At 40.4% G+C, this 72089-nt stretch overlaps 1 protein-coding gene across 1 annotated transcript; it reads left to right on the forward strand.

Annotated features, from left to right (window-relative positions):
* The first annotated feature begins 28506 nt into the window (after positions 1-28506).
* On the forward strand, positions 28507-58125 carry MMP2 (matrix metallopeptidase 2). The gene is made up of 13 exons (XM_059857120.1): positions 28507-28840; positions 32311-32537; positions 33966-34114; positions 36260-36388; positions 37103-37276; positions 42089-42262; positions 44412-44585; positions 45647-45802; positions 47532-47679; positions 51493-51629; positions 53537-53696; positions 56304-56413; positions 57134-58125. Exons 1-13 carry the CDS (start codon positions 28697-28699, stop codon positions 57235-57237), a joined length of 1986 nt encoding a protein of 661 aa, XP_059713103.1. The 5' UTR covers positions 28507-28696; the 3' UTR covers positions 57238-58125.
* The last annotated feature ends 13964 nt before the right edge of the window (positions 58126-72089 follow it).

Consider the following 72089-nt stretch of genomic DNA (forward strand, 5'->3'; position numbering starts at 1 on the left):
ATGATCCTTCTCCAAAGGTGACCTGGCTTTGAAGCCTGCTTTCCTCTCGCTGGCTTTATCTCGACTGCCTGATCCAAAATCCCATTTGTCACTAGAGGGCACTTCAAACCAAGCTGTCATTTCCTATTAGCACCGTGCACAAACGAGCAGGGTCATACCAGCCCACACAAAACCTGCTCTGGCTCCATGCAAGCATGCACAGCATATCTAATATAACTCTTCTGATGTTAGACAAACATGAGTTTTAACAAAAAAAGTTTCCTACTTTTGGAGAGCAAAACTGAATCCAGACCACATCTTTCTGGCAAGTCTAAACCAAAGCTGTGGGGAGGATAAAATGGCTTGGTTTGTTTAACATAATTTGCACAAAAAAAAGCCCCCAAACATTAACAGTCATTGCTGCTATAGAGATTTTGTCTTACTACATTAAGCAGTGCTTTTTTTTTTTTTTTAATTTAACTTCTGGATTTCAGAGATTAAAACATTTGAATCGGATACGAAAACTGTTTGAATTAAATCTTTCTGAAAGGAAAGCCTAGAACCAGTCAAGTGCTATTAGTCTGGTCATATTAGGTAACTGATAACCCTGATTTACCACAAGCTGCTCACCAAAAGCTGCCTTACTTCTCGACAACTCTGGGTCAACCAGCTTGGCCCCATGTATCCAATGTGATATTTGCCAAACCCTTTAAAATTTGGAGTACAAGGGCATGAATGCCCCACCCAAGGTGTGTCCCAGCCAAAAGCTAAGACTCAAGGGTAGCAATGATAACTTTCAAATTCAGAATAACATTTGAGCTCATCACTACATAAACAAGCATTTCATTAATAAATTTGATTGGCACTATGGGAATATTTGTTTCCTAAAACCACCTATATATCCTGCAGCTATGCAATTACATAAGTCCCTGGTTTAGTTGTGGCTTTCAAGGCAATTAAAACTTCAGTATTTGCAAAAAATTTTAAAACATGCATTGCAAGAGATGAAGACCTGGAGACAAGTTACAAAACATATCCCCTAAGTTCCTTTAGGATATTCTAAATGACTGTTCAGTATCAAACTTACAGGACCTATGCCTCCTAATACCACTAGGTTACACTCAGGAGGAGATTAATATTAAAATTAGCTGTGTAAAGTCTGCTGCTGCCTACACACCTTTCATCAAATCCAAAACCAGTTTGATTCTATGCTGACAGTGCCCCTTTAAGAGCTGCCTGATCAAAAGTACCAACCACAAGGAATCCCAGGCAAGGAGACAGCAGTCTGCTGCTCTGATAAGGCTTCATCACAATAGATAGGTTTTCTACTGCAAAATGCAGCTAATTCCAGTTCCAAATTAAGTAATTTTAACAAAAAAAAAAAAAACCACCAATACAAAAACATTGCTCTCAGGGGAAGATGTGAAATATTTTCAGTATAATACCAGAGAAATAAAACGCAGTCTTGTGCAAAAGTCTGCCAGTTTGCAAACTGAAGGCTGCTGAAAAGGAAGGGACAGCTAGAGCTGCAGCTGGAGGTGAGTGCTCACACCAGTGATGAAGCTCAGCACTGGCAGTGAGCTCAGAGGGGCTACAGTGGCTGCCAGGACTAAAATTCAACTCTACAAAAATCTGCTGCAAACAACAGGATTTGGACCTTCCCTTTGTCTTTGTAAACAGGCATTTAATGAAGAAACAATATCAGGACAGACTACAGAAAATTCTCAAATTATACCAGAAGATCAACTATATTAATGCCTTTCAAAGAGGAATCCCAAGTGTTTATTCCTATACCTTTATATCAGATATTCCCCTGCCACTAGAGTGAAAATATCCCAGTAGATGAACACCTTACAGAAGATGACTCCTTTGAGCAGAGCCAAAACCCTAAACCACTCCATGAGTGGCTTTGCAGATACATTTGTGATCTCATCATGGCTAGTTAAGCTGAACCTGTAAATTACCAAGTCCTTAAATTTCGGAAGGAAATCAAGGAACAATAAAAATTGATTTAGTCATATAAATACTGGAAGTAATAAAGGCTTCAGGACATGTTTGACCTTCTGATAAACTGTGCTGCTAAATGATTTCTAGTTTCAGAGCACTGATAGTGGTTTGGTAACTAAGAGATTGCTTCTATAATGTTTCCATGGGTAAAATATTTCACTCACTGCTGTCCAAAGTCAAACTTTTGGGAGAGAAGTCAATAGATTTAAAGGGATCAGTTCCACACATGTACTTTCAAGCCTGTACCTATCCAAAGGATGCAGTGATTCCTCTGGTGAGACTCAAGTACACAAACTGGATGAATCCAGTTGACTTTACTCCCTTAAATTTTAACTTTAAATCCCTATAGCTACTAGATTTTTTACAACACTCCTCTCTTATACACAGTGGTCAAATATAGAGGTGCTTCAGCCCCTTGCAAGACTGGTTCTATTATCTATTACAGGCCCTGCATCATCTTCTTAACAACATCAGAAAGAAAAATGTGGGAATTTTCTTTGAGGGAGGGGGAAGGGATTAGTATAGGAGAAAGAGAATAAAACAGAAGGAAAAAGAAACACTATGAAATACAAGGAAAGGACAAATTGGGAGTTTTATAATACCTGCCCAGAAGAAATAGAGCATAGGACTTAAGGGTTTCTTTTTTCCTTCATACTTACAGGAACAGTAGTTTGTATTTCACAGCAGGCCCAAAGCATTCCTTTCAAGTATAAAGCAGCCCTTCCAAACCAGAATAGTTTTAGAACAAGTGCAGTCCTACTATTGACTATAGGAACTATACCATAGAAACACGTTTGAACTCTTAAACAAGCTGGAGCCAAACTAGTTCTCCTATGGCCACAAATCCTTTCATAATCCTGCTGTGGAACACAACTACTATAAATGTACATACTGCAACCTCCAGTCAGGAAGAATTTCTGGACAGAAAATCCTCCACTAGCCAGGAGAAGCAACATTGAAGCCAAACTTCTTCCTTGTTCCCATATTATTTTTTAATCAATCCATTTCAACATTTTCTGCACATAGCTTCTATGCCACCACTTTCTTCAAGAGAGCCAGACTCTAGAGTGGATTTCAGCAGGGACTCCGAGAAGAAAATGTATTTATCCCAACAGAAGCAGCAGAAGCATCCTTAAAAACATCCCTTAAAGATTTCAAAATATTTTACTCTCCTCTGTAGGTCAATAAAATAAAGCTAGAGGCAATAGGGTCTTCAGCCTCTTGAAACTTATTCTAGAACTTGACCAGATCTGCCAGTTTGATACTTTATTTATTTGAGGGCTTGTTAAATACTTTGAAACGCATCATCAGTGAAAGCCCTAGAGGGTGTGCAAAGAAGAAAATGAGTTAATAGAGGCAAAAAATGAAACCTGTACAGTTAACCTTCAATCAAACACTGAAAAAGCTCAACTTCATGATGTCAGTTGAGGGATTACAGCACTGACATGTGCACACTTCAAATTGTACTCCCAAAGTTGAATGAATAATATTGAATTTTACAAATGTTGTGAAGACAAAGTTATGCTATGCTTTGATGTCTCTCTTTGTTATAATAAATTCCCTGAATTCATTTAGATGACCTTGATTTCTTTCATCATAAAAAAGGCTGCAAAGTTGCAGCCTTTCCTTGTCTTTTAGCCCTGACACATCACAGTTTAACATAATGTCATTTCAGTTGAGAATTCTCAGAATACCAAAAAAATCTCATTTATTAATTCAAGGGTGCCCTGACCAGTCACTTTTTTATAGTAGGATTCAATTAGACAATGCTCCACAGGAAGACCAACTTAAGAAATATTTTATAGCAGTTTTTTTCCCTCTTCAAATTGTCTCTCCCATGTGGACCCACAATTTTGAGAACTGGCAGGAAGCCATCTCCTTCCTTTTCCCTTCCCTTCAGGATAAAGCTGACTTGTCAAACCCTAATGAAGCCTTCAGCACAGTTCAGGTAATTGAGGATAAAGCAAGAGCCTGACAAAGAGAGGCAGGGGAGCTCAGCACTGACATCCTCCCTGTGCATGGGAGCAGCGACCAGAGATGTTTGCCACAGTAGGAGAAACACACCAAGAGTTCCACCAGACCTTATGGGTGTGAGCTTGGCCATGTGGAGCCAACTCAGTGTGAAGGAACATCCCCTTGTGCACTTCTGCTCAAATGCAGGAGTGTGGCAATGCTCCTGGGCTGTCACTGAGCTTTAAGTGCCACTCCCTCTCTTCTCCTTGTTCCCAGAGGGATCCTCCAGAGCCACATGCCCATACAGAACCTCACAGTGTCACTGTGAAACCCTAAATGAATTCAGGGGGTTTTTTTGCTCACTTGAAGGAGATGTTCACACTGCAGATCCTGATCCTGGCAAGAAGTGAAATCCCACAAACTTCTTTAGGGCACGCAAGTCTGAGTACCCTCTAACACCATGCCATGATGCCTGACCATCCTCATACTTGAGATCAAAACCCTTCCCAAAACTCTGCTGTTTTTCTGGTCAGGCTGTTTACAGTTATTGGTGAAGCCTGCAGATAAGAGTAGGAGAGTGAGGGCAGGCTACTCATACAAGTGTTTCCCTGCCATGTTTGGGGCTGGGATTGTGCCCACCAGCAGGGGCTGCTCCATCCTGCTGCTCTCCCAGCTGCAGATGCAGCAGTGCCACTGTCTCAGCCAGTCCAAGTCTTACAGCCACTTCCTAATTAAAGAAATGATCAACCACCACCTCAAATGCAACGTCCAAACGAGCATTTAGTTCAAGATCCATGAACACTTCCACTGCCTGTACCCAGATGCCATCTGAAACTGGAGAGCTGCTCCTGCCAGAGTAACCCAGCCTCCAAGGCAACACTGCATCACACTTACCAGGGTTACAACTGACTGCAGTTACTAAGGCACTTGAAAAACGAGCCTCTGGTTTTTCACACCCATTCTTTCATGTCTGTGAATCGCTCTGGAGTTGACTGCAGATATCTGACCTTAGCAAGGGCACTTCAGAGCATTTATGATGTGTGAAATAACACTGTACAGACCTGCCAAGCCATAGACCGTGCTGCACCAGCAGGAAACTCCACAGCAAACAGCAAAGCCCTAACACTCTTTCTTCCTCTCATCCAGAATTTACCTGCCTGCATTTGGTATCAAGAGGCTTTTGGAACAGAAATCAACCACCACGACAAGAGCAAAGCGGAAACTGCTGCCTTGCAGCATTTCAAGCACATTTTACTTCGATTTTATTTTTTTCATTTTAAAACAAGTTCACACAAAAGCTGTTTGCTTTCAAAGAGTAAATAAATAGACAGAAAGTCTGTTTGAAGGTCACAGAAAACTTCCCCACAGAAAACAACTGTGGACTGTACATATTTACCCATACAAGGCTGCAGCTATATAAGGCCTTTCAACCTGGGATTTCAAAGTTCTGGTCCCCATGGTGAGCACTGCACTCTGCAGTGTTTCTTCAAGAGCATCCCCATTTGAGCTGCCCAGTTTATGCCACAAAATACCATAAATTTAAAATGTCTTCATATCAGCTTTAATAGTTTTTTGAAACAGAGGCACACAAGCTGCATCTACTGCTGGAAGTAATAACATTCCAGCACAGAGCCCTCTAAATTTTGACTTCCATTACAATCACTAGGACAAATATTTTCCTCTGTATTGTAGTAGAGTATTTAAAGATGGTCTGCCTTCAAAATCATGGATCCATATAAAATAATTCCACAGATAAAATCAATCCCTCTGTCCCACACTAGTTTTACACCAGAAAAAAAACCCCCATCTGGCTTGAATTGTCTGCTGAGCTGAACTAAACTCCAGAAGCCCAAGAACAGGTCTAAATCACAAGGTTTGGACTGGACATTAAACACAGCCAAAGTTTAGGGTGCCCATTAGAGGACACCAAACCATCATACACTGACCTGAATTTCAGAGAGAAAAAAAAATTGTGAATGTAGTGGCCAATTAATGAAAATGCAAAGGTTTTATAAAATATCTCAATTCTTCTATGCCTTTCACACATGACCAGCCACAGAAATGTGTCATTTAATTTCTCTCTCCTTTTTTCTTTTTTGCTGCTGTCTATAATAGAAACTTTTAGCACTTCTCCACTGCTCTGCACCTTTGGCAAGCATGGCCAATTTGTTCCACCAGACATTTGTCACACATTGCCCCAGGGCTGCTTCCCACCAGGACATTCCTTCCAAATGAAATCCTGTCTTGTGCCTCCCACCACAGACTGCAGAGCACAACTGCAGGGCAGGATGCTGTCACCTCAAGCTGCAGCTGGTGCCAGGCCAGGAGCTGCTCCACAGGCTGTGGCTCAGGGATGGCCTGCAGCAACCAGAGCCTGGAGGACACCTCCATGGTAGCAGCTCAGGAGGGTTTAAATTTGACCCTGACAGTCCATTAGAAATTTAATCATGGCTTTCCCTTCCTCTTGTGTATGTGGGCAGCTATATCTAGAGCTCAGTTTTACTTGCTGAGAAATATTCAGACTTCCTTAAAAGATTTGGCCATTTGAGAAATTAACCTTTTTTCCCACACCCCATTCTTCCTTTTTTCCTAAAAAAAAAAAAAAAAAAAAAAAAAAAAAGTTACCAAAAAAAATCTCCAAGACATGTCAGCACATGTCATGGCCACTTTAACTCCTCTGACATGCAGCCAGTAATAAACTGAAGTCTAATGCACAACAGCAGTGTGATTTATGTGCAAATCTAAAGGGGTTCACATGGAAAAAGCAAAAACTGCTAAGGTACCAAATAGATAATAGAAATTGCACAGACTATCAGGTAAAATATGACTAAACAACCATTAGTGGCTCAGCAACAGCAACAAAAGAAGATGAAAAAAGTCCCAGAGGTTGTGTCCTCTTCTCTGATGTACTAAAAGTGGGCTAACTTTCCCAAACTGGGAAAAGGCCACAGTTAACCTTCTAAAACACATTTTTAGAAGTCTAAATATAGAAAAGTGCCATAGGAGAGTTGGTTGGGGATTTTCTTGCCTTTTTTTAATGAAGCATGATTTGAAGCATTATTTCTCATGGGATTTCAGTGGACTTTTGATTAATGCCATCAGAAAAATAAAGCAGGAATACAGCACATTTATGTTTCCAAGTCTGGCAATTTTGTTTGAGGAATTGTGCTCTATTTTTGATAGGCAAAAGAACTAATATATGCCAGAGAACCTGCACTATTTGTTAACTGAAAATAAATGTCGACACAATGAATCTATAAATTAAATACAGGAGAAAAAAAAAAACCCCAGCAGTTTCTGAGTTTCAGATGAAGAGATCTGTAACCCCTCTGTGCTGGGCCATGCCAGGTGGGCTCAGGTATGAAATAGAGGTGAACCACATAAGCTGCTTGTAGCTCCAGGTACACCTCCAGCCCTGAATGCCCTTGTAGTGTGGGGTGGGGATGACATGGTAACAACAACACACAACTGGAAAAAGTCACCAAACCATCAAATCTGCTGGCTGAATCCACAGCTACAAGGCTGGATCTTTCATTGCCTCAAGATAAAAACTTTATTTGGACTCAGAAAACTGTTTGCAACTGTTTGTCAACTTCAGACCCTGGAAAACTCCCACTCCTGAATTCTCTCCCTCTCCACCAACTGAGTTTCATAACTTCTGGATTTGGGCAAAACAATTTTAAATGAACAAGCAGCACACCACATTCTAATCCTCTTATTGTGGATTGCATCTCCTTCCAAACCACACAGAGAACACCCCTGAAGTCACTGACAGCCAGACTAAGCAAGCTTAGCAGAGATAAATACTCATCCACTGTAAACTGCAAATGTAATAGTAACAATGATTTCCAATACTATTTTTAAGATAATGCCAGAAGTACTCTCAAGACCTTCTGGTTTTCCAACTGAGCTGGCACAAAATACTAATTTCAGCTCCACAGCTATAGATATTCTGTTACTGACAGCTGTTTAGGCAAAGTTGGCTTCACAAGTGAGCATGTCTTCCCTTATGTGTACACAGAAAAGCTGAAAATAGGGCAGAAATTTTCTTTGTTTTGCTCACCCAGCCATGTCCAGTTAGTTTAGGGATGTTAGTCCCTTAAAGTTCTGGACAAATACACACTATATTTATGCTTCTCAAAATCCTCAAGTAATTTATTACCTTCTCTCAACAGAAAACTGAGTTTGGAAAGTCAAACTGGCTCATAAAGGGAGTACAGGCTGAAGGCAGAGGAGTCTGTGTTAGGGCTTGAAGCAGTTAGAAAAATAAGTTTACAAAGCCTTTTATCATAGTATTTTTTATATTTTCCACATAAGCAGCCTAGCACAGATAGGGTTCATAATTAGAAGCAACCCAAATAACCACTTAGAGCAAATTAAAATCAAAACACATGGGCTGCTCTGACTAAAGTCTCAACTTCTTTATATTGAAATTACATCAATCCCCATTACAAGATACCATTCTTGAACAGGAACAAAGTACTCTAGACATTATATTTTATTAGGAAGCATTCCATCCCACACATTTGTTTTCTTTTCTTACGTTGGGAAGGCCAGATACACTGTCTGCAGTACCTCCAGGGTCTTCTGGCAGAACTACAATACCCAAGAATAATAATCAACCCAGGCTCAATTATAAGTGCAGTTAAAAAAAAAAAAAATCACAATCATGATTTATCCTTACCCAGACACACACACCTCAAAAGACTCAATTAACCTAATGAAAATGCTCTGCACGTTTTCAAGTTGCCATGTCAGAAGTTTGGCTTTATTTTCTGAAGTTTGTTTGAGGTCACCAAGTGGTCAGATCAGTTTATCACCAAGACATCCCAAAAGTACATAGGCCCAGATTTGCACAGTTAATCCTCTCTTCTCACAAATTTCAGCTTTAACTATGACATGTAAGGTAAGGAAATGGTACAAAAACACACACAAACCTGACCCATAAAATACTTGTTGCTTTTGAGAGAGACAGAAAACTGCTATCAAGTCCCTTTGAGTCTCAAACACAGTTTGTTATTCAACAGCCTGAAAGTATTAGCTGTATTCTTGACCCATAGAACTTATCACATCCCATTTAATAAAAGATCTCTAGTTACTTAATTTCTCTGCTTCCTACACATGCTTAAAGCTTTTAACTAATATAAACTACAGGGCTTTTGATTTCAGTGACAGTATATTAGGGAGCCTAATTTCCATAACAGTATTCATTAAGTGATACTGACAATAATTATTCCCAAACATAAAAAACCATTTATTCAATAAGCAACTGAACGGGCCTAACTACATATTTAAGGCAGAAAATGAGAATATTTTTGTTCAAAATTAAATTTTATACTAAGAGATTTGTAAGAGTGTTTTGTTTTCTACTTGAAGAAAGTAAAGAGAGTAAAGCCCTTCTGAAAAATTCTACATTACTTACATACTCTTTGAAACACACAGGAAGATACCCATTATTGAGTAGAACTTTGTAGCACATAATGCCTTAAACAAAGATGCAGACACACTCAAGCACTCAAAGACTAACTTCTCCTAAGTGAAAGCAACCTTTGAGGGAAAAGAAACCTTTGATCCCTTTGAAATACAGATTATCACTTAGACTTGTCAGCTGCTGCAAATCTTGGTGGCACAAGTGATTTCACTTGCCATTGACTTTCGGGAGTTCATTGGAATTACACCAGCTGAAGACATTCCTGTAGCTGTGTTTGTGCATGGAGACCTCACGCAGCAATTCATTGAGGGAACGTGGGCCTGCCTGAGAGGACTGCACAGCTCTGAGTCAGAAGCCTCTCAGCCTCCACAGGGAAGGCCAGGAACAGGAGCCATTTGTGCTGTTCAGCTCCTGGCCACGTTTGCTTTGCACATGTCTTGCTTGCTTAAAATCAAGGCTGTGTTGCCTTGTAAAAGAATAGTTCCATTTCTCCAGAGGACTACATAACAAAAGAAGGCATGGAAATTTTAAGTACATCTCAGCCCCCACACTGAAGGCTGAGGATGCATTGCAGACACCACAGCAGAATGTTCTAGGAGACATAAAGCCTCTGTATTGCCTCTGGGAGGTTGCCTGGTCTGGTTTCATGCACCTTGCCAAAATGCATTGCTAGGAATGCAGCTGCCCTAGGCTTTCTATGATAGAAGTGACTCCAAAAGCCTTTGGTTTGCTCCATCAGAAGGCCCTGCTATCCCTTACTCTCAAAATAATTTTCTTGTTTTCTTAAGTGACTTCAGTGTCGCTCAAAACACTGAGATGGTTTCAATGCTCATATGAAACCATACAAATCAAACTAACACAAAAGATGCTTTGTTACATTTCAATAAACAAGACATCTGGGGCTGAGTGATCCATTCTGCCTGCAATTATCCTGATGTAAGTGGAGGAGTTGGGGTATTTGTATGACACGACTAAATGCTAGCCTTGATCTGATCAGATGTAACTGAAGACAGAATTTGGCCTACAGCTACAAAGTGTTCATGTTTAAAACCCTAGCTTGATCCTCCCAGGCAGCCTGCACTGCACAAATGCACTAACATGTACATTTGGCAAACAATGTACTGCTGGAGAGGGAAACGTCCCAGGGCAGCCCACAATAACAAATTGTCACTGCTCAGGCTAATAAGAACAAGCACTTAACAAAGTTGACATGCAGAACTAGACTGATCTTTGCATGGTAGCAGGTGACAGCAGTGACAGAGACATTTATGGAACTTGGAACAGTACATGGAACAAGGGGACCGCTGTTCCTCCCACTGTGAGAGTGCCTTAGGCTGTACACAGAAGCATCAGGCTTTAATCTCCTACATATTGCTCAGAACTGAGACCATAATCACTATTAGATGAAGAGATATTTTCATATATATTTATATTCTGGATGGCAGAGAAACACATGCCCTCATTTGAAACCTTAGAAATCAGATGTACTGAGGGTTTTGTGCATGTGTCACCAAGCATTAAAGAAAACTACCTCTCACTAATTTGCTAAAAGCTAAGCTAGACAGTTATGAAACAACTTTATAATCATCTGGTTTTGATGACTGCTCCTTTTCTCTTTGATGCTGCATCCCAGATAGTACCTGACAGCACAATACCTAGTGGGATCATCATTCTGCTGCATACCTAGAGCTCACCTGCTTGCTTTTCTCTCACAAACAGCAAGCCAAGCCTTTGTTTCACTCATTTCTTACCCATGTTACCCATTAATTTCACTGTCTTTTTACAGCTTATTACCACAGAAGACCTGAAAAGACCATCACTCCCTAATGTCTGAATGAGAAGTTGAAAAGGTATAAGGATGAGAATGAGGGATGGGGGAGGAATGTTTTGTACACAGTTAAACAAGCACAAATGGAATGGCTAGAGGTTATAAATGTTTGCATTTTTTAACAGGGTGCTTAAAGGCATTTTGAATATAAATACAGACATAAAACACATGCTTTGAGGAGCTCAAAATCCAAACATTCTATTTTGGACAACTGCTCAGAACTATGTGGGACTGTCCTTTGCATTTCCCTAGAATAAAAAGATCCTTCTTAACCACTGTTAGTATGTCCAAAAATTAGGAGTTGATCTCTTGTGCTGCCCCTCTGACCCGAGGTAGTGAATTCAGCAGAGCTGGATGCAGGTGTTGTACAATGCTCTCCCTCAGTGTGCCTGAGGAAGGCACACAGACTGGAGCTCTCAGAGTGCCCTTGGCAAGGCTGACCCTGCAAGCCAGCCTGAAGGGGCCTGCTAAGTGCAGAATGCTTCTTTTGCACAGTACAGTGGGGGATACCTGCTCTTGCTGGTCTGCTTCCCATTCACTGATTCCTCCAACAGCAAATGATCTTGATCTAAAAAATTAGTGTGGTGGGCTTCTGCTAAGTCTGAGAAACTGAATCTCTCTCCAGAGCAGTGTCACTCCCAACTGTGTTCTCTGGGACACACATTAAAAAGTTCCTAAATTTATGCCAGCAGGCATTTCCTGTTTCTCAACCCTGGAATTCTCATTTCTTTTTGGACCAGAAGCTAGGTGTAGAAGGTGCCTTTAGCTTAAGAACATAAGAAAAGTCACAACAGTTCCAAGAAATGCCTCTGTTGGGGCGGTCCCAGCAGGTCAGAAATGCATGTCTAGAGAAGAACATGAGGCAATAAGCCCATATCATGGCCTTCCCATGTATAAATTTTACAAGCTCCAAGAATCAGTGGTTTAGGAGCCACCAGAGAGGAAAGGTGCTTTTCGACCACTTTGACAGCAATGGATTTATCTCAGAGCATAGTAAATTTAGTATGAACTCAACAGACTTAGCACTAGAGTTAGTATCTGATCTGGCATTATTCACCATGACTGTATGCATATTAATTAACATTAACATTTTCTACCTCATCTGTGGGCTGCAAACACCATCTGCAGAGGTTGTATTTCTCTGCTTACTGCAAGTGAACAACAGTTAGTTTCACAGCCCACCTTGACATTGTTATTTTGAGGTTGCCCATAATCTGTCTTGCTCAAGAGTTCACAGATCTGTAGCAGAAGAGTTTTCATCACCATATGCTCTCTAACCAGCAACTCAAGGAGCTGAGAAAACAGAGCCTACTTGGCACTTCTAAAGAGCCATGACTCTCAGATCTTCTCATGGCTCTGTGCCATGGTATTGAGCACACTCAGGGGAAGCACAGAGTGCCAGTGTAGCACCTGGGTCACCAGAGAGCTTGCAAACTGAGGGGTAGCACCAGCTGCCCTCCAGACGGGTCTCCTTTGCTATGTACAGCACCTGCACGGATTCCCATAAGTACTTGTGCTGTCAGTTTAAGAGGAGTAAAGGCCTTGTTTGCCTTGGAGTAATTTTAAGTTTGGAACAAAGAACAAATCACAGATTCCTACTTTCACACTATTTCCCCATGTCACAATCCCATGCACACTTACCAAGTCTGACAACACGTAGCATGGCTCCTTTCTCCTGGCACCTCAGCAAAGGAACTTTCCAGAAGAAAGCCTGACACAGGTATCTCCAGAGTGGAAGCATTAATGCTGTTCACTTACACACTGTCCAGGTGATGTCCTCTGCACGAACGCCTGAAAGTCACTCACAGCTGGCTGTAGCAAACTTTGATAGATCCCAGTGTCCCTTCAGACATTTGGGATGCCTTCATTAGCACTTGCAGAGATAAAACTGCCTGGCACTGTCACAGGTGAGACAGCCATGAGACACAGAATAACACCAGGTCACTTCAGCAGGCCGCAAGCATCTGCCCTTCTTGTGCTTTAGCCCAACCTTTTATACCCTCCTGTTAATGCACTGCACCTGTGTGCCCCTCACTGCTAATGCACTGCACCTGTGTGCCCCTCATTGTTAATGCACTGCACCTGTGTGCCCCTCACTGCTAATGCACTGCACCTGTGTGCCCCTCGTTGCTAATGCACTGCACCTGTGTGCCCTGTGTTCCCTTTGGTGGTTGGTCAGTGCCCCTGGGCACTCCATGGCTCATTGTGACAATGCTGCTCACCTGCTGCTCACAGCTGGAGCTCATTGGGGATGAGGCTGGGCCAGCCCCATCCCAATCACCACAAACTGTGTGCCTACGTGGCACTTGTTGATACAGAAGACCAAAAGAGATGGCAATGCTAAATCTTTGGAATGTCTCTACTTCAGAGTTTAGATGATCTCTGAGTAAATACAAGCCTATATATTAACTATAACTTCAGCAAATTCTGTTGTAAGATGACAGAGATAACCTTTTTTACTTGCTAACTTCACCCATGTGTTGAAAGTATTTAGATGAATTTAACATTCTTGAATTATTTGGGCTCCTTATTCTTATAAATATTTATACTCAGCATGAATCCAGGAGAGTGTCTCCATTTAAAATAGAATTGTGGCTTTGCAAATATGAGATGGGAAGTCAGAGCATCACAAACTAAATACAGCAAGTGTGTGTAATTATCCTCATTAAAACACTTTGAGTGGAATATTTTCATTACCCTGGATATAAGAGGAAGCAGGGCAGACATCCCCTGGATCCTGGTTGCAAGACACTTATGAAGGCCATGTAATCCTGTATTTCTAGTAATTTGCTCAGACTTTCAGGGACTTGCTTCCAGCCCCGGAGTACAGCCTGTCCATGGACAGCTGAGGCAGATGCATGGCCTATTCCTGAGTAAATCCCTGGACAATTACTCCATAAATTTCTAGGGGGCTGTGGGGAAACTTGGGTCTGAACTTCCAAGTGTCAGAGTTGGAATTTGAAAAATCCTATGTTAAAGCTCTAAGCAGGAGATTTAAAGCTCTGGTGTGCCACAACTGCACTGTTTTAAAAGCAATTTGCTTGACTACAAGCTGAGTATTTGATGTTTCCATTCAGTGGATCCTGCCTACAAGTGGGATCTGGAAGCAGAAGTATAAATGAAAACATCACCATCCCATAATTGCAATCTGTCTGATATTTGTAGCTGCCTTCAGGAGAATGGACATTTTACTCTCATTCTCCTACCCTCCAGTTCAGTTTTAGAGCCCAAATCCTCAGCACACATTTTCTCTCTTCCCCACTGAGGCTTCTTCCTTTTCCCTTCCAAACACCTTCCCGATGTTTCCCAGTGAACCCAGGATGTTTCTGCCCTATGAATGAGGGACCACAATCCTTTTCACCTCTGCTCTGAAGGAAAGTGCAGCAGGAAGAACTCCTCTGGTAATGTTTATGCATCTGTGCAAGTCTTCTATAGGGAGTAGCAGAATTGCTAACACCTGAATCCTTTGGGTATTTTATCACCATACCCAAAGTACTGCAGGATCCATGTCCTCCACTACCAGAGCAGAGCTGATCCTGCATTGTAAGAACTCCAAACTCATGCTCCCTTCTTTGAAGAATGTAAAATAAAATACAAATTTAGAAAATAAATAGAAGTTGTGCATCAATTCTTCTTACTAGGCAAAAAATGCTTTGTTAAGCTTCTGATTCTTGTCCTTCTTGTATGGAAATGCACTCAGTTTGTCTTTCCTCTTGATAAGGTGACTGCAGTGGATGGACACTCTGAAGTACAGATACTTAAGGAAGGACTCAGGATAATTAAGTGACTGCAATTTAACAGCTGTAATTCTCCAAAACACTTCCCCTCTAAGTACTTAATTATAAACTTAATCATCTTGGAAAACTACCCTCTGTTCTATTTTCAGGATGTCAGACCAGTTTAACACTTTTACTCATTTCATTGGCACATAGTTGTATCCAGAGGAAACAAGGCACACACAGTGGAAGCAGTCATAGTCCTACTACACATTCACTGCAGTGCTTCTGCTCTACCACAGCTCCTTGGCCTGGAGCAGAAGCAGAGATAAAAATGGCAGATAAGGAATCCAATTCACATGGCTCTCCAATGACCCTTGCCTAACATTTCCTCATGTTCTCACCCATTCTCCATACATGCATGACAGTAATCCAAAGGAGAGTGCACTTACCACTGCTCAACCTTTGAAAGAGTTATTGGATTGCTAACACTGCAGTGGAACACATTTCAATGAGTTATACATTAAATATTTTTTGTTAATTTCATGTTGGTGTGAATGCATAAAATTTAGATTATCTCTATTTTTTTCTTTTAGTTGAATCCTCAGAGTTAAAAACATCACCCTATCTGCACTTGCTGAACCAATTCAGGCTCCAAATGGTTAAACTCTTACAGGGGAAAAAAAAAAAAAAAAAAAAAAGGCATTTTTTCCTTCTGGGCTTCCTCACTGTAGTTGAAACTGAAAACAGAAGGGCCAGAATACCACAATAAAGGCTGCTCTTACTGTATTTTTGAACTGACTAGAAGAGACAGGAAGATCAAGAAATCCTGTGAGAGATAATAAAAGACAAGCACTTGAAAACTGAATTGTGATGTGGCCACCAGAAATACCACTCTGAGAAACAAAAATACTTGCAAGCATGTCCCTAGAGGATGGGCTGCCAAGCCCTGGCTCAGCAGCTCTGCTGGATTTTTTAAGACAGATTATGCAAGAATCTTCTGTGAGCACAAGGAAGGGAAAAGCAGCAGTGGATTTTGTCAAGCTATCATGAAAATCTAGGAATTACCATATTAGATTAGGCTATGCCTCCTATCAAATTCCTCTCAGCAGTCATTAGCCCCAGATGCTCCAGAGGAAACTGAGACAGGTCTGGTATATCATATTCCCCAGGAGACCTGGCAGCCCTGTTTCTCATAGTGTGTGGGTAAAGCACTGAAGCATCAGAGAAGGACTGCCTCTCTGTGTGCTCCAAAGAGCTCCTCCAAAGAGGAAATGCATGTAACTTGGCCCCTAGCTGGCAGATCTCTGGATGTTTTCAGAGTAATTCAGGGTAAGCTCTAGTCCAAAGAACATTTCATTCGTAAATGTTTTCAATAAAGCAGTGGAAGCCACCCACATCCTGCTGGGACAGTATGGGTTTGTGCTTCTGAGCTCTTGAACCATTTCAGAAAAAAATGATACACACCAGAGCCCTTTTAAATGTTATATCAGGCAGTAAGTGATAGTTGGCATAGTGAACTAATTAATTTTTTAATCAAAAGGAGTTATCCAACTTTTTCTATGGATGCACAACAGTAGCCCCAGCCCAAATGTTTATGCAAGATGAGTACACAGCCCAATTTGTTCCCCAATACATTTTGAGAGACAGCAAGGTGGCCTCAGGCAGGCCTCTGTCTCCTTGGAAGCATCACTAGGGAGCTGTACCACTTCAGACTCCTTCAATAGGAAAGCATTTCAAAACCAACCACACACTTTAATTACTGGCAATTAGAAATGCCTGGGTTTGTGTGTTTGCAGCTGAAAAATGGTAATGTGTGCCAATTGTGTCAGAAAGTTTGATTAAGCTCTTTAAACTGAATTTGAAAAACTTAAAACACTCCAAAGACTCTGATCAGGGTATCTTGGGGGGCTTTCCAAAGTGACATGTAGAAGTCAGAGCTGCTTTAATAATCTCCTCACTGGTCCCCGTGGACCAGAGCTTGCCTTGCAAAGACACACACCCAACATAGCTGGCAGGAGAGATTTCTGTCTGGTAGTTTCACAAAGACTAAGCAGTATCTTAATCTTATCTAGGATCATTGTCTGAATGGCAAAGTGGAGTTACACCTGAGGTCTCAATGACTGTCCCTGATGCCAGTGGGATTCATAGGAGCAGCTATGAGACAAAAGTGAGTAAAACACACACACACTCCACTGTACAGGTTAGCTGCTTTTTCAGCACACAGCAGAGCTGTGTTAGTCATTTTCTTAGAAATTTGAAGACTGCAAGAAATACCAACAATAAGAGAGTGATGTTAGACCAAGTTAACTGGCAAAATACAAAGAGAGCAAAAGGTACTTTTTCCTGGCCCAGCAGAGATGATATTCCCATAGACATGTAAGGCTGGTGATGAATGCTTGCTGCAGAGTTCTCCATGTGTCATAAAATATGAGCAATGAAATAAAGTCAAAGAATTGAAAAGACAAACGACAAGCCTCTGTGCATCATTAATGAATGATGAGGGTAGAAAGGCAGAAGATAACCCTCCATGCATATAATAATGATGTCTTTGACTGGTGGTGCTTCTCTTTGCCTGCACGTTTAATAAGATGTGTAAGAATTAAAAATTTAAAAATCAAGTCCATGTGCTCCATAAAATATGAGGAAAGAAGCAACTCTAGCCTAAGTTAAGATCTTAGCATTGTACATCTTATTAAAGAAGATGTGTTGATTTATGCAAATACTCATAAATGAAGCATGACACTATTCCAATTCTGATAACAAACCAAGTCATACAGTCAGTAATCTCATGTCTCATCAAAGGAAGAATTTTGATACTTAGCAAAGAGTTGGAAGTCCACAGGAAACCATCTGTTATTGCATCAAGTGACCTTTCTGCAAATAACAGACCTCACATCTATGATATGCCTGTAGGTGGGAAACAACTTTTCCACACAGCCCTGCCTGTTCTCACTTTTATTATAACAGTGCTCTAACACTGGACAAGGTGACTTGGCCAGCCCAACCCTTTTGTTTGGTGGAAATGAAAAGCAGAATGAATTCAGTAAACTTTAAATCCACAGCTTGGTGTCATGGGAGACAAAAAGGCAAACTTCTAATAAAAGGATCCTGGAGAATAGTGAGAAAGAGCTGTACTGATATCATATTTTTAAATTATTTTTATCCAGTTGAATGACAGAGCTTGTCACTTCTATGTAGTATAAATGACTGAATAGTTTATATGAGCAATAATACCATGGCAGATTGAGGCAGGCCAAGATTTGATTCTTAGCTCTGCTACCAATTCATGCAGATAAATCATTCAGTCTTTGTGCTTTGACTTTCCCATCTGAGAAAGGAGATATTCAGCTTAGTTCACAGAAGTGTTGAAGTGTTGATCATTTTTATGCAATGTGAACTCATTGGGTAAAAGGTGCTTTGGAAGTATTAAATATTCTCTTTGCTAATATGCCTGCTTTCCTCTTCATATTGTTTATGAGTAGCACTATTCTTTTGAATGAACTTGAGCCCATTAGAATTAGACAGTATGGAATTTACATTCTTTGCAATGATAAATGCATTTAATTTTCTTCAACCAAATATGTTCCAACCCAGCATTTAAGCATAAGGCTAATCTCTTTTGTTTTACTTGTCTATTGAGTAAAAACAAGCCCTCAAGTGTTCTGTCAAATTGAGGCCATTGGAGTTTTTGCAAGAATAAGCAGCAATTGGCAGTTAGACTCTGTGATTTAAAAAAAGTTCTCTTCCAAGTCTTTGAGAAACTATCAATAGTTTGGTTGTTATCACACCAAAATTAATGTGGTATCTATATACACAGGTTAATTAAAACTCAAACATTTAAGAAAAAAAATATATTCATTTCCCATCTTATACTCAATACTTCTCCTATCTTATACTCAGTATTTCTTCAGGGTTCCCTTTTACACCTTGTTCTGACTTTGGAGGAAAAGCAACACTAATTGCAAGTCTAAGTTTGAGGGAAGAGGAATATTCTCCTCTTCATCACAGGGACCAGGTTTTCTTCTGCAGTTTCATCAGTTGTGGTGCATTTCCTATGTCTACAGGAATCTAATACACCAACAATGTCTCTGACCATTGCCATGCCTTTCTGTTTTACTCATCAATAGTAATTATATTTCTTATATAATCAGGAGACTGATCTGGAACTTAAAGAGGTTTGTGCAGCCTATGAGCAGCAGCTCCTGAATTCCTCTGGAGTACACACAGTGTATCCATATTTCACCAATTCTGATCTGAATGTTCACCTTAATAACAAACTGCTAATAATAAATCAGTTCTCATGCTCTCTGCAATAAACCAGAATGTAACATAGACTGAGCTCACTTCGACTGGTTTTCCTGAGATGGTGCATTATGTCAAAGACTCGTTGTGAGAGGGCTGCAGTTTGTAATCTGCAACATTACAGATCATTAGGATTTCATCTGACTTCAAAGGCAGAAGATTATCTTCCCTTCTGCCTATGGTATCAGGGAGGTTCCTAGAAAGATCTTGCTAGCTTTAGTGTAAAGACAGACCTGATGAACTTTAATGAATCAAAAGGAAACAGAATTTTCTCTGCAAAGGAGCTGATGTACCTATGAAACATCCTGGCACATATCCAGACTGAATTCATGACCAACATACTTGTAAATATTTCTTGGTGAAATGGTGAATTCTGAGAGGCAAATCAAAGGCTTTTCTGTCTGGAGCAGAAAACTGGAAGAGCTAATGAATAAAAATCTCCAGTAGACATGCAATGCAAAACCTAATAAAGCTGAGATACCTGAAGAGCCCTCCTTCCCTGAAACGTCAGTATTATTAACATAAGCAAAAATTCAATTCTGCCAAGATGAAAGGTATTGGATCTGTTCTTGTAGGAATTTAGTTCAGATCAACTTGCAGTTGGCTGCAGCAAATGCTGCGTGTGACTATGCTCAGAAAAGTGTGCTGGAGAAGTAGAACTGCATCTTGGACCAAGAGTGTACAAAGGCTTCTTAATTTATGAGATCTCTGAATTAAATAAGTGATAAATAACATCTTTAATTTCCCAAAGAAGGATAAATGTCCTACTTTCCCCCTTGGGAACCCAGAGGGCTGGGGGTTTTAAGGTTACAAATTTCTGTTCTGTGAATTACCTGAGAAAGATTAGTAGACTGCAGGTAGAAGCATCAGAGGAGTGGACAAAAGCTCAGTAAAAGCAGCAATCAGAATGAAACCACTGTTCTGGGTAAAACATCATCTCAGGTAACATGTGGACTGACATTCCCAAAGTTATTAAGGAGATGAAGCAGGAAAAAACTGTTGGCTACAACTGTGGAGACTGTGGAGACTGTGGAGACTGTGGAGACTGTAAAGTTCCAAAAGCTCTCACTGTGAAGAGCTGAAAGCAAGATAGTCTGTCTCTTCCTGGAAGAGGAAGATGACTCCATCACAGATGGTACAATAAGGAAAATTAGTATTACTGTACAGGTGCTGCATCTCCACAGAAGATGCCATGTTTTCAGTAGTGCCTCTTAATCCATAATTTTAGGCAGAAGTTCCCCCTGCTTATCTTACTATCATCAGAAAAACATGTATTGATCTGCTTATGATCATAATTCCCAATTCAAATCTTTGTCTATTACATCACAGCAGACTGGGGAGGGAGGGAGGGAGCCTAGAAAGCACAGTGATAAAAGCAAAATAAATCTTCATTTAAATTTCAGAGTAAAACCTTAAGCACTTTATTCTTTAAAACAGAGGAAAAAAATGCATGATCGAGATTTTGTGTGCAGCAGCACTCACATTTTTTAATATCATCTTGAAATCAGGAGTAAAACCCAGTATAAACTTGTGCAAATGGCCCTAGAATCAGTCTTCCTGACAGGAAAATGCAGATCTGCTCTAAGGTCCATCAAGCTGCCTCTGGAAGTAGTTTAGCCATTTGTTTGCCCTGTATTAATAATGGTCAAGCACGAAAGAAATTAACAGCTCATAAAAAGCATAGGAAGAGTAATAAAAGCATTGAAAGACAGAAAGCTGAAATTTAATCCCTTCAGAGAAATATTCTCCCTGCCCATTAAAGGGCTGCCTGTATTCAGTCATTCCCATTTCCAAGGAACTCAGCCTGCTGGAGGACAGGCAGGTGGTGCCACTCCTCTCCTTCCCAGCTAATGGAAGTTTCCCTTTGAACCCGACACCACCTCAGGAGCTCTGTGGGCCTGTAGCCTTTCCTCACTGCTCCCCTGGGGATTCCCATGGAGCCCTTAGATTCCTCTCCTTTTTGGCATCTTTGAGGTTGTGATCAGTTCCTGGGATCTCTGGGATGAAACGATGACCTGGTGTGACTTGTCAGAGAGGAGAAGCTGAGCCCCACAGCCAGTGATACCAGCAGGGAGGTCAGGAGTCTGATTCCCTGAGCAGCCCTGCTCCAGCAGCTCCTGCCCCATGAGCACTGCCAGCAACACCTGGTCAGGCCTAGTATGGCCCCTGAGCATCCCTCTGCACACTGCAGGGGGAAAATCAGCTTCTCCAGCCTGGAGCCACAAAATACTGCTCAGCCAGAGAGGAGCCTGCAGTTCTGTGACATTCCCTTTGGTTTAGCACTCTGAAAGCTGAGCCTCTGCTGCCCTAATGGTGGTTAGCCCAGTGCTGCTGAGACTCACATATAAATATATCTGCCAGACAAAGAGCCTTAAATAATACAATATGAGCAGTAATTTGCTGTAGCAAATTGACAATAAAAACAAAAGAAAAAAAACCTTCAAATAAATATCCCCCATGATTGTGCCCAGGAATTCCATTTTAGCAGTTCACAAATTGTAGGTTTAGCAGTTGGTTGAAGCTATACTTGAAAAGTTAGTAATATAAAACAAATTAACTATTTTGCAACATTATCAAGAGCAACCACTGAGGAAATCCTTTACTCCTTTCCAGGAAAGTTATTTTCTATTTATAAGATATATTCCTATTGTTATGTTTATAACTAAGAAATTATTGCTACTGTAAAGGTAAAGATACTACAGATGGTTGAATGATGGTCAATATTTAGCAAAGACATTTTTGAATCATATTTTGCTACTGTTAAACCACTTGCATAGCTACTAAATAAGACATTTCTGATTTTTTACCATTTTTTTTCCATTATTCATCTCTCTGTCATGGCAATTTTTTTAAATAGCTTGAGGTGATTATTGACCAGCTTCCCTTAGCTCTATTAAATTGCACATTTTGTTTCATTTATTAGCTTTTGTATATGTAGCAGATAGTTATTCTTTTTGGTTGGTTTTGTTTGTGTGTTTGCTGGTTTCTGATGGTAAGATCATAGATCTCTTTCCACAAAAAAAAAAAAAAATAAATAAAAGCATGCCTATTCTGTTCTGAATCTGCTGTGATGAAATGGAATTTGCATTCAGTATCCACCACCAGTGGTCAGAGGGAATCACTGTCTCCTTCAAAGACTGTGCACTTTAAATCCTCTGCTAGTTCAACTACTATATATTTGATTTTAATTAAAGTTCTGTCATAAATTATAAAAGACCACATCCTCAAAGTCATTAATTAAGTCCCTTGGTGTCTGAATAAGAACCCTAAAATGACAAGTGAGGTGTACAGTGACGAGCAACAAGCAGGGGCCCAGCAGCAGCAGCAAAGCAAGCAGAACCATTATTCTGACATGTTCAGGATTGCTCTTGCCCATTGTTACAGCAAAGAGATCTCCCATGAATACAAACAGAACAGCAGAGGGGAATAGCCAGGCTTTGGTGTGGCACTGTTTGGGAGCAAAGTGCCTTTTCACAGGATTTGAGAAATGTGTCACTCAGTGCAGCATTCCTTAGGGTCTGTCTCTGAAATCTGGGAAGCAGAAATGCCAAGGCTCTGCAGTATGGCTGAGGAGATGACCATGCAGTCACATCTTGCTCTGACCACGGGGGTAGGGGTGGCTACCTGGCTACCAAAGGGCTTGGCCCCATCATCTTTGCTCACATTTTACCCTGCAAGGTGCCTCATGGAGCTCCACAGGCCCATTCACAACACATGGCACAAGGCAACAACCGTGGGGACTGCAGATCTGCTCCCAGTGCTCCTGAGGATCACGCTGAGTTTACCAGATTTAACCAAACACAACATGATCAGGACTTCTTCTGAACCCCCAGTATGTGGAAGCAACAGCAGGGATCCACCTGTATGTTTGAAGACAAATTAGCTCTGCACATTGTATCCATAAAGTCCAGTTCATTATCAAATTTAAAAAATTTCATTTCTAATTTAGTAGCAAGCCAACAAATTATATCCATGTGTCAGCAGAACTTCAGATCCTTAGGACCTAACTTATTAAAAGAGAAAGGATGAGAGAAACAAAAGGCAAATATAATTGCTACCTTAAATGCTGAAAATCACATCTGGTACCAGTGGTTGACCCTTTGTACACTGTCCCACTCTCCCCCCTCCACGCACACAAACACACACACTGATTTCCAACAGGTTAAATACTCCCTCATGTGGTGGTCAGACATGGTGAATCACATCACTGAGGCCTAGCCAGCTGCTGAGCAGACAGAGAGCACATCCAGATAATAAATGATGTGGGTGTTTAAAGCTCACGTTCTGTTAGGATCAACCCTTCAGCATGCAGGGCTTAGATGAGCTCTCTTGCCTGCAATATAAATGAGCTCTTGCTGAAGTTATTAATCCTTTTAAACTCAGTGGGGACTGCTGGGACTAACCATTGCTTCCTAGAGACCACCTTACTGAAAGAGATAAACTGCTGATATCCCACCTTCCTCCAGGGCCACACATCTCCTTCAGCCCCTGCAGCAGGCACCCACTGCTCCTGTCACAGGCACGGAAAGGCAGCTGCCTGCAGCCCAGTGACTTGCCAGTGTCAAACCCCAGAGAGAGTGCAGACCCTTGGTGTGTCCCTACTGTTATTTGTGTAGATGGCCCACCTTCAGGACAGGTACCACTGAGAAAGAGCAGTGAGTATGAGCATGATTCCTACACAGCTCAGGCTCTGGGGAGCCTCTGTCTGGCACCACACTCATGGCCTTGGTACTTCTACCACAGCTCCCTGCAAGTCAGACCTATGATAAAAGCCATCAAAATCCTTTTTCAGCATAGTCCAGTGCCATGTCTTCTACTGTAAGCTCTTTGCTGTCTTGGTACTTATAAGCTTTTCTTCCCCAGACAAGAAAGGCTCTGGAATGCTGATCCAGGAGAAATTGCAAAATGGGATTTCTGAAAAGAGAATGAGTCACAAGGCAACCCTGGAAAACCAAAAAGTAGCCAAAGGTCTGGCTAAACTGGACCTTGGGATATTTTCTTTGGCACTTTTCCTGAAGTTCAGGCAAACTTTTCCATCACCTGAACTTTGGGTTTTCCAGTTCCTTAGAAGTTCTGATTGCAAAACTCTGAGAACACTACAGCTCTGACGACTTTAATGAGTTATTTCTTTTCCACAAATCCTGCTAAAATCAATGCAAGTACATTAATAATTTGTTTTTCTTCCTAAACTAGAAGCTATAAACTGACAGCACATGACATAGAGAACACACGAGAAGAGGTTATATACAAATACTGCAATAGTTTACTTGCAGACACACATCCCACTGCACCCAGTTAGAACCAGTAAGTTGGTAATCAGAGGATCAGCTGTTTTCTTAAGACCTTAATTGTCCTGGTGATTATTTATTTCTTCAGCCTAGCAACAGTTTTCAATTTAAAACATGAAACCCCACCAGGAATAAATCACCATCCTCCCATGGCCTGTGCTCACAACACTCTGCCTAGCATACTCTTCTGAAATCATGAGGAAATTATCAGCTTCTGAAAAAAATTTGGAATTAGTGACAGCAGGAATTGCTACAGTGTGTTTCTGGAGGGATGACTACTCTGTAAGCAAATTATCTAGGACACCATCTGAAGTCTAATCTTGAAACTACTGAGTGTTTCTGAATCGTTTCAAAAATCATTTTCTGAAACAGAAAAACCCTTTGACAAAAACAGCATGTTAATGTATGCTCATGTTTTTCTTTTCACAGTCAGATCTACCTAGAGATGTAGCTTAAAACTCAAAAGACATCATGATTCCCTTTTTACTGCTATTATTGAAGTATGTCCTCAAAAGAGGTATTTGCCTTCTCAGACTGTGTCTGCCATACAGTAACTATTCATGTACAAAAGTAGACATTTAAAAAGTACACTTGGCATCTTACTCACAAAGCAGATGGTTTAAAATTTTAATATGGAGTGGTTCTAACCTGAAAAAAACTCAGTAACTATAGAGGAGTATTTTTTATGACTCAGGAGAGAGACCTCAATGTGTTTATGAGATAAACACCTAATACAGAAACAGATGCAACAGATTAATTTTTTCCACAGTTACATAAAGGCAGTTAATTTTTCTGTAGCTAATCCACAGGTAGCATCTCCCTATATAGCCAAAATATCTTACAGAGGATTAAGGTAAGAGAAAGGAGATCTAGACTGTTGCTTCAGCTCTTCCAAAGAGTTGTGGATGGCCTTAGGTTCTCTTCTCAGCAGGCTTTTTTCTTCTTCCCCTGTGTTTTGTATTTAATGTATTCTTTGTATTCGTTCTTTAATATTTAACTTCTAGGAAGTCTACCCAGAAGTCACTAATTACTGTCAGAGGAAATCTCTTCAGAGAATGGAGGGCTGAGGAATGTCCATGCAGCAAACACTAACAGCAGTTATCCTGTCAATCCATCAATGTCAGAACACATCCCTACAGACCCTTCAGAGTCTGTCTCCCTGATTTTGGGCTTATCTAGACTGAGATAAGAAAACACATCATACCATGTCTTCAAACTCAGCAAGAATGGTAGGGTGATGGGGTAATTTGGGCTGTAACAGACCTCAGGAATCTTCAGCCCAACCTCTGACTCAAAGCAGAAGCCAGGCAGCAGCACAATGTCCCCAATGCCAGGACTGAGCACCACTGCCTTCCCAGCCTGTAAAACCAGCACCTCTGTGGCACACTAAGAACAGGATGATGACATAGAGCTTGAAGACAAATACAAGGAGATAAGAAGCAGTTTACCCCAAATATAGTCTCAATACAATAGGACTTCTACTCTAACGAAATGTCACCAGAATTCATTTTGCTTTGCCAATCTGAAAGAGGGCAGCTCAGACAGTATCTCCAATGTCATGTGCTAATGAAAGAGAATGTTTTCACTCACTGCTCAGAAACTCAATCTGTTGGTTCACCCAATACTCATAAATCAAATATTCTATTATGTATTATGTTTCCTAATTGAACATAACTTGCTTAACTGCTCACACACTGAAGTGGTACCAGCAAAGCAATTTACCAGCAAAAATGCAAACAAAGGTGAGAAACAATGCTTCACTGCAGATCTATGTGGTTTCTGTTGCTTTGCCAATTTCTTTTACAAAGTGTATTTAAAAGGTGACCTCAACCTACCCTCCCTGCCAGCAAGGATAAGAAACAGAATACAGTGAGATTTTCAAACTGCACAGACCTCACAGTCTATTCAAAGTTTCCTCATCCATTTCTGATCCGATATTCATTAGGACAGACAGAGAACTGAGCATTCATTAGTTTTCAATGAGGCTTATGAGTGCAACTGGAATGTTCCAGGACACATTTGGCTTTGGCTTCACCACAGTACCCCTCTAAATGAAAGCTGCTAAGCTGTCATAAATTACATTAAAATTCTTATGAAAACCACATGGTTCTCATGCCTTAAGATTTGCATCAGTCTTTGACCTAACATGGAGCACAGAGATAACTGCAGAATTTGCAACACGACACATAATATTTGTACTTGCTTAATTAAGGAGACCTAAGAGTAACTTGGCTCATACAGTGAAGGCTTCCTTGGCCTTTGTTCTCTTACAGTGTCACATGGCCAGATACAAATATGAGCTGTCATCACAAACAAAGCAGAAGAGTCATTCCCCACAACCAAGTACCAGGCTCTGGAAAAACAGCATCATATTTTCAGAACTGCTGGTTATTAAGCCAACACTTTAAATGACCATGGATTTTTGCTGATGGGGAAAAGCTAAAAAAGCACGTGTCATTTCAAAGCTGAACCATCAGGGGAAAGTAGTTCACTGTAACTCAAGTCAGGTCAGATTCATTCCTGAAAGGATGAGTGGGGATAAATAGAAAGCCACTTGCTGACAAAGACAGCTCCATTCACACACAAGTTCCTGTAACTCCTCATTCTCTCCTGAGCCTCAAGTGTCCTTTCCCGTGGCTGATTCAGCCAGCAGCCCTGCATACAGCTGCTGTGTTGGGCTCCCAATGGAAGAGTATGGGCAGCAAAACCTCTGGAATTGCTTTCTCCCTGAGCCCCTCAGCCCTGCCCTTGAAACCCTTGCCTTTATGAAAGATTATTCACATCATGGATGATGGGGTGCAGTTAGCAAAATAGCTTGATATTAGCATAAATCTAACAACTGCCAATATTAACTATTTACAACCAATTATCAAACATCAGTAAACACCAAACACCTGCAAAGTACTTTCTTTTCATTAGCAGCCCTATTTGCTAATGGGTCATATCTGGAAAACTTTCATTTAGCACTGATTGGAAAGCCTTGGCAATCTTTATGGTGACATACAGGTCAGAGGAACGTTCATAGCTGGACTTGTGTTCAGTAGAAACAGTAGACCCTTGGCTGGCCAGAACACAGTTGCAATCATGCAGAATTGCCAGCCTCCCATCTTGAAAAATCATGAGCCAAATCCCTAGATTACGGAAATTCAGCTCACATAATATTCCACTTGTAGCAGCGCCTCAAAGCCAGCAATATTATGAATGACACAAGAAATTACTGCCCATGACAATGGCCATATTTACACCAAAATTCAGATTAAGCAGTTGCACCAGGTGCCCAAAACCCCGTTACTAGCAAACACTGAATTTTGTACAATTTCCCTGACATCCTTTATTTCTGTTCATTTCTGTTGCTCAATCTGCTGAATTATCTTTTACCCTGTAGGGGTAAGGTGATACCTGCTGGTGGCAAAGCCTGAAGCTGGTTCTGAACCCAGCAAGCCACAGTGATCTTACTGAGAGCCGTGCACGTTGTGCACAGAGCAGGGAGGGAGGGAGGCTCCCAGGGAGCACAGTGAGCCCTGAGTACAGACCCACACTCTGTGTAGCCTCAGCAGCAGGGGGACAAGAAGCCTTGCTCAGCTGCACTGCCCTGTGCAGGGTCTGTCTCAAAATCCATAATCAAAATGTTTGCTGTAAATCACTGTGTGGGAGCATAATCACACATGACTAAGGCATATCATTGTATCTGTGACATAAAATTAGTCTAAAAAATAGTAAAAAATGCTTAGCCAGGAGAATAATGTTTAGTAATTTCTTCCTCTTTTTCTTTTTTTTTTTAATTTAAAATATATGTGAGACACCTTGTCTTCAAGATTAAATCAGGGTCTGTTTTTTCCTCTTCTCTGGCAAAAATAAATACTTTCATATTTGCAAATGAGGAGAAAATGTGGCCTCTTTCAGCAATAGTAGCTATCTGCCTGTTGCTACCTTAAAATCACAGCAATCACATCTGGTAACTGCCCTTTTCTCATGTTTCCACTAGTTTTCAGACTTCCTCTTGTGGTAGCTTGAGACTGCGCATCTGGATGTTTTAAACATACAAAGGAACTGCTGGAGCAAGCAAAAGGGAGCACGGTGCTCAGAGTTAAGATGTGCAGATAAGCAACTGGTGCACTTTGCAGCTAAAGTAAAGGAGAGGCAGTGGGGAGAAGCTTTTTCCAAAGAGGAGAGCACAAGTTTAGGCAGAATGAAGACTCACATTGGCCGTGGCTTCGTTTTTAAAGTACTGTTCGTCCAAGTTTATCTCTTTAACAAAACTTTAGCTGCTCCGTCACCAATCATTAAGTTTCCTGGAGACAGCACTCCCAAAACAGACAAAGAGCTAGCAGTGGTAAGTGTTGGTTTCATCTTTTCATCTTTGCTTCGGGTTTGTATTGTTGTTTCATAAGCAGATGTTTGTTTCTTGATTCAGCTGAGGCTAAGGAATGACTGTAGCATTCTTTCCCTGGAGTCTCTGGAAGTGCTAGCTAGCTAGCAAAGGTATCAGCTTTCAAAAGTTAAAACTGGAGCCAAGTAATGTTTCCTCTCTTAAAATTTTTTAAGCCAGCAAATAAAGTCAGTTTTTTGTTTCTTTTTTTCCCCTTAAGTCTCAAGATACAAAACATTTTCATGAAATCATCATGATTATAATAAAAAAAATTGCAATGGTAAGAGTGGAGAAGGGCAAATAAGAGACATCTAACTTTTTTACTTAAATCAAGTAGAAGTGAGGGCAGTTAAGACTCCTTAATGTATGTATAACAGCTTTCAGAAGTGTGTTTTCCAGAATGTTTACTGTGGGTTGCATAAACACTACTTTAAGGGACACTACAACGGAAAGCTGGCTCAAATTTCAGAAGCCATTGTGACTAGTTTTGACTTTGGAAAACAATCTCACCAAGGTTTAAACAATTTTTTTTTTCCCAAATCCAATCTAGAACAAAAAAAGGAGTTTGTATTTCTGCATATTAGAAATTATAGCTCTAACTCTACAGCATTATTTTCTAACCTTTTCTTAGCCCTGTGGACGTCCATAAAAGTGACATTATGGGGAAGTCCATTTAAAGGGAGATTGAGATGGATTATCATTATTTTAGCATGGAAATTATAGACTAAATTATAGACTAAATTATAGACTAATTATTTCTCTTCTTCGGCAGTAAATCCATTTTAAGGAGGATTGGGATAAATTATTCTTATTTTAGAACATAGAGACTTGAAAGTTGGTCACTTTTCTTTAGGAGTTTGTGTGCATCTTGGGAAAGCTTGCCAGGTTAAAGAAGGTCTGGGGGAGGGTACAGAGAGACTTTCCAGTTGGGAGCTGTGTCAAAAAGTTTAGGAAAAACAGACAAACTGACCCAAATAGGGCATTCCTCAGCTGTTAACAAAACAAATTCACCCAAGCTTTTGCCTTAGCAGCACAGTAGCCAAGAGCTGGGGGCAGGGGCAGTGCATTTGGGAGAGGAGAGTGGGGTCCCACGTGTCTGTGAGCAATTTAACTACTCTAAGAAAATCTATTTTCTTAGACACAGCCAGGTTTTTATTCAATAATCGCAATCCACATCTCCCCTCACCTCTGTTTCTTTCAAACAACCTATTTATTATGTGTACTCAGAGGAAAATTACAAGCTGGTTTAACACTGCAGTCCTTCTTTGTCTTTCTTGGGGTATTCTTGGGCAATGCTAACTGGCTGCCTTTCCTCACGCCCTCCATCAGAACAGCCCCAACACTCAGCATCAGCACACAAATTGCTGTGTTGCAGCTGGACCCTGTTTCATTAATGGGCTGGATCAAAATTCCAGATCACCACAGCTCCCTGCTGACTCTGAGGAAACTGCATTTCACAGCCTAGGCCAAGATGTGGTTTGAATAGACATTACATTTTCTTCAAGATTCTCTCCTCATAGAACAGCTGATCTTGGTCATTTCTCATCTTCAATAAAATCTCCATTTTAGGAAAAACTGAAAGGGGTAAGCTCTTTATTTAGAATCCTAGCAAGTAAAATTCTTCACCATGCCTCAGTTTATAGTTTTGATTGTATAGCTTGCTCCCAAACCTAAAATGGCAAGAGCAGCAGCCTGGTTCTTCAGTCAGTCCTGACGTGCAGTCTGTATCACACCAGGTACATCATTGGGGGATGCAAGCAGAAGCATAAGAAAACCCATCCAATTAGGCTAAATGAAAATTAGGATGAGAACCAAACTGGCTTGGTTTGATTATGTTCTCAATGCATTTCACATGACTTCCACCAGGCCCCATCCACTATGTGTGGAGAGCAGCTCAGTGGAAGCAAAGATGAAGCCACAGTGTGTCCTTTCTTTGCCAGTCCCCACTGGAGAAATAGCACATAAGAGGTTTCAAAAATCACAAAAGCTAGCCATAGTCTGTGCTCAGTCATGATGGATGGTGGACCTTCTGAAGGAAATGGTGTAACATCTTGATTAATTCCTTTTCTGAGTAATCCCTGAACCATTTCCTATGCTGAGCAGGGGAGGTTAGCCTGGACTTTGTGAGGAAGGTGGTGAAAGCTAGGCTTGACCAACTGCAGTTACCAAACATCCTCTGCTTTATTTTGCTGGTGTTTTGGTTTTATCCCCAGTCTCCTGGGTGAACTTAAGCAATTAATTAGACACATTAAACAAGGTTTCTCTTGGGAATATTTGGTGGCACAAGAACTTACATGTGCAGTCATTTCGTCAGGCTTCTTGTAATCCTCAGTTTGAAACAGTTCTCCCTGATATTCCTCATATATTTCTGGCAAATGTACCTTTACCTCATTCAGGTGTTTTTCTCCCTTGGACTTGTAGTTAATACCTGAGATACCATACCTGAAGGGTGTTTTTTCCTCTGCTGCAGACTGTTTTCACTGGGAAGATCATTAACTTGCAACCTTCCATTCTCACAGCACCATTGGCAAGAGCATCCCTCAGCTCTGTGCAGTGCCACCCATGTGGGTGCAGTTTGGGAATACCTGCCATTTCACATGGCTTCTCTTTCACAGAGGGGCATAAAACACTGCAAACCCATCCTTAAGAAAAGGGGAGGAGACTTTCATGGGTGTGATTTTAAGAGATTAAAATAATGTGATTTATGCCATCTTTTGGGACCCTTATGACCACTCGTTTTTAATGAGAAAGAACTTTGTGAATTGCCACCACAGCAGTATCAGAAACATCAGTCTGGCCATAACGTGCTGGAGCATTCAATGGAGTTTTAAGTATGCAAACATTGATTGGCTGCAGTGTCCAAGCAGCTGAGATGTTACCAAATACTTTCTTCCTCAGGTCTTTGCAATGTTTGACTCAAAAGAAAACCCATCCGACATTCAAACAACTCTGTCAGTTTGAGTAAAGAATGGGGTTTTTCTTTGCAATCAGTGTGGTGTCATTTGTGGGGTTGCTTTGATTTCTTGAGAAGTTTCTCAATAATGCAGAATCTTTCAAGAAAACATTGCACAAAATCTAAAACTGTAAGCAGATTTCTACATAATAAAGAAAGAAAAAAAAGGCAAACCCATTTTTACTTTGTAGTTCTACATTAAAGTTTTATGCTCTAATAACTGAAAGCAATTCATTAAGAAAAAGTGATAGCTAAGAATGGAAATGATTGTTTAATTAGCAACATCATGTGATCAAGGATTCTTTGGTCAATTAAGAAGATTCTGCTGGTCCCTCACTTACTAGTAATTGTAATTTTTAAAAGAAAACTTGCAAATTACAGAATGAAAGCTAACATGGAATTATAGTATTTATTTATTGATAATGATTAACTATTTATTTTATGAATTTTAAAGTCTTTGTTCTGTGCTTTTTTCCCCAAGCAATACCTGAATAAATACTATGGCTGCCCAAAAGACAGTTGCAATTTATTTGTCCTGAAAGATACTCTGAAGAAAATGCAGAAATTTTTTGGGCTGCCTGAAACAGGAGATCTGGATCAAAATACTATTGAGACAATGAAGAAACCTCGCTGTGGTAACCCTGACGTAGCCAATTACAACTTCTTTGCAAGAAAGCCAAAATGGGAAAAGAATCATATAACATACAGGTACAGACTGGTAATGGTGGGTTCTGTCACATAAACCCATAGCACTTCCAAGAAATAAGGAAGGCACTTAGAAATGCAGTAGCAGTTTAGAAGGCTGGACAAGATTCCTCTAGTTAGAAGCCCCTGTTGTTTGGATAATTACCAAATGGTCTAACAAATACCTCTGTCATTTCAAATTGTAATATATCAGGAAGAACCATATCAACATCAACTTTCTGGTTCTGGTTGAAACTGAAGAGATTTTGGGTTTACTCTTTGCCCTGCAGAGAGCATCCCAAGGGAGCTGGAGCAGGAGTATCTCACCTGCCCATCTGCTCCAGGAGGACCAAAGTACTTACTGACTGCAGAGGCCAAACTCCTCTTCATTTTGCAGTCCTAAAAAGGAGATTATTAAATAAATTTTAAAAGCAAACAATTGCATTTCAGACACATACAAATATGAGTTACAACAAGTTACAACTATTGCAATAAGTTTGGCAATTTCATCTTCTTCTGAAGAGTTAGGGACCAATACAGCCCTCACTGTGGTAAAAAACTCATTACCTTTGGTAGCCCATGAACAAACACTTACCACAAATGAGAAAAAACAGCAGATTTATTGCAGCTGCTTGACTTAGTCTGCTGTTCCCTCACAAGTTTGGACTCAAAGCATCCCTTGGGCTGCAACAAACCTAATAACAGAAAAAACCTGTGGCAGCTCTCACAGCCCCTACTTGCTGATGTGTTTCCTCTGAATCTTCCTCATCCTCCTTAGGCACAAAATAGTTTCCCTCACTATGCACAGCCCCAGCAGCAAAGAATTGGAAACTTGACTTTTGTCTTTACATGGAATATAGCAGGCTATAATACAAGGCACAAGTGCCATTGAAACACACGAAGAAGAAGAAAGCAATACATTTCAGAGTTTGTCCCTTTCTCAGGTCAGGCCTACAGCTTTGTCTTACATGCTTTTTCCTCCTATTTCCCCATGGATTTTATTGCCAATGTATCCCACACACAGGTAAAGGATTGGCATTCCACAGGGATTACACAATATATGGTTAGCAACAAAGGTGAGGGAGAATAGCTGCTTTTCTTTCTTATTAAAGAGCAAAACAATCCACACTTGAATCTTTCCGAATGTTACTGCGCTCCTTTTCTGGTCTCAGTGCTGATGCAAAACCCAGAATGTTTTGTGCAAGGCCCACTGCCATCCAGGCCTTACAGCCTCTGGGTTTATAATTTTCTTCTTGCTGCTGAGTCAATTCCAAAAGAAAATAAACAGTAAGTGCCACATCTAAACTCATCTCTGAATCAAAGGGAGGTGTTTAGGTCTCAGGGTTACCTCTTAGCTGCTTTCACTGCTGAGCCTCCTCATGTGCTGAGCAGTAAACAGCTAATACAGGGAGGATGTCTGTGTGTTACTTAACTGCTGCTTTTCCCTCTAAGGATTATAGGCTATACCCCGGATTTGGATCCTGAGACAGTAGATGATGCCTTTGCTCGAGCCTTTCAAGTCTGGAGTGATGTCACACCACTGAGATTTAACCGGATACATGATGGAGAAGCAGACATTATGATTAATTTTGGTCGATGGGGTATATTTTTCTATTTTTACTTAAGTTTTTGGGTTTGTTCCTGCCATTAATCCTCAGTTTAGAATGATCCACCCTCAATAAGTAGCACCCATGAGCCTTTCTGGCAAACCTTGTCCTAGTTCACACTTGGCTCACACAAGCTAAGATCTCATTTCACTAAGACTATTTCTTATACATTAGAGAGAGAGAGAAGTATTTATACAATATCCTTACACTATATTTATCTTTCCAAAAGAGAATTGCTAGGGGCAACATTTTATTTTTAAATTTACAAATCAGAAATAGAACTGAGACATATTGGTACAGATCTTCAGATGGTGTGAGCTGGCTTCCTGCCACAGAAGAGAATGGAATGCCATGATACCATTTATTTATAGTTCTGTATGCTGTTTTCCACTGATAGTGGTGAGGGTTCTAACATATTAGAGTTTTAAAATGGATTTTTGACTTCCCATTTTGACTCCATAGCTGCTTTCCATTCTTTTATCATGGCAGAATGCAAGTTTTCAATGCAAATGCAAGTTTTCAATGCATTCTTTGATCTTGAAGAATTTAAAATATCATGAGCTGAACTATGGTTCGAGTACAGCTGATGATGGGTGACTTGATTCATTTTCATTGTGCATGTCTTCTCAATTAATTTTGGTTTCCCCTGAAAGAATTTTTATGGCTTTTCAGTGTAAACATGGGACATCTAACTTCTTCTGGATAGTCACAGAATTTTTAATACTAATGAAGACACTTGTGCAGCCAATTTCTTGGGAGGTAGACTTTGGAAGTTGAGTGAACAGTTCAAAGAATAACTGAAGTCTTTGTAAAAGCTTTCATTTCAAGCTGGTTTTCTTTGCTTCAGCTACTGATGAGTTGACCTCAAAAGCTGCAGAGATTCTGTACACTCAGGACTTCAGATCCTCATCCAGACTGGCTCAGTTTGCCAAAAAAAAAAAAAAAAAGTTTACAAAAGCTGAAGTGTTTCTGCTGGTTTTAGCACTTGGCTATAGCCAGCTAAGAAACTGTGGGCAAAGAGTGGCTCCTTCCACATTCAGTCATTGCTATCATTTACTGCAGGTCAGATTCACAGGGGCCGAGACATCCACGAGGTTTCTTCATTTTTAACCCTTCTCTTAAAGAAAGGGTCTACTTTGAAATAAATGGGATTGCAGCCCCGAATATAGATCAAAATCTTGTACTTCACAACTGGCACACTGGTCTCCTGAAGGGAATTAACTGAACTTGTATTAGGAGTGACACCAGCCTGAAATCAGTGTAACAGAGGAGAGAGTCAGGCCTGTGTATTTAGGGCTTCTGTTAAATGCCAAGACATCAGACCAAAAGACCAGAAATGATACAAGTGGAGATGCTGGCAGCCAGCTTTTCTGCACAGGTCAGTGTGGTGGGAGAGCTATGAATACCAGGGCTATGCCCGTGCCAGCCTCCTTACCCACAAGCAGTGAACTTCCAAGAAAAGCCCACAGTGTAATAAGAGCAGAGCTGCTTAACCTGCTGCTGCCCTGTGAGCTGCCTGAGTCCTGGAGTGCTTGAAGCGAAGGAGGAACAGGCTCCCTCAGGGCTCAGAGCAGCAGGAGCAAGCTGGCTTTGCAGAGCTCACTGCTGAGACAGCCAGCTGTGCCTCCCTGCTGGGGCAGTGAGTACCCTGCACAAAGAGCACAGCAATCTCAGCTGCAGCAGAACAGAGCAGCCTGCAAAATGAAAAAATGAAATCTGCCTTTACTTTCCAATCTCTGTGTTGGAGAGTGGTAGGAACTACCTGGAAATATCCCTCTTACACAATATTTAAGGTACATCTACCTGTCAGCCCCCACCAAGAAACTGTGGGGGCAGTCATACATCTCAGGTACAATACTTCACTGTTCTTCACAATTTTTGATTTCTTTCCACCACACTTAGGAGATATAAAATACCATCCTGTGACAACTGCAGTGCTGACACTTCATGTTCTTTGTAAGAACTGGCTGCTTCTCTTCTGGATCAGTCTTGCTAGTACAACCCAAAGCAATAAATTCACTCACTAAAGTATTCTGCTGCTGTCTTGGATGGGAAAGTACACATGATAATCATCATTCATGTATAGACTGTGCCTGAGGTCATTAGAAACTGCTCTTTTTTGTCTGCTCACTCCTGCAGAACATGGTGATGGCTATCCCTTTGATGGCAAAGATGGTCTCCTGGCTCATGCCTTTGCACCAGGACCAGGAATTGGAGGAGACTCCCATTTTGATGATGATGAACTGTGGACTCTTGGGGAGGGACAAGGTACCAGACTTTTTCATGTTTCAGAATATATGGTCTGCTGTCTGCTTGATTTTAATGCTGCATTAAATGCTTTCATTGACTGTCAATAAATATTAGGAGGTAAAAATTCATTTATACAATTTAAAATTTCTTTCATTAAAAAATGCTATGCATAAGTAACTTATCTATGCATTAGTATATATTCCAGAACTAATACTGTATTCAGAAGACTCCATGTGACAAACTGAAACAAACCCCAGGATCTGGGTGTGTTTGTGTTTCCATCCTGTCCCCCCTGCTACAGCAAATGTCATGCAAGGCCCATTGGAAATATCAAAGTGGTTTATGAGGCACAGGGCATGTTCAGCTGCTGCCTGGAACCTTTGAAACTATACTGAACATTTTAGACCATATTACTTAAGAAACTAAATTACTAAATGTATTAACAGCACCTTTTTAACTTTGCCTTGCCATAGTAACAACATATATATTTTTCTGGGCTGATTCTAACACTTCACCATGAGTAATATCCACGGAATTATTTTAAAATTACCAGTTTATATTTCAGCTATGATCATTTTGCCAATAGAGAGACCAGCAGCATATTGAATTTCAAAGTGGAAATTCAGACTGCATTTCTATATCAGTATCTTCCAAGAAAAGAGGATGCCCAGAAACTGTATTTTTTGCACCAGTGGGTGGCTAATTTCACTACTACATTTGTTCTCCTTACAGTGGTCAGAGTGAAGTATGGAAATGCAGATGGTGAATATTGCAAATTTCCCTTCTGGTTCAATGGCAAGGAGTACAACAGCTGCACAGATGCAGGACGCAGCGATGGATTCCTCTGGTGCTCCACAACCAAAGACTTCGATGCAGATGGGAAATATGGATTTTGTCCCCATGAGTGTGAGTAGACCAATGTTTCTACTGGATTTTTTCCTGGCAGACTGTTCCCTTCTTCTTTGCTCATCCACTTCTTCTTGTGCTTTTCCCACTTCCTTCCCTTTCAGATAAAGGAATGAATGTCTTTCAGAAATCATAATAACATACCAGTATCTGTACAAAATTGTTAGAAGTCCATGAAAACTAAGACTGTACTTCACTTCTACCTGCTTGGAATATGAACAGAACTCTCTTTCACAAGAATTTTATTTCATATTAATTTGCAAATTAGACAAAGTATATAATGTTTATAGCCATATATGCATTAGATATTTCATGTAGCCATAACTTTTTTAAACTATGCACAAGATTATCATTATTATCTTTCAAATGTATTTATGACAATCTGTTTCCTGTTAAAACAACAGGAACACATAGTTCTGTGTTTGAAAATCTTGATGAGTCTTTACAGCTTGAGGATATAGCATTTCAGACAATTTATTGGTATGAGTGTTAATTTCATCTCCTCTACATCACACAGCAGGAAACCTTTAGAGAAGCAATTAAGTGTAATTGGCTGTAGCCTACTGAGATAATTTATCAGCAGTGAGAAGAGTAGAGAAGGTAAGGCGCTTTCAGCCACTCATTGCACCTCCTGTTTGCTAGTTCCTGGCACATATATTAACAGCCATTCCCACTACTGCAGTTTCCCACATTAATGTTTTTCCCTTTGTACATAACCAGCTGTTAGCTTTGGGGAGGGTTCCATCAATCTTTACCTTTCATATCAAGCCCTGGGTCACTAGAACCCCTGCCTACTCTCCCTGGGTCATGACAAATAAGAAGAGGGTTTTAAAGAGAACAAACCAGAAAGCAATGGTGCTTTCTTCAGATTCATGCTAATCCTGCTTGAAACAATAGCAGTAAATTACAATATTATGGCTACGTGTAGTCAGTACAAGGAAAGAGAATGCAGATTGCTGAAAGAAAATTAGTGATGCCTTAAGCTAACAACACATGTTCAGGGGTTTGCCAGCCAAGAGTGCACAAGTAGAGCCCAGCATGTCCCAGCACACAAGTACTGTCACACATGTACATGTATTCATATGCATATGTCTGAAAAGAAGCACATTTTTCAAAAGTTTGCAGGTATGTGTACATAGAAAAAATTCAAAACAGGATTTTCTGGAATCCTGTTGTAGCCAAACAGTAAACAGATTGACAAATTTTTAGGCTTTTTCAAGCAAGACCATACAGTTTCAAATACAAGATTATGTATTTTCTGCATCAGGATGGTGGTGGTTTCTAAAGACAATCTGTTGTAAAACACATCAGTCTTCTAGTCCTAATGAGGTAAAATGTTATTCTTTAATTTCCAAACCCCTCATTGCCTGTTGTAGACCACATTTAGAGCTGGGATCTACCCTGGTGACAGCTATTTATACAGCTATAGAGGATGAACAAGCAGGAGTATGAACTTTACACAGACTGCAACTAATTTTTTAAAAAGTTATTGTTAGTGGTATGAATTTCAGGATATTTATTTCAGCAGGCTATAAGTGTGCACACGCACATCACTGCACAATATATTTTTTTTTATTTGTGAAACTGCCATCTCCTTCATTTCCCGCCTTTCCCCAAATCTCCTCTAACTTGGGTTACTTCAGCCAGAAAAGATAAAAATTTGTCTCATTTCTTTAAAATACTGCAAGCACTCAGATACAGTCAGAAGGAAGCCCAGATTATAGGCAGCTGGAGAAATGGAAATCCACATAGCCTGACTGATACACCTTTGCAACATCCTAAAGTCATGCAAGACTGAAAATGCAAGCAGTGAAGCACTGTCAGAGAGAGCTGGTTCTGAAAGTGAATTCCTGGAAATGCCACTGTCAAGGTTTCTGAAATGGAACAGAAGGGTTTCAGCCTTTTGTTTCTGATGTAATTGTTTTGCAAGATCCATGAACAGTTATACACAGATGTTTCTTATTAAGTGCAGAGTGGCATTGTTCACTCATTATTCCAAGGCACCATTTGCTAAACCCCAGTTAATACATTCAGATAGGGGAGGATTTACATCTGACACTCTATTTTGGGGGCAACATTCCTGGATGTTGGCCTTTGTTTCTCTCATGCTTAACTCACTGAAGGTAGTTTCAATTCCTCTCATTATAGAGCTATAGTGCATATATGGAAACATCTTTACTGCTATGGTGCTGCACCAGGCTTCTCTAAAGTTAATCCCAGATCTGTACCCCAATTTGTAAACAGATTCAACTATAGTTTGTCAAAACAAAAGGTAAAGCAGAAAGTTATCTACCTACTACCCAAATCTTACACAGGTGTGCTGAACTTCTCCTTTGGGATCAAGGGATCTTGATATCTCTCATTTCCAAACTCCACTGACACTGCAGGCAGTTTCGGCTCCTAAATTTGGTCCTCCAAGATCTAATAATCTGTTCTCTGCTGTACCTGCCTCACACTCACACAGTTCCAACAGGCTGCTGCCTGACAACTCTCCCAGGCAGAGCCCTCCTGGAGCTGCTGCCACCTCCACCTTGGATCTGTGCCACAGGGGTGTTAGAAGCCTTCCAGCCTGAGGTTTCCTGGCATCACAACTGGTTGATTTTTCTAGGAAGAGCTAAAAGTGAAGTTCACATATTCGCAATGCCCAGTCTGAATCTGCTCTCACATCAGTGTATCTTCGCCAGTTTTTAAATTACCATGAGGCAGAACAAGGCCCTTTAAGATCCCCTTACAAGAAAATTGCCCCTTTATTTTGGGGAAACTGCCCCAGTCTCCAACTTTCATTTACATTAAAGCAATTTTATGGTAAGGAGGGGGGGATTGAAAACTTAATAAACCATTGTTGTTACCATCACATAATCTAGCCTCAAGCAAAATGAAAAACTGCATTCTGACTGTGACTCAGAAAGGCTGCATGCAAACTAAGAGACTGGCTTTCCATATGGTTTTTGCAACTTAGCCACATGTAAACCAACATAAAAAAGGCTATTAAAATGCAGAGTTTGCCAGACCTAGAGCTGGAAGCAGCTCATGGTAAGTGAGTCATGTAAACAACTCAGTTTAACTTTCCTTTCCAATTCTATCATTACTTTAAAAAAATATATAAAGTTCTTCTCCAATCACAATAGCCACAGTCCTAGTTAATGCACTTTCCTATATTAGTCCAGCATCTGAGGCAAAAGCCAACATTTGCAAATTGCTTTTTTGGGGAGGCACAGTGTGTGTTGCAGACAGGACCCCATCCATGCCCAGGATGAAGGATAGAATCACTCTTGTAGGCAGACCAGAGGTGTGGGTGAGCCAGGCCTGCTAAGATCCAAGTCCTCTAATTAGTGGGACTGGAACTTCTATAACTTATTGGTTCATGTCCCTGATGCTGTGGCCAGTTACTGGTTTAAATGTAAAAGGCAAAATGGACCATCTGTGTCACAATACCCCACGTCAGAGCCCTTTCCCAATCACCCTTAAGCCAGAGGAGGTCTGGGGGGTTTATTTAGGGCTACTCTAAAGAAGCACACACATAAACAATGACTCTTCTCACTGATGCATCAGACTAAGCAAAGGCAAACCCCTCAGACCCTACACAAACACTGAGGCTGCAATGTCTGTTGAGTCATCAAAAACAACAGCAAAGTTAGAGCTAACCTGCCAAGCTTCCCACATACACATCTGGGTTTTAGCTGCAGCATTTAACTGGATGAGAGAGAGGGGAAAAGGTGCCCTTGGACATCTTAAAAAGGCCAAATTATGCAGTGCTGTTCTTAAAACTCCAGGGGAATTAGCATATGAATGCATGAGGACTTTTAATCTCTGTTCAGGGCAAGGCCTAGAGCAGTTTGTTGCCTTCACAGTCTCCTCTCACCAGCACATGGCACAGCACATTGTCCTACCACAGAGGATTCCCACTGATAGAGCAGCCAGGAGGAGACGTAGTCAGATTCACAAGATGTCTGATACTCCAAGCCACCTGCATTTTCACAGAATTCCATTTGAACACATTTTTTTTAAATATCAGCATGTGAGATTGTATTTATCTTCCTCTACATATTCCAGAAAGTTTAGTAAAATCCTAAATCCAATCCCAGAACTCAAGTCATTTTAATATGAACCATTTTAATCCCTCATCCATGAGAAAGATTTCTGCTTCTCAGGGTTGAGCCATGGGGCCTTGTTTGTGCACATGGACTGACAATAAACACTCTTCATCCCCTCTCCTCTCCCAGAAGACCAATACAGAACCTTCAGGAGCACTGACCAAGCAAAGGACAGGAGAAGCCTCCAGTGTCCAGCTTTCTTGGACCAGTCACATTTCTCCTCTCCAGCTTCTCTACTGAGTGGCTGAGCAGAGATTCTCAGAAATGAGAAGCAATATAGAGGAAGAACCTACAGGTTATTATTCAATTTTACTGTACTCCAGCATTTTGAGAAACTCTGCCCAAAGTCTGCCATTCTGGCTAACATCTCTGACAGAAGGCAAATGAATCAGCACCGAGCTAAGGGACATGAGTGACTTGCTCAGAACCCTGTTTCTTAACGCTGTTTTAAGAAGGAATATCAAGTTTGTGCTATGAGTTTGTGCTAAGAACAATCAGCCATTCCCTTCTGTATGCTTGTGAGACTGTAACAGCCCTGGTCTCTCTTGCCAAGGCATTTCAGTGCTGGTGTAAAACAGAGGTTCTGAGTGTGAAGTACATCACATCTGATGGTGTCCATTGTTTGTCCAGACCTGGGCACATTCCCACAGGCACACTGGGATTCCTTGTTGATACTGAGCTTTGTGTATTGACATTTTCCTCTCTCTTCTCCCTGCAGCACTTTTTACAATGGGTGGCAATGGTGATGGGCAGCCCTGCAAGTTTCCCTTCAAATTCCAAGGCCAGTCCTATGAGCAGTGCACAACAGAAGGCAGGACAGACGGGTACCGATGGTGCGGAACCACTGAAGACTACGACAGAGATAAGAAATACGGATTCTGCCCGGAGACTGGTACGAGGAAGGTTGCTTGCATAACCCAGACTATTTGGTCATGGTTTTAACAACTCTCCTTTGGCACACTTTCCCCAGAGCACACAAAAGTGGATGAGTTAAACACAATTTCAGCAGAGGTGGCCAAGGAGGTAATTGGAACAGGAGCAATCTGTTGGTGTGTCACAGCACAGGTTTGTCAGGAATAAAAATGGCAATGAACCTACAAATGCATAGCTACTACTGCAGGATAATAACAAGCAGATTACAATTTGTTAATGGCCCTGGAAGGGAAGTCTCATGAGACAGAAGAAAGTCTGATTAATATTTTAACTTAATACTTACCATGTACATTTGTGAAAAAAGGAATCCTGTTTAGTATGTTAAGCTTGTGTTAATAGATCTTTTCAGCAATTCAAAAAAACTAAGTGAAATGGTTTAGCCATGAAATTTCAGCTTTCTTCACACTTTTTTTATACTTTCTAATGTGAGTTTTACTACATAAAGGAACAAAAATTAATTTATAGTGTTGAATAGCTTGGCAGGTGTTCATTTTGTGACACTAGAGCCATAAGCATAGAGATGAAGTGAACCATGGCCGTTCTAAAATCTGTCTTTTAACAGAGCCAATGGGAAGCTACATTGAAACCTACATGCATCCTGCTTTTTGATTTTTTGGGATCTCTTGAAAATGGCCTTACTGGTATTCAGCTTTCTGTTACTTTTGATAACCAGGCGTAACCCTTCCATTTTACATTACAGATGTTAAAAAAAAAGAAAAAAAAGGATCAAATTCATTATAACTTGCTACAAGGTTAGGAAGAGAAAATTCTAAAGGATCATTCAATAGACAAAAGAACCAGTATATCTAGAATCAATGTATTCAAAGTCCTAGGTAATACAGTCACTATCATTGGAAGTAAGAAATACACTTAGTTTAAGCTTTTTAATTCCAGCATAAAAGGCTATTAATAAATAATAATGAATGAGAAATAAATACTAATAAATAATTGGGGACACTACCAGCTTTGCCTCTATATTGCAGTCATGTACCTTCGCAGAAGACAGACCATAATTGGAAAGGAACTGTAATTTCCAGGTAGCTGTGTAAATGAATTTAAATGAGTTTTATATTCTTTTCATATTCTGTTCATGACACCTACTTTAAACTGTTATTTTAAATGCAGTTACATCCTCTTCCCTCTAGAAACACTTGTACTTGCTCATACAAGTATTATTTCTTATATATTACTGCCATATACTACATAGATAACACAGGAAAATTTCTCAAGTATTTGCAAACATAATGGTTTAAAAAACATTATCTCCATTTCATACATCCTTTTATTTAAAAAATGTTTAAAATCACATGATTTTCAACAGCATCCTGCTGGTTATTATATTATATTAAATATTATAATTATATTATAGATTATGTAAATTCTATTACTTATAATAACTTATCTAATAAGTTATTGTATCATATTATATCTAATATTGTATTATATTATAATTAAATATTCTATTTATTAGAATATATAAAGCTTCTTCTTCAGTGGGACACCCATCAGCCAGGTGGATACTCAACAGCTCTATAACCTTTCTGACACTGACTGTACCTTCCACCTAAACACTTTAAACCACTTTAAAATAACACCAGGAATGAGCATTAAAAGGTACTTGCTGGGAATCACCTTCCAAAAAAGCTAAAGCAGAAAGTTATCCCACAATTCAAGCTGTACCATCACGATAACATTTGCAGAAAATGTGTGGGAGCTGAAACTTCAGTGCAAATGTATTAGGCAGTCTCCTAAAAAAAAAAAAAGTGAATTTAAGTATTTTTATGTACCAAGATCTTTAGCATTTGTTGTTTCCTCCCCAGATAGTCTTAGTAAAATGCATAAGTTAAACTGCTGCTTTCCCAGAGCTGTGAACATGAGTCCAGGGCTCCTTCTCTCCCCCACCAAAACTATTGGCAAGTCCATTGCAATGGCAATGTGTAGATTTTTCCTTTTTAATTCTGTCCGACAACTTTCAAATATTACTTTTAACCTTACTCTTCATATTCCTGGAAGGACTGCACTGTTTCTGCTTCCTTCCTGCTTTCGTGTAGTTAAGAAGACGCCAAAGGGACCCCCTTCTCACTGTGTTTTCCTATCATTTTGCACAGCCATGTCAACAGTTGGAGGGAATTCCGAGGGAGCTCCGTGCGTGTTCCCCTTCATCTTCCTGGGGAACAAGTACGAGTCGTGCACGAGCGCGGGGCGCAGCGACGGCAAGCTCTGGTGCGCCTCCACCAGCAGCTACGACGACGACCGCAAGTGGGGCTTCTGTCCCGACCAAGGTGACACCTCTTGTCACAGCACGGGGCTCACTGGGCAGTGCCCACCCCCATGGCAGCACCTGTGCAATGATGCCACGCTCAGCACTCCAGCGCTTCTCCCCAGCTGAAATCTCAGCAAAGCCCCTGTACTGAGGCGTGAGATGAGAGCTAGAGTCACACCTAAAGCTTGCCTGAAATATTTGGATTTTCTAAAGCTATAGTGATGCAGGATCCTTCCAAAATACAAAACCATGAAATAAATTCATGAATAAATAGATGTTTTTCTCCCCAGCAGTTTTTCCTTCCAAGGCTAAAAGCCACAAGTACTTATAGCATTTCGCTAGTATGCAATAAATTATGCACTGATACAAATTAGGAACAAACACTAAATGTAAAACATTAACACATTTGTGAGTGATATTGGGAAGGATGCAAAACATGTTTAAAAAGTGTGACAGTATAAAGTTTATGTAGCTAATATCATTATTTAAAATTACTTTGGTTAATATTTGCCATATTTTAACAATGGCAAAAGGCTTTTTACATATTTACAAATAAATGCTAGATTTGGGGGGTTATTCTAAGAAGAAAGAAATCTGACAAATTTCAGAGACTATTTGGGCATAATTGATAAAATCTCATTCTCTGATAAAAGATTATTTCTAACCTAACAATATTTGGTACACCAGTACTGATTCAGAGTCTGTTCTCAGAAACACATATTTACAGACCTTTTTATCACTTACAAGCCATTTCGTGGTGGAAAGGAAGATTTGATATCTAGATTGCAAGTGCAATTCTTCTCTATCTAAACGGGATGTCCAATGTTTTTTGTTACACTTCCTTTTCTCACACAAGTATTAAGGCTGTGCTCAGAGTCCCTTGCATGGGAGACAGCAGCAAAGATCACCCACAAAGGAAGGTTATAGAACCTCTCCAGTGAAATGGCATTATTGGCAATAGGTGTGATGTTCACCATGGGAGGCTGTAAATGTTAACCATTATTATTTATTGTGGATAACCTGTGTGGCACGATTCTATTTAAATGCAAGCAGCTAACACTGTCTTCCTGTGTTATTCAGGGTACAGTCTCTTCTTGGTTGCTGCCCATGAATTTGGCCATGCCATGGGATTAGAGCACTCTGAGGACCCGGGAGCTCTCATGGCCCCCATCTACACCTACACCAAGAACTTCCGGCTCTCTCAGGATGACATTAAAGGGATCCAGGAGCTGTATGGTAAAGTCCTCCCCCACCAGCAGAACTCATCAGAAAATCAGCCAGCACAGGCTGAAATCTGGCACTCGGAATTTGCAGTAAATTACAAACGGCACAATCCCACCAATGCCTGTTTTCTTTCCCCCTGTTTTCTTCATATTACCAGGCCTCCTACTTTAATCAAATATCACAACTTAAGTATGACAGATCACTAAATTTACTGAATGAAAAGGAGCATCGAAACACCCCACAAACAAAATTTTAGATGAGAATTTCTAGTGCCTTTACTGGGACAACGAAATGCCATGTTTGTCTCTAGCTTGAAATACCTGATGTGGGTGGGCTTGGATGTCACTTTCTGAAACACTCTGAGCTTCCCAGACTGTGACCCTCTGCAAGAGGGGAAGGACATTGTTTCCTGTGTCCCAGCTTGCAAGCAGCTCACATTGCCTTCCCACAATTCAAGCTGTACCATCACAATAACATTTGCAGAAAATGTGTGGGAGCTGAAACTTCAGTGCAAATGTATTAGGCAGACTCCTAAAGAAAAAGTGAATTTAAGTATTTTTATGTAGCGACATCTTTAGCACTTGCTGTTTTCTTCACAGACAGTCTTAGTAAAATGCATAAGTGGTATCATGATTAAGATTCCTTCCATGTATGCATTTTCTACCTTGCAGAGGCACCAGTACACTACAGTCAATTAGGCAGTCATTCCCATATTCTATTTCTCTTTCCCTGCTTTTCACTTTTCTACTGAGAGATCTTTTTAACTGTGACTATATTCTACAGTATTCCCCACCTCAGAAATTTTAATAAGAATATGCCAAAAATATTATCACATGAGACAAAAATCTGATTTGAATCTTCATTATTCCTTGTTCTTAGCTGCTTTAATTAGGAATGGGAATTGAGACATGGTCAAGATTAAGTGAGTTTTCTGAGCCCATACTGTGTATCTTTGATAAGAGTTCAGACCTTATACCAGGTGTCTTAAAGCATGCTTCAAGATCCAATCTTTCTTTGTCTTTTTAACTCATATAACCCTTTACAAACAGCTTTCCATGTAAAATAAGTATTCAAAAAAACTTCTCGCTTTGTTATTACAAATCAACTACACTCAAATTTTTTCTCATATAGTAAATTAACCCAATGTCTGAGAAAAAGAGGCAAATGCCCCAAGCCAAATAATAATACCAAATAAAATAAACCAGATGGAAAAATGCATGCTCTGAAAAACACATTTTGATTCTTGGTGAGGGCAGAAAAATCACACAAATGGCTCAAAAATGCAGCTTTGTAACTTGCCAAATATTGGCACTTCTTTAAAAAAGAGAAATCCACTTTGACGTCTTTCTCAGCAGAGCTGCACATAATTCTGAGTATAAGGACTTTAAAATCTTGATCTTCTTTTCAGAAGCCAGCAAAATAAAAATTTTAATGTTCACTTCTGAACCCAGTGTAGTCACTTCTAATTATCTCTCAGGTTAAACAGGCAGCCCAGACAGACACACACAGGCACCATGTCTCAAATGAGGCCACACAGAGTATTAAGGCAGGAGTGGAAGTCAAGGCTTCCTCAGCTCTGCTAGACCACCCTTCTTCTGAAGAGATTTCATTATCAGTTTTTCCTCCTTCAAGAACTCTCTCCAAATAATTACCCTTTTAGAAGCCCTGGCAGCTCTTGCTCTCCATGTAACCTGTAGCCCCTCATTCCCATGTAACAGAATGTCTCTGTTCACCACCACAGAGGTGTCACCTGATGTGGGGCCAGGACCAGGACCAGGACCAGGCCCACAGCCAACCCTTGGACCTGTCACTCCAGAACTCTGCAAGCATGAAATTGTGTTTGATGGAGTCGCACAAATTAGAGGAGAAATATTTTTCTTCAAAGATAGGTAAGTGAGATAAACTGCTTACCAAGTGAACCTCAAGAGAAGGAATCTGTGAGACCTATCCACCAAAATCTAGACATTTGTTATCAGGCACAACATCCACCCTTTGTTTTGTGTATTCAGAGATGGGAAAGAGTCCTGATCAACTCCTAAAGGAAATGGAAATGGAAATGGTTTAATTCAGGCTGAGTCCAAAGTCATTAAATAACAGCATTATGTGACTCATGGCTTCTGTAACACATCAAGAGCACTGGTGATTGGGATAGGCTACATGTGTGCAAAGCCTCCAAGACAGAAGGCACTTTGGATGCAAAAGCAGAGACACTCCTCATCAAATGAGGTGGCAGCTCAGCTGCAGCTCCCCCTGCCTTTGCCAGGGCCTGTATTACCCAACTGCTCAGCAATGAAGAGCATCTCCTAAGGAGTATGGGACTTGGCAGCACCATTGTGAGGGACACTAAAGCTCCTCTTTTCCCTGTCACAAATCAATGCCAAGTTTGGAATCATTTATCCTCAGCTACCCTGAACATTCTCCCAACACCACTGAAGATCTGGTTCCACACACATTCAATGAGGGCCAAAATCAAACACTGTCTCCTAACATATAAAAACATATACAAGCACCTCAAGCTAAGGGAAGTGTTGCAACTCACCTGTTCATTGCTCCTTGCCAGTTGCCAGTTGAAATTTAAAAGGAAACAGGAACTAACAAACAAGTTGCCCTCACAAAATAGCAATTTAAAAATTATTTTTATCTCCTGGTGATATACCTGAGTCCAGCCATCCAGATTCAAATTTTTCAGCTAGATATATGAAGTATTTATTGCTATGCTGCATGGTTTAATTCTACTCACCAGCTTTTAGTAACAAAAAAAAAAAAACCAGGGTTAGTTAGTTGATTTTTAAGGATAAATACCATGATTCCATGTGTTTCCTTCTAGATCAAATGATCCATATGATACCCAGCATAATGGTGCTTTAGGTTTGAAGTTGGATTTAATCTTTATCACAGGCTATGTGTTTTAGCAATGCAGAAATGGAATTTAAACCTTCTGCTTGATCTGGTCTATGGGGATCACCCTGATACCTTTTGTATTCTTTCTCTCGGCCCTGTCAGCAGCAGACAGGGCTGATCCAGTGATCCCTACTGGCAAGGAACATTCTTTCATTGGCCACCAAATGGCTCCATAGTACTGACAGATCAGCCTCACAGGGCTGGCCCCACAAGCCCACACCAAGTTTGCCAAAAACGGTGCCCACTTTTGCTAATTTAGTCATCAGAGTGCTGAAGTATTCACCTGAGCTCAGAGCCTTCAAAGGAAAAACCTCACAGCAGTAAAACCCCACCAAGTTCCACACCATACCCAGCTCCTGCTCCTCTTCTGCTCACTCGTAGCCCTGGGTTTTCAGCCAGACCTCCACCTTCCTTCTGCCCTTGCAAACCCACAGTCACACACAGGAACAATGTAAAATCTGCTCCTAAACCAGAGTGATCCAATATTCTCTATAATCCCAACAAAATAGAACTATTTTGCATGAAGATACAGTTGGTCTAAGAACTATGCAAATACCAAAACAATCTGTTCAGCCTTTATCCAGCATGCAGTAAAAGCAGACAACTGTTGAATTGTTTTGCTCTGGAATGGCTTTGCCTGTCAGTCTTGCAGCTTTCCAAGGATCAGGCAAACAGCATTGTGACTCACTTTTGGAATTCAAGAAACAACTGTCTGTCATGTGTCCTGTGACTTTTATGATTCATGAAAATTACCATAGAATCCAACTGTCACACGGCAAAGAGAGTAAATAGCAAAAAGGAGGTGAGATATGATTAATTCTTTCCAAAAAAAAAATAGCATTTTCCCTCCCCACCTCAAATCATGGAAAGGAAATTACCAGGAAATGGGAATTACAGGAATTACAGCTGTTAGCCATAGAGAACAGGTGAGCTTTTCAATTGGGCACAGAATGCCCAAAAACAGCATTTCCACAGATGGTTTTATTCTGAGAGTGAACAAAAGTTCACACTTTGAAATTTATCAGGACACTAAAAAAGACCCACTTTCAATAACTGCATATAAAAATCATCATCATCATTGCAAATATAGATTATGTTAAAACATGATGAAAAATACCTACTGTAACTAAATTAATACATCTGTCTATAAAGGTAATATTAAGATTTATTATGGATGAGTTAAAACATTTTATTGTGTTCAAACTGAAATGAGAAAGCCAAATAATTAACTTCACCATTTCCTTAGTAAGATGTGCAGAAATACAAATACCTTCTACCCAATTCTAAAACAAAATAAAATTCATCTTGGACAAAGTTTCCCTTTCCAAAAGAAAACCTCACCAATTTAACAAGTCCCTTGAAATGTGTGGTTTATTAAAAACCTGGTGTTAAGTCTCCGTTGGCCCTGGAAAGTTTGAAATTAATGCAGATAGCAATTACTGGAGCTGGTTCAGCCATAAATCAGGTCCAAACTGACTGAGAATTCTGTAATTTGGATTTTTAAAGGAACTTCTTTTATGAATGCTGTGTTATAAAGATTTTCTATATGAATTTCTGTTCCATATCATATTGGATCTTCTTTTCTGTCTAAAAAGAAATGCATGAAATGAGCACTATTACAGCATGCCACATGTGTTTTAACACTTTCAAGAGGAGTAGTTAGTGAGATGACTTATTCTTTAGCTCTTTTTTGTAAATGAAAATATGAGTCATGCTCAGAGATGTTTTTGTACATGTTAAAAATACATCTGTGTATGCAAAACATGGATAGGATAACATATTACTATCTTCATTACTGATAAAAATACAGCAATTTGTTAAATTAATTTAGGACTGCTTCTCCAAATTTTAGACCAAAAAAATGCAGTTTAATATCCTGGGCTTCTCAAAGGTATAGTTATTCAAGGCAGGAATGGGTAATAACAATTTATATCCTGCAAAAAATTAAAATGCCAGTAGCAGCTTGAGCTTCAGAAACATATTAATGGTAAAAGCAGTTTGACCTCAGAATTTAACAACTACAGCTTGGTGCAAGAACAATTCCACCAGCCTGCTGATTTTTCACTTTATGACCAAGTCAAAACTTTTGTTCTGTGTGGGAAAATAGTTCTTCGTTCTATGGAGGATGAAATAGCAGTGCCATTTTAAACACCAAAAGCCCTCAGCACAAAGCTTTGCCATTTAAAGATAATTAGAGCTTTTTGAAGCTTAAATCAAATGATCATCCTACTTATACATAAAATAGCCAATAAATTACCCTTTGCATTTCTCTAATGAACGCTTTTAGTGCTAGCAATTTCTTTTACAGCCAAACTCACTTCCAAGCACTATGATATACTGCTATTAAACTTGAACTTTTAGCCACTACAGTAGTAATTGCAGGAGCAGTTCATGGAATGCAAAACTCTGCTTTTGTTAAATGCTCACCCCTCAGCTCCATCCACAGCACCAGGAGGGCTCTAAGTTTAAATACTGCATAAATGAGTTTATTTGTATGCTCAAAGCACTTTATTTGTGTACTCAAAGCATAGGATAAATTTTGCTCCGATGCCAAAAAGCAACAGGAGCAATCAGCACAGCAATTTCACCTGCAGTCCAGCATGCAGCTTTTGGTGCAGCTCCTCTAGCAGCACAAACTCCTAATAAATGAGTTTGCTTTTCAGTCAGTGGAGAGAAGAGTCACAAGTGTGCGCATGTGTGTGTGCGTGCGTGCTCACGTGGCTGTGCCAGAAGTGATGAGAAACAGATGTGCTGCTGAATTGGTTCATTGTAAATCTTGTACAATTTTCTGTTCTGCTCAGATTCATGTGGAGAACTATAAACCCCCGAGGAAAACCCACAGGTCCTCTTCTTGTTGCTACATTCTGGCCTGATCTGCCAGAGAAAATTGATGCTGTCTATGAGGCTCCTCAGGACGAGAAGGCTGTGTTTTTCTCAGGTATTGGTTTTAAAGGCTATATTTTTTTTTACAGGTATGGGTTTTAAGTTTCAAAATCTAAGTATTCATTTGCATAATGTACCTGGGACAGGGAACAGCCTGTGTAAGAGCCAGCAGGTAGGATGACCGATGTCCCTATTCACGAGTTGAGGATTTTAGGACAAAAGCTGGATCTGAAACACTCAAAACAGCATTCAGCCTTCAGTAAAACAAAAGAATAACTATAAGAACCTAAAAAGAGATAATAAACAATAGGCAAAACCAAACAGGAATCATTACTTAAAATGCAAAGAAACAACAACAGTGGGAGCTCTCTTTCCTTAGTCCCTGCTCTGTTTTTGTTTCCTTCCATTTTAAGCAATTATCTCAGCACGTGTTGCTTGAGAAGATCACATTTTTTTTCTCCTCATGCCTCTCCTTGTCTTGGTGAAACCACAAAGCCCAGAGCTCCAGGTGCACTGCAGCCACCAAAGGCATCCCAAGGGGAGCGCAAACTGCCACAACACGGCTGCCTCCACGGCTTTTTCCTCAGAAGCAGCCCTAGGCCAGGGCTGCTTTTCCTCACTAGGGTTAGAGTTAGGGTTATGCCTAGAGTTCTTTCTCCTTGGTGGCTCATCAGGCAGAGGATACAGGGAAGCTGCCTCCGTGGGAGAAGAGGAGGACAGGAAGCTCTGCTCTGTCTGCCACATATGGCTCAGCTGTAGTGGCCAAATGAGCAGAGCTGTGAGACTGTTTTCAACATGAAGAACTGAGCCAGCAAAACCTGGGCTCCAGTATCTACTAAAAACATGACTAAACATCTCCAGTCATGTAAAAACCATATGGCAAAAGTTGCTGTACATTTTCTGTACAGGAGAGAAAAAAGTAATGATAATCTATTCCACATGGCTCAGAGGCCATTTGCTTCAGTTTACATAGATGGGGGAAAAAACCCTAAAATTAGTCAGGCAAACCAAAACACTTCATATACTGCATATATTATATATAATCCTATCACATCTATACCTCTCCTTTTCTTTATAAACTCCAGGAAAACTGAGCTAACCTGCTTTTTTAAAGAAATTAATAAGAACTATCAAAAAACAAGGATTGGTTTGAAAATAACAAAACTGTTTAAAAATACTTATAGTATAGGACTTATAGTCCTTACTTATAACACTAGTTAGTCCCACCCTTTGCTCCTGAATAGTGAATCAATAACTTCCAAGAATCTCAAATGCTACACCTTACAGTTTTCTCACATTAATACTTTACTTACTTACTTTCCCACTAGAACAGGATCAAAGAAATGTCCTTCCATGAATAAATCTTTCCATGGCTTTCAGAGAATTCAGTGAGGCTATTTACTATGCAAATTATGATTCCATGTAAAGAACATGGAACACTACCACATAGTCCATTAGTACATATCTGGAGAGACATTAGACAATGTTGTGTGACAAAGGACAACAGGAACTCTGAGCAAAAACTTCCTATTAATCACTCAAAAAAACTGGCCAACAAAATAAATAAAGGGTGAAAATGAGCTGCTGCATTTGAACATCAGGTGCCCCTGCCTGGTTTCAGACAGTTTTCATTCTACAAAAAATTTCTTGTATAAACTACTTGTTTTAGCATATAAGTCCAATGTACCAAGGCAGTGTCTGTCTCAAAGGTGCATCAGCTAAGAAGGGAGGAAGCAAGAGAAAAGAGGGGATGTCTTTTTCTGAGGCAAGGAGCACTTCAGTAGCAAAAGCAGTGGTAATCACAGTACACTTGGAATGTAATCACAGATGGTAAAATACTAGAAAGTCTAATGGCACAGCTAGCACAATAAAAAGTCACAGGGCAAAGCAAAAAAGAAGAAATACTCTTTTGTTACTGATTAATAAATAGTTTTTGTTTGCTTTTTTTTCTCCCCTGCTTAGGAAATGAGTACTGGGTTTATTCAGCCAGCAACTTGGACAGGGGCTATCCAAAGAAGCTGAGCAGCCTGGGACTGCCCCCTGATGTGCAGCGTGTGGATGCAGCTTTCAACTGGGGCAGGAACAAGAGGACATACATTTTTGCTGGAGACAGATACTGGAAGTAAGATGCATTGGGTGGTGGTGGGATGCTGTCAGCTGAGCTGTCTCCAGGGCTGAATGCACCCTGAGCTTCAGGAGGCAGGGACCAAACACAGGGCACATCCTCTGGGAATGCAGAACAAGGGCTGCCAGGACAGTGCTGACAGCAACAGGAAACTGGCACATATTTGAGAAAGCAACAGCCTCAAAAACAGCAATGGAAGAGGGTATCTGGGAGTGTCTGTCAGGCTGCCACCACTAACAACTCATCACTGTGCCCCCATGTACCAGCAACTGCCCCACATCAGTCCCTGGCTCTTAAGAGGGACGAGTTGTCCTTACTGTCACCTCACAAATGCTGGGAGAAAACTCTACAAGGAATTCCTTAAAAATACACTGAGCTCCAATCACTTGAATTCAAAGACTGATCAGATTGCCTAAGAAATTCTTTCACTAAGCCATCAGGTTAAGAGGGACTGGATTTAAAGGAAACAACAGTGTGACTACCCAAAACATGCTGTGGATGAGTGTAAATCCTTTCAGCAGCTGATCTACCATCACTTACACCTTTGCTCTACTAATATAGTTGGCACTGAGGAAATCTGAATGGGGCACAAGTGTATCTGTAAGCACTTTGAGCAAAATCTTAGCTTCAATTCATTTGGACAGTCTCTCAATCCTTTTCATATTTCCAGTGAAACTCGGGTGACCTGCTACCATGCTCTTATCATCTTAGATTAAGAAAGAATGTCCTTAAAAATTACTTTTTTTAATGATTTTTTTTTAATTCAGGTGTAATGTATTTCTACATTACACCTGAAGAGTCTACTAATTGTATGACTGTATTTAATAGAATTTCATTACCATAATTGCCAGGAAGATCTGGCACAAAAGACCATCTCAAAAAGCAGAGGAGGATCTTGGTGAGTTACCTCTGTGCTGTCAAAATGGCATCAGAACAAAAGAGAGGCCCTGACTCCTGCAGTCACTGTCAGAGGCCTGTTCCAGGAACAGGACTTCACTTCAGGAATGAAGACATTACACAACAGGCTGAAAGTGGACCCAGAAAATTAATAGATTCTCCAACCTTTAAGAGTTCATTCTGAGAGATGTTCTATACAAGATATCAAAGGAGGTCTCAGTATAACTGAGTCCATTTTATGTTAACAATAATTTCATGTTATGATTAAACTGAATGACTTTATTTTGTTCTAATGGCTGTGGATTCTTGTAAGTAAATAAAACAGTCTTTCCCTACAATTACCACTTGATCATAATTTTCAATTACTTTAAGGACAGTGCTTTTCTCCATTATCTAAAGAAAAAAAAAAACTAAAAACTTAAAGAATGTTATAAATTCTTTAATGTCATATTGTAGAGACCATTTAAACACTTACGAGTAGTTCTAATACAGCCATTTGCAACACTTCAGACTCCTACTGAAACCTACAGACTATGAGTTAAAAAGCTGCGGGTTTCCTCTGTACCAACTATTGTTTTGATTAACTGTACTGCAGGGCCTCCTGCAGTAATTCATCACTCCAATCACAGACAGTATTTCTATTAAAGTAACTTATCAAGTGCAGTCAGTGCAGAATGCATAATTTATTGTTAAGGAAACAAAATAGGATTAAATGATTTCTATCTGTGTAAAGAAGAAAGCAAGCAGTTGAAAAATAGTTCAGGAAAAAAATGCATCTCTGTTGAACAGACGCTCTGACCCTTAAGTATGTGGCTGTTACATTTTATACAAGGACTCTGTCAGTGGAATCAAAATACTTACATACCATAGTCCTTCCTGTGTCATTATCACACTTACTTTAAATGGATTTTTTGGAAGCCTTCTCTCTCCTTCATTCCAGCCACAAGCTATTTTAGTGTTATTATAACAAGACTGTTGAGCAGAGCAAAGTTTTGTGAGGGAGGGGAAACGGAGCTGGCTCAGATTCCACAGCTGAAGTTTTAAAGCTACCCAGCAAGGTATTAGATTTTCTTTAAATAGCCCAGAAAAAAAAAAAAATAGTAAGGAATTTAAATGAATCATTTAAATTGATTTTGACCAACCTAGTGCTCATTAGTACTGGTGCAACTTTGGATATATTCCAAGTAGTTCCATAGAGCAATGAGGGAAAAGTAATCTGAGATATCTATGGACATGGATAAATAGAAACTGGGAACATAAATGGTTTTCTCCCTCCAGTACTGTCAAAGACAACCTCTCTGAAGTCTCCTGCTCCTGAAGAGGTGCTTGAGCACCTGAAGGGTCATTGAGGCCTCACATGATGCACTTGAAGCCTGGTTCAAACTATATTGCACATCACAGTGCTCAGGACACCTCCACGCCTCCTGCTCAGCACTGATTCCCATCCAAATTATGTTCCTGGAAGGAACTTTCCTTAGGAAGCGTATTTTCAATTCAGCATTGCATTTTTGAAGGAAAGATGTAAAATTTCACAGGGTTTTAAAAAAATCAGCAATAATTATAATGAAATAGAAATCATGTTACAATCTCAGTTATTATATTTCTGTTTGTTTTATATAGTCACATTTGCTGAGAACACCCTGAAAAATTATATTAAAATTTAACATTAAATGCAGATGTGTAATGTAGAGATATCATTTCCTTCAGGTACAATGAAGAAAAGAAGAAAATGGAGCTTGCATCCCCTAAATTCATTGCTGACTCTTGGAATGGTGTTCCAGATAACCTTGATGCTGTCCTGGGCCTTGGGGACAGTGGTAAGCTGTAATTCTGATTTAAATCACTAACAAACTCTTATTTGTTTACTTAAAAACCTATTGGAGACTAATTTCTTGTGGCCCATGAGTAGGAGCCAAATGGAGCCACCCAATGCCTGATGCACAGGATGTCCTAACACCAGGGTGCATGACCGAGCCAGTCCTTGTGGCTTGGACATTTCCCAGCTCCTTGACACTCCCCAGGTTCCTCCACACCAGCACACAGTCCCAGCACCATTTCAGCACCATCCTGCCCTAGCACAACCAGAACTCAAGGATGATAATCTCCCTGATCACAGGCATGAATGGGTTTTATGTCGCAATTTTTCTTAATTTCCTATGCACTCCAACTGAGATCCTGGCCCGTGGTTTTAAGGGGCCTTAAATTTTGCACAGATATGCACTCAAGTCTGAGAGCAACACTGGTGTCACATGAGTCCTGACTCAGTCACATTTTCAACAACTAGTTTGCCAGCAAACATTTCATCCCAGAAAATTCTGGCTCACAAAGTAGTGACCTTAATAAGGCTCCATTTAGCAAGAGCTCTCTTCTACAGGATGGGGATTTCAATGTATTTTTAATAATACAAATACATATGAATACTTTGGGAAATAAGTAATTCAATTAATTAAGCTTCATTAAATCACTAAGACAAAAAATCTTTGACCAAAAATTATGTTCTCCATAATCTGAGCATGTTTATTTATTTATTTTAACAGGATATACCTACTTTTTCAAAGATCAGTACTATCTACAAATGGAAGACAAGAGTTTGAAGATTGTTAAAATTGGCAAGATAAGCTCTGACTGGTTGGGTTGCTGAACCACATGAGATATCAATAACCAAATATTTACTTTTTTGTTATATGCCTTATCTGTAATTAGAAATAGATCTGAATGATAATTACTGGACCAGTCTGGTACTGGCACCAAGACACTAAGTACCAGTACTGTACACATCAGATAATTTAAGAGTGTTTGCCTCCTCAGTATACAAAAGATGTTTACTATATATTCTGGTACAATTTTTCCGTTGTCGTGCTAGTCATAGTAGTGCTATGAACAGAACAGCCATCATTCTTTATTGCCTTGGTGCTTAAACAAAGCCTTGGAACCTTTGGAGACTGGATCATGCCCCTCTGTTATTCACATACCAGATAGGCTCAAATGAGATGTACCAGCAGTGCACTTTGATTTTTATTTTTTTAAAATACAACTCTGTTATAAATGGATGGTTTGTCTTGATGTTCTTCACCCTCTTACAAGTTTGATCATTACTTCCATTTATTTACATTATAATACAGAAAGACTGTCAAAGGCACAGGTTGCCTCAGGATCTGCTTTGTGTTGATGCATGATAGAATCATGGCAAAAAACTGTGTTAAAGTATTGTTTTAAAGTACTTTTTATTTTAATACCTTAGTTAAATTTAGCAATTTGCTTCATGCACTTTGTTACTACTATATAACTTGTTTATATGGATGGAAACGACTCAGATTTTTGAAGTCAATGCGTTATACATAAAAGTCAAGTATTGTTTAACGTGTTTTATTTTTCTGTTCCTTAGAATATTGGGGGGGGTTGTTCAATTAGGCTTTGTTCTTTTCACAATCTGATAGAATGTTTCTCATTAAAAAATAAACCAGAAAAGAATGTCCCACACATGAAGTGCCAACAAGACCAATAAAATCAAATTACACTGTCAACACTACTCATGGCCAGGCTCCCTTGTATCACTTGAAATTATAAATCCAGTAGCATGTTTCAGTGCATTATCTGTCAAATCAAAAACATTACCCCAGTATATAAGCACACAGGGGGGTTATTTAGAAACCCAGTTTATTTTCTCTGTTGGTTCCAAGGTGCAATTGCAGCAATTTAATTAAAGAGATGATATGGCCCCATGTCTGTGCAAAGCCTGCTACTCTCCCTGAACAGTTTCTGCTCCTGTCTGTCCTCCACACTTGTATGTATGTATTCTGTAGGGATGTATGCATCCTATAGGGATGGAAGCTTGAGAAACAGGGATGTAAACCCTTACCCTGCCCATGAGATCAGACACCATCTGGCCAAGGATCTTATCCTACTCCATGCACATGAAACACTTCATAATCCTCTATGGATCAAGCAAGGGATCAACCTAGGTCCTTCTAAAAACATCTCTAAGTCCTTGATTCACAGAACTGACCAGTAACTAATACCTGAGCCCATGGTCTGCTTTCTTCTCATCTCATTTACAACTTCATGTTTGTTTACACTCAGAGCTTTCCTGTTCAAAGCAGAGTTTTTTTACTATGATATTCTGAAAAGATACTTTTTCTAAAATGGCATTTGCCGAATCATCTTTTAATTGCACTCATCCAGATATAACTGCACTTTAGGAAGCTGTCAATCCAGGTAAGGATTGCTACAGACAATCCTCACCTGGATAAGCCAGCACTATTTTTACTTATGTCAAAAGGAAAGATGCCTTATCTCCTCTTCAGAATACTCATTCTCATTAGAAATCATTAATTGCCTTCACAATTAGTCTTGCACCAGAGCCAACAAAAGAAAACACAAAACAAAGTGGCTCTAATTGCAAAATGTTAGTGTTTCAGTTTTTACAAACACCTGGAAACCCTCTTATGATAGCAGGATCTATTTCAGGGATGTATGATCTCTCCTGATCATAAAAATCTTCCTCCACTAGTGCTGAAAATATTCTCTAGCTTTAATGACTGCCAGGCATTCCTTTTGAGCACTGCAATGATTTAAGCTCTGTTTCAAGAATCCTCAATAACCATCCCCTGAAGATTTTTATGTTCCTATGTCAATACTGCCCCAACATGCCTATTCTAGCATCTGTATTTAATATGGAAGGAGTTTCAAACATAGATATAGTAGAACATTTGCAATGGACCTTCCAGCTCTGAACTTGCTAAATCACTTTTCTACTGATTACTGAAATAGTTTCCTTTTCGTCTACAACTCATGCATGTTTTGCAATATTGGCAAATCTACCATCTTATGTTCTGTAGTAATAGCACCATAATCCTACAAAACTCTGCACATCTGGTGGGTGTAAGGAGTTCTGCTCAGCATCTCCTTTTGTTCTTGCCTGTGTAAACCCATTCTCCAATGACTAAATCGCTGGCAGAAAACCAGAAATAAATTTTCTATCCTTAACCCAATGCACACTTCTTTGGGTTCAGTTTCAGACTGGCGACTTAAAGATTAACACAGGTCATTTATAAACACATCTGTTTCTGCTCATCAGCTGTAACACTTGCCAGGTTATCACTTACATATGTCAGACAAGCTGGGGGAGTACACTGCCTTTCTCATTAGCCTTTCACATCTGACCTGGGAAACACTAAGTCACAAAATGTGTCCTGAAAAAGTCTTTGGGTCTAATTCCACTTATTGAGAGCCACTTCTAAAACCTCCCTCTCCTTTCCTGTTGGTAATGAATTAACCATGAGATGGAAAGTCCTTACCTGAGAAGCACTGCAGCTCAGCCTGTACCCAACACGTCCCACGCAAACCCATCCCACTCATTTGCTTCCCTGTTTAACTCCAGGTCTGTCCCAACACTATGGACTTTCTTGATGATATCTGGACCCTTGGCTGAACCAGATTATCCTTCCCAAGCCTCTTTTTTCACCTCTCTTGTGCACTTTGAGACTGTGCCCTTGTCAAGGAGGACATTGCCTTTCCTGCCCTCAACACGCTTCTCCCAAGACATTTCCAGAACAGAACCAAGAGATTTTACCTACTTTCTTCAAAAAGAAGCAAAGGGAAAAAGCATAAGCATTTACCTCAAAGCTATACAAAATCCAGCACAAGCATTTATTGAACTTGTTCTACTTCTAGAGTTTTATTAAATTGAAGTTGGGTTCACATAGAACTTTTTGGTGTCAGGGTAGACTTGCACACACGTTGCACTGAAGCTTGTTGCAACACGGGGAGAGTTCAGACACTCTTGCTCCTTGAGCTGAGGGAAATCTCTCCCAGTTATGAGCAGGATGGGCTGCAGGCCCCCAGCAGGGCAGCTCCAGTCCAGTAGGGCAAAGGGCAGTGGTTTAGCAACTGCTCCAGCACAATACATAAAGAGCAGCCAAGGCTATAATGAAATGCCACAGCTTAAACACTCAACAGACAGAGCAGCCTGAACTGTGAATCATGCTTAACATTTTGTGTCTCACTAATACTTTGCATTTGCTAAAAATACAATGTTTTCCTGCTATTCTGTCTTGACTTTACAAAGCAGCAGTTACTCATAAATTTTAGGAATTGACTGTAACTGAGCTGTTCTTAAAATCAGGAGGAAGTAGGCTCTTTAGGTCCATTTCGGACAGATTATTTCTATTTATAAACTCAGACATGTATGTTTTTAGCAGCAAAGATTAAGTGAATGAACTACCTCTGCTTTTGGAAGAGCTGAAATCAGAAAACAGGCAGGCATTGAGCTCCGTGGAATCACAGAGACTGGTACATGCAAAGAGAAACACTTGCTCCAGACTGGTTATGTAAAACAATCAGAAGTAATAGGTGTTTCCAGGTAGGAAACTGTAATAAGAACAAAAACAAAATCAGGAAAAGAACTCAAAACAACAACCAAGCCAGCAGGTTTAAAGAGGCCTATGACAATCATCTTGTCCAACTGTGTGAAGGTTAATTGACCTAAACCTGCCCAGCACATAACACCAGCTTTTCCCTTCTCCAGAAAATAAATCAGCAAAGAACAACCCAGGGAAGTAAAGTATAAGTGTTCAGGTGACCTTGCCTGGTAGCACTACTGGAGATAACAGCCAAGAAATCCAAGATAATAATTTGTTTTATTACTCAAACACTTTCTGCAAGAGCTGCAATAGCTGCATGAGAGGCCACACCAGCACTTGCAGGTTGGTCAGCCTAAGTAGCACTGGGAAGGCTGTATCCACACTGCCTGCTAATGTCATCAATGGATCATTCTTTCACCTAATTTTGCAAATCCCCAAACTCCCAGGAGGCTTCTAAAGTTCAGCTTCAGCCAGATTCACCATACTCATGTTCAGAATCTTTCAGACAACCAACAAGCCAGCCTGGAAGAGGGATACAAGAATAAAAGGCCTCATGACACTACATTTGCCTTGCAAACCCTGCCACAGATGCTCTACACAATGAACCAGAGGGTGAAAAACAGAATCTGTTGAACTTTCAGCTGTCTTTTTCTGCCCAGTCCTCTCTTCTGGGACTTCTCAGAATTACTCACAAATGACTGACTTGCTTTGCTGTTAAGAATTTGTTAGCATTGCCAAAATAAACTAAAATTGTAAGAGGATAATTGTTTTAATTTAGATTAGCCTGGAGTTTGGCAGTCTGTCCCTGGAGTTAGGTGGAGGTGGTCTCCACTTTCTAAAAAGGCAGGAATTCACAATATTAAGCTATCCAAGTGGGCTTATTTTCCATGTCTCTTACCACTGCTTCACAGTTATATTCTGTCTTGCCTATGCCTCTTACAGCTCAATACTGCTGCCAAAAGGGCTGAAGCCTGAAAGCAGCTTCACACTCTGCAGCTGGGTGCCAGGCAATGATGCAGACCCAGCCCCTCCACTTCATAAAGCTCCTAATCACCACAAGCCAAGGACTTGGGAAATTCAACCCCAGGTCTCCCACCCAGTGCCTCATTACACAGTCACTTCAGCCATGGAGACATTCTTTCTGCTGTGGCTGCACCTAGACAATTCTGGCCACGGCCACTCTGCACTGCTCTCCTTTCCAGCTCCCTGAACCTGACCCAGTGGAACCCCACAGCAGAGTTCACTGCCTCAGGACAGCAGCAGAGGAGTGAACAATGCAAACCAAGCCACAGGACTTCTCCAGAGAGGCAAGTCCTGCATGCAGAAGGAAGGCAAGGGCTCTGCTTCCTCGCCGTGGTCAATGCACTGACTGTTGAACCCAGGCCTCAAAAGGGAGAGAGTCATTTCTCCCTAGCTGAAGCCATGGCAAGGCTCATTAAATGCTAGCATTTTCATGCTTTTCCATTAAGTAAATCTACTTTTCAAGGCCACTCACAACTTTATTCATCAGCAGCTCAAAAGAATGAAGTAGGAGGACCTACACTGTAAATCCTTTTTCTGTTGTTTCTAATGTTGTCAAAGGGGCTTCCAAACCCCTCATTTGTAGGACTTTCATCCATTCTCACATTTACATGCACAGCATTCTATTTCCATGTATGATTATTTGCCAATGCTAAAGTTCTTAGGAATTTAAGTAATGGAGTATGATCTGAATAACTGTGACATGAACTAGGCTGCTGTAGACACCACACGCACACTGTGAAAAGGCTGCTGGAGCACTGACACCCATTCCTCCAGCACGGCACCGGGACAGGGCTGCTGGAGCACTGACACCGCTCATCCTCCACTCCAGCATGGCACCAGGACAGGGCTCCCGGAGCCCTGACACCGCTCCTCCTCCAGAAGGACACCGGGACAAGGCTCCCGGAGCCCTGACACCGCTCATCCTCCACTCCAGCACGGCACCGGGACAGGGCTCCCGGAGCCCTGACACCCATTCCTCCAGCACGGCACCGGGACAGGGCTGCTGGAGCACTGATACCCATTCCTCCAGCAGGCCCCACAACAGCCCCTGCACCAAAGGCAGCACACAAAACAGCTGTGCTGTAAGACGCTGCCAAGCAGGAGGCTTGAAGGATTTTGCTGTCTTTGGGCCAGTTATTTTGGGGTAGTACCCAGCTATTTAAAAAGATAAAGAGTGCTTAATCATCAAAAGGAAAGCACATTTTGTTAGGAATAAGTGTGACAATTCTTTTACAGAATCAACACTGTAAAGAGAGGGAGAACTGTTGAATCCCGTTCCACAAATCCCATATACACTCTGCCATATGTACACTCCATACTCATTTAGGGGAAGCCTTTTCCCTGAGTCTGTCTCTCCTTCTTCATGTCCCTCAGGCTCTTCATTTTAGCCACCATCCCTTCAAGCCAAAGGAGGAAAGTCATCCAAAGCTGCACAGCCTTCAGCCAGGACAGGCTGGGAAACGACTGAGCCAGGTTCAAGGAATTTCCTCACTGTAGGAGGTAAGTTCCCCACAGCAGCTCCTGCCAGTCTGTAGAGCAAATATTGTCTTTATAGCAGCACAGTGTGCTGCCAGTAGACCTCTGGCCACATCTCAGCACTATCTCCACCACGCACTATGGGTATTCCAACATATTATCCATATTTTTTCCAGACTTGTTAAAGTCTTTGTTCTTTAAACTGATACCACCTGAATGTAATTTTAACAGGTCACCTCAGTGCAATTCTCTGGTATAATTCAATACCTGAAACTGTTTATTTAACTCTAAAATTTTCTTTAAAAAGTAATTCTTTTTAGATCTTGGTATGTGACTAGTATGTCAACTCAGACAATGGGAAATTATCCAGACCTTGCCTCTATGGATAAAAGGTATGGCACAACTGTGGCATCACAGTGAAAGTATAGCCTGAAATATCTTGGTGTGCTTGAGAACACAGGAGATAGAGTGGGAAATTTTGCTAATTAGGAGAGATGACTGCTGCACACACACCCCTAAACACAAAACTTTGAGAGTGAAACCAAGGAGGATGGGAAGTGCCACCTAGTCTCACATTAACAGCGCAAATACAGAGCTACCAGGCAGTAACTTCACAGGACAATCCAAAATGTGAAAATGGCCACAGCAAAAGAGCAAGAGAAGTGGTAAATGAGTAGCTAAGTAGCCACATGGTTCATCTTCACAGAGATTATGGCTCTGTTTCACCCTTGGGAAGCCAGCACTGGCCTCACCTCCCCTGTGCTATCCCACCTGACTATCACTCAGCACTCACTGTTGGAGGGGCAGCAACACAAGGCTACACTGAATCCAAAAGTTATTCCTCTTGACCAGACAGCTGTTACAGCTGCTACTGCTCTTAGGCCAATACCAAAATTTCAGACATCATGGAAATACTAACAAAGTATTGACAGTATAAAATAAATTTGCAAGCAGCTCAAAACTCTGAGATAAACTAACTTGTCATCAGAGGTCTTCCTTCTGCTATTATTTACAGGGGGGAAGGGGAGGGATCACCAGAAGAGGAATAATCATAAGAAAGGTAACAGATAAATTATTACTAGAGACAGAATTCCATTCCAGCACCTGGGCATGTTTCACACAACTATGGAGAGTTATCAGGATATAAAATCAATTCAAAACATAGACCATGCTCCTGGCAGGCTCTTTACTGCAGCAGATGTCTGTCAATAAACAGAAATTTAACTGTGCCTTGATGGCATTTCATTACCTGGAGTTCAAGAATACTACTAAATACTTCACATTTATATAGATTAATCTATTCTCACTTACTGTTTAATATCCATCACAATCTAATCTATGTTGGCAAGACCTCTCCATTTCCCTGATGGGATGAGTGTGGACAGGTTTTATCTGTATTACTGGTGGCTATTCATACAAACACTTTCAGCTTACCAAAATGCAAGATGATTTAAAAAATAACACATTTACCTGGAGTTAAACACAACAGCACTGCATTGTGGATGAAGGAGGAATGTTCTTTTCTTCCTATTTGCAAGGCACTTTAAACAGCTCAGCATTCATGCTGAGTTTGGGGATGGAAGGGTTAAAGGGAAAATTTACCACATTAAATGACTGTCCTCTTAAGTAGTTCAATTTTCCCAATGATATGACTGACAGCTTATTTTTCATGAAACATAAAGGGTATGAGGAAACCACTTGACATGACTGGGTTCCAAATCATGCTGTTTATGAGCTATGTGCAAACATCCAAAGCCCTTTATCAGACCTCCAGAGCCCAGGAATTGTGCTGTCTATAAATGTGCACAAGAATTTCATATCCAGTATTCATATGCTTTCAAGAAATTTGTTCATAATATTTCTTACTCTTCAATATTATTGAATACAGATATGTTTTTGAAAACACACTTCAGGTTGGTTCATTGATGGAGACTTTGTTTTATAATATTCACTAACTCAGACTAGCTCTGGTCTAAACTCAGCCACAAACTTTGTGCTCAATCATGTAATGACAGCCTGTTTGTTTTAAGTTATCCAAGGATATTCAGAGGTCTTAGCATCCAATTCAGCTTACTCATGCCACGGCAGAACATTTACTTTGGGACAGAGAACAGGAGGAAGAAATCTCAAAATAAAACCCCAAAGAACTCTCCAATGTTTCCATTCTTCCATCATTAAACCCCACAGAACTCTCCAATGTTTCCATTCTTCCATTGTATTATCTTCATGGGAGATGTACCCTAGGTCAGTGTTAAAGCAAGCAACTTTGCTTTCATGCATAAGCATTATAAGTTTTAGCCACAGAAAAACAGATCTAATTCAGCTTGAGAACCAATCCAACCTCATCAAATAAACCATTAACAGATTTTAGAATGCTGCAACTCCAGCCTTGTGCTAGTCCATGCAAAGCTAAAACAAGCACCACATCACTTAACTGTAATACAGGCAGCATTACTGTTATTGTACAAGTCCCTTACAGTGATCTTCTTTGGAAAAAAGGAGGGGAGAAAGAGAAAGCTCTGCATGACAGTCAATGGTTGTCTTGCCTCAAAAACGAGACAAAAGCTCCCCAATGATATGTGGAAAAGAGCAGTAAAAAGCACAAGCAGAATGTAAAACTGGAGAGATTGCCTTTCATTCTGAAGATTTTCATATCTATGCATAGGATGGAGTCACAGACTGGCCCTGTTACAATCTACCCTTTTCACTTGCTTCCTGCTTGGTTGCTAACTTGGCCCTGAAGAGATGCAAAGGAGACTTGCTGAAAGGACTACTCAGGAAAGTCAGTTATATTTGCAGAACTCTAAAAACAGTTACAAATACGTATTTAAACTTGCAAGACTAAGTCTGATATCTTGGGATAAAGATATTGGTAACTGGGAGAGTTGGTAGAGTTACTGAGGAAGACTTCAGATGGAAGGAAGTGCTGGCCAGCACTTAGGAAAGGAAGTCCTTTGACACGAGAGACAGCAGCTCTGAAACACAACTGCCAGCAAAGCATTAACACCTCCAGCAGCCAACTTCAATGCATTCATGGTGACACTAACCCTGCCAACCTCTGAGCAGCGTTCTAAGGGATACCTCAGGGTAAAGTAAGTGGATAAAAATGCTATCAAGAAGTTATGAGTAGAAAACATTCTTATGGAAAATGTAAATGCTTTCTGCTGAGGAGGGATACACGCTCAGAAATAAATCCTGTGCCATACCATCTCGTTGGAGAGTGAAGATATAGAATCTGAGGCAAGGCATAAAACAATGAAGAGGGAAAGAGTTTATTAACATCCTTTCAAGAGTTTTGGCTTCCTCCCTTCCCTCCTATTTTCAAAACTTGAACACACATGAAAACATTGAGAAAATCAGTTCTCTAAGGCATTCTTGCCCTACAGCCACAACTGGCAACCCAGCAAGCCTAGAGAGAGGTTTCAGAGATTTTATTCCATATCTCATGGCCTAAACTGTGTCTTAGTTTGCTTGTAGGATTTATTACTGCAGTGGAATACAGTTTTTTCAAAAAAGTCAAAGACTGCTATTTACATAGAAAACACATCTCTTTGCCTACTGAAGCACAAACTCTTAAGAAAAGTGTTTATTAAAATTTAAGTATAATAAAAGCAGTGGTTTGGTAAATTTCAGATATTCATGGCAGTACATTTTCTTTCAGAGGTTCTTGGGTTTGCTTTATCATTTCTGACATTTCATATAGCACGTTATAAGCTTTTGCAGGGGAACAGCACTTTTACTAGAGCAGCAAATTGCACATGTGGGAGAGGTTGATGCTAAACATTATTAAAAGATCTTCCTTCCCAAAACAAGAAATGAATGCAAAAGCATAAAATCATTTGGAAGCACAAATTCTTTAGAGAAACATTAGAAATAAATAAGGAATAGTCTGGTTTTTAATGAGAAAGTCACCTGTGCATCTGTCTGTTAACTCTGCTTACTATGCACGTCTTCAATGGTCAGATGAAACACTGCACTGTGATTTAACAAGACAGTACAGGTAGTTTAGAATACTTTCCAGATTTCTGTCATTTATATGTCAAAAGACCCCAGCTGACATGGCTACAGCACGATTTTCCAAGGCCATTTCCAAGGAGTTCTAAGGTCCCATAACAAAATCAAAATCAGATTTTATTTAAAATACAGACATTAATATTCACTTTTGTAACACTGAGATTACCACTACTTATAAATTCTGAAAATGGCAGTTTCTGGAAATGATTTGTTGCTCAGCCTCTCCAGCCCATTTGGTGACTGTTTTGATATATAAATTGTTTGCAGATCTATACACTCTGAAATTCTTCAGAGAAATATCCATCCTTCTTGTTTAAGTTCATAACTTTCAGAGGCATCTCCCAAATATCAATACATTTTCAGCTTGATTTACAGTGGGGCAAATTTCCACAAGACCTCTTTTATTCTGTGTTTGTGGAGATTTTCCTGTTTCTTTTTCTCTTGTTGTCTCCCCATCCACTGTCACTTTTCAGTTTCCACAACAGTGGTGGAAACACTGTGTTTATTTCTAAGTTCTTTCATGGATTGTATGATCCATTTTAATGGCACACATCCTTTTGAAATTACTGACCTCTGTTCAATTAACACACTCTATGTTCACTTTCTGCCAAAATGCCTAGGGTATGTGAACCTTCTTCACTCTGCATGTTTTGTTTGCAGACAGCAATAAAGCTAGCAGTTTTCTTGAAATTTCAAGTTAATAAATCCCCAAGTAATTAATTGACATAAAGTGTCTACACTATACCATTGGACTACCAAGGCGGGGACTGGCACTGCACAAATTAGCCTTCCAAAAACCCAAGATCCTGAGTCTTGGAAAGTCTTGTGTTTACCTAAGGCCTCTTGATAAAGCAGCCTGATCCTCTTCCTGCTGAAATCAGTGATGGAATTGCCAGTGACCTCAATAAGAACAAGGTTCCAACACCACTACCCCAAGGCTTTATTATTTCCAGTTGTCTCAGTACACATCACAGGCATTAAGAAATGTGTCTCCACCTCAAAAGTAAATCCTGTGGGTGTGCAGCAGTAGATAAAACCACTTTGCACTGAGATAGCACTTTCTGTTTCAATTCATTCTACAACCAATTATGCCTTTCAATCCCTGCAGTAAGATAACCACTTCATACTAGAGACTGGAATACCAGCACAGAGTTGCTGTCATTTGCCCAGTGAAGCATGGGTGAAATTCCAACACCCAGCCCCTTTGGGTCCATGCCTCTCTGCTGCTGGGAAGGAAGCTCACAAGCCTCTGTAACTAATCATAGCTACTCTTTATGAGAACTGAACTACAGCTTTATAATCCTTTGTTAACATCCACATCTGTGATCTGATTCCACAAAAAAAAAAAGAGGTTATTTTACTGTTCAAGGCCCAGTCTCAGTTTTTTGAACCTGCCTTACATATCAGTGTCCAAAAGCTTCTCCAAGCCAGCTGGGTAGAGCTTAGGCAGTGTTTCTAATCCCACAGCACATTTCCAGACTCAAACCTTCTTTGAAATAAAGAATGAAAAGCTTGGGCAAAGCACCTGTAATCAGCATCTGAAATGTCCTATTAGACACACACACTTCCTCAGAGCTTCCCCTGCCTTTTTGCTGGCCACAAACTTTGGCTAGAGTCAGCAGAAAAGCAGAATGTTTATTCTTCAGGCACAACTAGCAGCACATCTCTGAACACTGCCAAGTTATAGCAAGCCTGTTTCCTAGCATTCACTCCTTTTTTTGCAAGACTCATTGTTTCCACCCTTCCTGCCCTTTTCCTCTAGAAAAAAAAAAAAAAAAAATTAACCTGTATTCCAAAGCTTATAACAGATCTCTGCTTTAGGCTTCACAGCAAGTGTCTAGGCTGGTGCCTATGTCAGATCAACCTTATCTATGAGTACCTGTGCAGAAGAGACACAGCTGTGGTCTTCAAGGGCCCCGACTGCTAAAGGCAGCAATACTTGGTCTTGCTTTAAATTACCCGATGTCCTCAGCTTCAGTATTTGAAGATGCAGTGTGGCTCAGGGATGACTACATTAGTGTGGAGAGACAGAATGTAAGAAAACAAAGTGCAGAAGGTAATCTCACACTGGAGGAGTTGCAGCTGTACTAATTACTAAAGATTAGGAACAGGCCTGCCCTTAATAGGGGCAATAAGAAGAGTGCTACAAAAGAGTAATTTAGCTAGTTGAGATGTGAGATAGAGTTTGTTAGTTGTGCTGAAAAGAGAGCTAAAGTTTACTAGCTGTGCTGGGAAAAGATAAAGTTTGCTAGCTGTGCTGTGAAGAGAGTTAGAGTTGTTAGCTGTAAAGAAGAAAGAGTCAGTGCTGTGAAGAGCTGCCCATGAGAAATCACCGAGAAAGTATGAGAACTTTAAAATAAAATGACAACATATTAGCATTAACTAATCCCGCACAACTGAGTTTTGCTATTGTCCTTACAATCTTGCATCCTCACCTGTCAAATTAATGGCATTAGAATGGCTTCAGTGATAGTGCTTAAAAAAGCAGAAACTGGTTTGAGCAAAGCAGATACCTATTAACACTACAGAAGGAATAGGTAGGAGAAATCTTCCTCCAGTTGCTAAATAAAAAAGAATTACTGCATGCCTTCCTCTCCCCCCTTAATTCTAGTTACCAAGTTCTTGCTCTAGTTAGATACCTCAGCTGAGTCACACTTAGTGGGTCAGTTGGAAATGCCTCATTTACACTTCCTTGTTCACTCTCAACTCCTCTTTATGTCTTGAAATGGTATAAAAAGAATCGGCCCACCTGCGTACTTACTCTCCTACTATTGTGGTGTACTTAAAACTCCAAATAATATGACAAAAATATGACTTAAGTATCCTTCTGACATACAGATGGAGTTCTGAAGGGTGAATTTTTGTGGTAAGAAAAGTTTGTTTTCTTTGGCTGGAGTTACACATTACAGTGAGGCAGATCATATTTACAATTGAATGTGCCTATTAGGATTTTCATACCCCAGACACACAGCAGAGCTGGGGCTGCATCGGCCAAGGCAGTCAGGAGACATTAATGAAGCACACAGAACTCTGCTGCTGTCCAGAGGAAAGCTGATAGTAAACCAACAGACACAGTCACATGGGTTTGTTATATAATTTCAGTTTTTACTAAAATAGCCAAATTGCCTGGCTGTACTGAGAGAATCTCTGTGAAGGAGTTTGTGTTTACAGTGGTGCTCCCAACCTGGGAACTACTGACTGTAAGACACCCATTAAAACACTCCAGTTTTGGAGCTGACAAAAAACAGTGAAGAGGCCACAGACCTCATCTGGTGATTAGGAGAGGCACGGGGCAGACTCTAATTTCCCTTCAACAGGGTAAATTTTTCTCCTCAGAGCTGCAATCTGCAGCTCTCCCCAGCTGCACCTCTGCCCAGTCGTGCTCCTGTTGGCATCCCAGCTGCCAGAGCACACACCCAGCGCTGCACTCAGGGACAGCTCTGCCCTGGCACTGGTGCAGCCCCTGCAGGAACCACTGCAGGAGGGCTGGAGGTGAATTGTGAAGGTTACAGGCATGATAATATCAAGATAAATAAGCTATTGGTAGCCCTGATTTCTAACAGCTCCCTCGTACTGCAGGCCTGAGGTAATCAAGAGCTGGGGAGGAGCCAGGCAAGACTGAGTCTCTGCAACCAAACACAGCTGAAGCTGTTGAAAGACAATATAAAGGTGGTTTTGTCTCAGCTATCTGAGACAGCCCCAGAACTCTACCGAGACTGCAGAAGGAACCTCAAGAGTCATGGACTTGTCTTATTATTTAAGGAAGTCACATCAGCTGAGGCCCTTAAACTCAGTTGGACACTGTGCTAACATATTGAGCAAATACCTCAGTGCATTGCTAGAGACTCTCAGCATTTATTTATTTTTCATATTAAGATACAATGTGAAAACATTCTTCAGAGGCCATACTAACTGTAAATTATTGAGAATTTGTTCAAATACTGACAGCTTAAAAACTGCATGGGCTGGGTCATGGAGCTTTAGAGCTGGAAGAAAACCAGATCCTTCAAACACAGGAGCTGGAATGAACTCGGATAACATCAACAGAGGGATAAAATTTAGCACACTGAACAAGTTGCTCTTTTTTCTTTTCCTTATTCCATGTAAGACTCCTGAAATCATTCTTATTATACAATGGGAAATAGAAACTATTAAAAAGAGATAGTGAATGTGAATAAGTATAAATATTGGAAATATAATAGCATGTTAATAAATTACAAAACTGTCAACAAAAATAGAGAAATCACAGTTCTTATGACAGCTGTCCATACCAATACTATCACCCCAAAAGGCTTGGTTTTAGATGAATTATGAATTTAGTTGATATTTAAAGGGAAGGTTCAAAACAAAATATACTTTAATTCAAGGAAAAGATTAACATTAAGAAACAGAAGGTTCCGATTACCAAAGAAAGTTTCAATATGAGGAAGAAATAAACATACACAAAAACGCTTAGGTTGTGGGAAATTCTCCTGAATGCTCTTCTCAAAACCACTTTTTTCTTAAGTGCTTGACATTTGTCTGAATTTAATACCTGTACGTGTACCAGGAAGAAAACATTTGCAGTGTGTGGTGGATGGATATTATAAATAACTTTTCCACATCTAGTTTCTACTCA

This window comes from Haemorhous mexicanus, chromosome 12, assembly GCF_027477595.1.
Source record: "Haemorhous mexicanus isolate bHaeMex1 chromosome 12, bHaeMex1.pri, whole genome shotgun sequence".
NCBI classification, from domain to species: Eukaryota; Metazoa; Chordata; class Aves; order Passeriformes; family Fringillidae; genus Haemorhous; species Haemorhous mexicanus.

Excerpts from the sequence above, each read along its gene's own strand:
- MMP2 (XM_059857120.1), top strand. The coding sequence starts at position 28,697 with ATGAAGACTCACATTGGCCGTGGCTTCGTTTTTAAAGTACTGTTCGTC. Across the intron at positions 28,841-32,310 it reads CAGACAAAGAGCTAGCAGTG|CAATACCTGAATAAATACTA; the intron begins GTAAGTGTTGGT and ends TTTTTCCCCAAG. Across the intron at positions 34,115-36,259 it reads GATTAATTTTGGTCGATGGG|AACATGGTGATGGCTATCCC; the intron begins GTATATTTTTCT and ends TCACTCCTGCAG.